The 72089-nt window shown below is 35.1% G+C and overlaps 4 protein-coding genes and 1 long non-coding RNA gene across 10 annotated transcripts; 1 reads left to right on the top strand and 4 right to left on the bottom strand.

The window, feature by feature from the left end:
• Nucleotides 1-7475: 7475 nt before the first annotated feature.
• Nucleotides 7476-8606, top strand: LOC108867273. Its single transcript, XR_001953246.2, has 2 exons — nt 7476-7966; nt 8381-8606. It is a non-coding gene; the product is annotated as an uncharacterized LOC108867273 (long non-coding RNA).
• Nucleotides 8607-13649: 5043 nt separating this feature from the next.
• On the bottom strand, nt 13650-20196 carry LOC103947827. 3 transcript variants are annotated; one of them, XM_009358788.3, is made up of 9 exons: nt 20039-20196; nt 19615-19952; nt 19454-19507; nt 18748-19254; nt 18385-18534; nt 16786-16890; nt 16579-16626; nt 16006-16439; nt 13650-14444 (listed from the first exon to the last, which is right to left on the bottom strand). In XM_009358788.3, exons 2-9 carry the CDS (start codon nt 19943-19945, stop codon nt 13812-13814), a joined length of 2262 nt encoding a protein of 753 aa, XP_009357063.1. In that variant the 5' UTR covers nt 19946-19952; nt 20039-20196; the 3' UTR covers nt 13650-13811. The 3 variants fall into 3 exon arrangements, with proteins under 3 accessions (XP_009357063.1, XP_048434037.1, XP_048434038.1); XM_048578080.1 differs by having other exon boundaries at nt 18748-19284; XM_048578081.1 differs by lacking the exon at nt 16786-16890 and having other exon boundaries at nt 18748-19284.
• Nucleotides 20197-35888: 15692 nt separating this feature from the next.
• LOC103947828 lies at nt 35889-41721 on the bottom strand. Of its 4 annotated transcripts, none has more exons than XM_009358792.3 (10): nt 40955-41721; nt 40699-40868; nt 40397-40607; nt 39705-39794; nt 39068-39589; nt 38769-38918; nt 38011-38109; nt 37591-37641; nt 37006-37478; nt 35889-36626 (listed from the first exon to the last, which is right to left on the bottom strand). In XM_009358792.3, the coding sequence occupies exons 2-9, from the start codon at nt 40852-40854 to the stop codon at nt 37027-37029; spliced, it is 1731 nt and encodes a 576-aa protein (XP_009357067.2). In that variant the 5' UTR covers nt 40855-40868; nt 40955-41721; the 3' UTR covers nt 35889-36626; nt 37006-37026. The 4 variants fall into 4 exon arrangements, with proteins under 4 accessions (XP_009357067.2, XP_009357066.2, XP_009357069.2 ...); XM_009358791.3 differs by having other exon boundaries at nt 40699-40865; nt 40955-41719; XM_009358794.3 differs by lacking the exon at nt 37006-37478 and having other exon boundaries at nt 40699-40865; nt 40955-41713.
• Nucleotides 41722-55902: 14181 nt separating this feature from the next.
• Nucleotides 55903-56630, bottom strand: LOC125474228. Its single transcript, XM_048577664.1, has 2 exons — nt 56066-56630; nt 55903-55952 (listed from the first exon to the last, which is right to left on the bottom strand). Exons 1-2 carry the CDS (start codon nt 56628-56630, stop codon nt 55903-55905), a joined length of 615 nt encoding a protein of 204 aa, XP_048433621.1.
• A 16-nt stretch (nt 56631-56646) lies between these two features.
• On the bottom strand, nt 56647-58146 carry LOC125474229 (zinc finger MYM-type protein 1-like). Its single transcript, XM_048577665.1, has one exon. The coding sequence runs from the start codon at nt 58144-58146 to the stop codon at nt 56647-56649; it is 1500 nt and encodes a 499-aa protein (XP_048433622.1).
• Nucleotides 58147-72089: the final 13943 nt, after the last annotated feature.

The following is a 72089-nucleotide window of genomic DNA, read 5'->3' on the forward strand; positions in this document are numbered from 1 at the left end:
AAAAAAAAAAAATCAAATTTTGGCTCAAGGAATGGTCCAAAACAAAGTAGTAATTACCATTATCATACCATACCAACCGAACTATTTGGCATGTTGAAATTCGGTATACTAAAAGTTTGACACTAATAGTTGTAATAGATTTTTTCATACTAAAAATTTGATATGATAATTGGTATTTTAGTACTGTGATCGTACCAATATCACCCCTAGTCGCCACCGCCGTTCCACTGCTCTCGGTGCCACAAATAGGACCCACCCAGAGTTCACGCTGTTTGGTCGCCGTTCTTGGTGGAAAGAACTGTGGATCTCAGGACCAAGCTCATCAGGTAGTTGCCATCGGCAGTGTCAACAATCGAATCGAGAGGATTGCGAATCGCGGTTTGGCACAGTAGATGGGCAACGGTGAGTTATGAACTGCCTCTATCCACGACGACGTCGTTTTCACCACATGGGGATCGGGGGTTTGATTGCCTCAGTCTCCTCCCTGTTAGCTAGCCACGTTCTCTCCGTCGACATCGGAAAAATAACGGTGTCTCTTCCCTGTAGCCAAAACTGGGCAGCTGCTCAACCACAAGAAAAAAGAGCGACTGGGCAAAGCAGCAGCTGCGCTGCGGGAGGAAGAAGAAGGAACAAACATAACCCTGGGCCAACCATGTCGTTTGGCCCCATACTCTTCAACTTTTTTTTTTTTAATTTCATAATTTCAAACATTTTTAAATAATAACAAATTTTTATTAATTTTTTGTCCACATGTCTCAAACATTATATTCGTATCAACAAAGTGCAGAGTCAACGTTTGTTACGTCAGTATTTAACAGAAAAATTGATAGAAAAGTTGACGAAGGTATTACATTGCAATGAATTCTTAAATTAATGTATGATACTGCAATGTTTAAAAAATAAGATATAAGATTGTTATGCGATACAAAATTAAGGTAATAAAATGTAATTTACACTATTCCTTTAAACTGGGTATTAGGACGTCTCTTGAAAGCTTTATGCTAGTTCTCAAAACTTTGCACGTTGAAGGACAGAAATATCCAGATTTATGGATAAGTATCCTTTCATCCATCATTAGTGGCCAAGCAGCTCCAATACCTCATCCTAGTAGGATTTCGAAATCAAATCATATGCAGCAGAGAAATGAAAGCCAAAAAGAAGCCTTTAGGGCAGTTTCACTATGAAGGATTTTAGTTTGGGAAAGGGTTTGGGGCAGTAACTATTCATGTGAATAATGAACTGCTTTAACCTCTCAAAAACACTCTTCATGCACCCATTTTGAACAGTAAGCAGTTAATATTTACAATAGTTATTGGTTTTCATGTATGATTCAATAATTTAATATTTATTCAACTAGAATAAGTTGATATGATTGTGTCACATGTCCATATTCTTTTTGCTCAATAATATTAAGGCATTTGTGGTGAATAATGGTTTTGGTATCTATTTCAAGATTATGATATTTTTCTAGAAATGAAACAACGAGACGAATCAAATTCATCATATCGTCACTACTGAAGATGAATATTGGCATTTTAACTTTCGTTTAGAGGGTTAAAAACAGTTTTTTTTCTTTTTTTAATTTTATATTATTTTATGCATATTTTTGGTACTTTTATAACTCACATCATTAATTTCTAATAACATTTTCGGTGTCTATGCTTACACTATGTGTCCATATCAATTAAAATCTTGCTGAGATTTTGGAAAAAGATTTGGAATGTAGAAAACAAAGATATATAAACTTGTAATAGAGTTTTGGTGTGAGGAATGAAGAATATGATTTAATATTTACAAAAAGAAATAGGTTTTTAAAAGTGACTTTTTCCTAATTTTTAATGATTTTTTATCAAAAAAAAAAAAAAATCTTAATAGTTATATTGACTTGTGAAGATCCGTATTTTAAAAAATTATATATATTTATTACATTGATATTTGAAATAATTTTATCAAAATTATACGTATCACTTTCATCATATAAGTTTAAAACCTCCACAAATCCCTCTTGTACGTGCGTGATATTTTTCTTGTAGTCTTCAAATTGGATTGGTTATCCAACTGTACAACCCATCTACAAACGAGACTAGGATTCTCTCTTCTCTTTACAAACGAACAAGATGTCACTTGCGCTCAACTGTAGACCTCTAATTCATTTAGTCATGTGTCAATCCATAAGTGTGCCACTTACATTACTTAGCCCACTATCTTTCTGCTGGACAGATATACGTGCAAGTTAACATTCGTCCTTATATTGTGTTTTAACTTAGTTCCTAAGTCTAGTGGCCGACCCTTATGCAAGTGTAACTAACTCAAAAATAGAAATCCACCACCAAAAAATAATAATAATAATAATAAATAAATTAAATTAAATTAAGAAAACTCATAAATGTAAATATAAACATTTTAGTTGGATTTATTTGTAGGATTCAAGATCATAGAGTGGCATCTTTTTACAAGCTTCTTAAAAAGTAGAAATCCAAAATTAATAAAGATCACATAGGAACTTAAACCGCGTTTTCTGTTCACACCGAACATTCTTCGTCCATACGTAGAAATAAATATGTCGATAACAATTGGAACACTAGCAAGCAAAATACTTGTAATAACAATTTATGGTTTTCCGTCAAGCGTAATGTAAATAGCACAAGAAAAGACAAGCATCATGGAGGGCAATACATAAACAGAGGGTGGAAAGGCTTATTATCATTTTTGTAGGCAAAGATCTGCATAATTATCTCCATGAATAACGTGGCGTGAGAATCTCCAAAAATATGCATTACTGAAGTGGTAAAAGAAAAAAGTGAGAATATTGCATTTGAAACTATAAATGTGGTGAATACCATTGTAGTTAAGAATGTAGAAAGACCTATCATTTCATCATTTCCATCAAGAACTATAAATGCTGCAGCAAACATTATGGTGACAATAAGCTCACCTACAACTGTAGAAGAATTGTTGTTTTCTTCATTGAATTTTCTACCTCATTCCCCATTATTTTATGATTCTTTGTAAATACTTCTTGTGGTGTCATATTATTTTTGTTTACATATTTACAATCCTTAGGACCAAGAATGCTCTCCACCTCCTACATTTTTGGCATCAAAATATTTTTAGAGATGTGACTGTGATATCCGTATCTCCTCATGTCCTCATGTAATAAATCCTTGAGCAGTTTGCCGTCTGAAACACCACATAACCCAAATCATTAGTTAAGTTGCACATAGGATGATAGTCATAGACTCATAGTATGTGCAAGTAATGACTTCCCTTTTAATTTCAAACTTTTCCTTGTGCAAAAAGTTTTTTATTTATTTTTAAGGAAGTAATTTTTGCATTTTTGTTAGTTTTAAGAATAAATCAAATGACAAAAATAAGTGAATGAGTAGGAGTAAATGAGAGTGAACTATAGCCACCAAAATATATACAAACAATATATAAGGAAAATAATATATATATATATATATATATATTGTTGTAAAAACGACGGTGTGTGCAGTGGAATAAATGAAACAAGACACAAAATTTACAAGGTTCCTCTACAGTCAATGCGACTAGAGTACGTCCTCGGGGCAGCAGTGGTGCTTTCATTATAATTTAGAATAATAGAAGCACAAAAATAACTCTCTCTATTATCTCCTCTCCTCTTCCTCTCTTTTCTCTCTTCCTCTTACTTCTTCCTTTGATGTTGTGTGGAGTTTGTATTTATATAGAAAATAGGAGTCATAGGAAGCAAGCTTCAGTAGACAGTGAAAGGGCAACTTGCCCATTATTTAATTATATCCACTGTTCTACAACATTCCCCCTTGGATGACCACAAGTCTTCGATTGACTCGTTGAAATCTGGATCTATTTTTGGATGCTCCTCCTGATGAGTAATACTATATATGTTGTGCTTGTTGACTTTCCACAAGCTTGTTCTTCAACTGGGCTGGAGAGCCTTCTGGTTTCCTCCAAAGGTCTGAATTTACTTCATTTATCTAGAGCTAAATTTGATTCAAGGGTGGTGGAGAACAGAGGTCGAGATGCTTTGTTGAAGATGCATTCTCGGAGATGAGGAAGAGTTAGGTATTCTTGCAGGTTTGCCTTGTTATGGAGAACAGAGGTCGACATATATAGGGAATTCCCAATAGTAAGTAGTGGTGATGTGCCTTTACTCTTGTCAGCAATTGTGGTGTAATTAGAATGATTTACGCGTTTTCAACTTTGTCAGAGATCTTTGACAAAGTTGCACATAATATCCGAAAAGCTGACATTGTGTTTGAAAAGTATCAAAAAGCTTTATTCAGGAAAATCTGGCTTTTGAAATTCGAAGAGCGGTGCCTCTTTGATCTCTAAACAAGTGGCTTTGTTGCCTCTTCTTTTATAGAGACATCAATTGTGTTCAAGAGTATGCTCAGAAAGTTGCTGCCTGTAGAAATTTTCCCCTTCTTGAACTTCTGAGATTTTATTTGACCTCATTTTGCTTTCATCATTTCTGAAAAATGACTTGCCTATCTAACATTTGCTTAGATTTAAGTCTTATGAGTGATATAGACGAGCCGCGTCAGGATACCGTCTTTCTTATCTTCTAGTGGTCCTTTTACAGTTGAGGACTTTGTGATGAAGAATAACATAACCGCTACAGTGGTAGCTAGGAATCTTCTCACTTCAAAGGATAACAGAATCCTTTCAAAACAGTCTAATGAGTCAGCCGTTCAAGACTCCTTGGCTATCAGTGTTCAATGTATGGGCTATGTATCCAATATGGGTCAACCTCTACTTGCTCAAACTTGCCAAGTTAAATCATTGATGGTTGATGTGGCAAGTCTTAGACAAGAGATCAGAGGACTCAAGCACGAGAATAGAGAATTGCACGTGCTTGCCAATAATTACTCAACGAGCATGAAAAGAAAGCTCGACCAGCTGTTAGAATCCAAAAGTCGGATTCAAAGTGATCACCAAAGATTCGTGGCTAGATTCCGAAGGCAACTGATGTCTTCCTCTTCTGGTGTTTTGCCAAGTACTGGGGTGCCGCACGATCAATTTCCAGTGCCTTCCCCTTCTGGGGTACTGCCGAGTACTGATGATTCACATGAGCAACCTTTGTGAAGACCTCATCCTGTTTGTTTGTTTTAACTTATGTATATGCATATATCTGTAATTTCTTGAAGATATTAATAGATAAGCTTTATTTCATTCATTGTATTGTGCTAAATACAATAAAATATATACTTCACTAAGATGTGGTAATTCTGGACCAAATATCAATTTATCTTTACCCTTACGAAGATAAATGATCATTCGTAGTGTCTACATCATTTGAGCATTCAACTCATAATCTTCAATCCATATGATTTTTTAATACCATAAACATCATGGATAAGATTTGTGTTAGCATATTGTTCGATCTGCAGCTCGAGACAATATTCCTCTCAACACTTTATAATCTTTCTTGACTCTTCAGGAGTTCTAATTTAATGCCATTGACTCTTGCGAGAGATTTTAGTATGTTGCAACAATATCATAATGATAGTACTCACTAAGGTAATTTATATCATCCATTGGTATTGAGTACATAATTCATGCTTTACTCTTCAGGGGCTTACTTCAAGCACTTTGAATCCTTCAAGGATTTTCCTTTGGAATTTATACAAAGCAATTTGCTCCCATGTATACTTGAGGGATTTACTTATGGAGATATGATGTGGGCGACTCACAACCCTTCGTATATAATTCTCCATTCATATGAACTCGTTTACAAGAGTATAATTTCAGGTTTCAATTAGTAACCTTGTGTCATATCATGTGAGTGTATTTCACTGTATTACAAATGTCCATACGTAACCTCCTTGATTTAACATGTTTTGGCTATTTGTATTATATTAAAGTATATAGGTCCATTTTTCCACGTTCTTACAAAATTCTAATGGAATTGTCTTTCTCCATTTTTGGCCAATAATTTTTGTTAACGAAAATGAACAGGACTTAATATCAACACAACTTATTGATGAATTTAGTAGCTACTTATAAAAACTAAAATTACCATTGGTTATCACCAATCCGTGATCCCATATTCTCATGTGCATGTGCATGCATAAAAGCTTTTCATTTCTTTTAGATATCCATTGCCTCTTCAAGCGCGTTACATTATCTCTTCCAAGATAGTCGTAATTTAGAGAATATGGATCATAATCTCCTTTTGAGCATTATAGAGTTTGGATTTTAATCTCCACTTTCAGGAGTTGAGTCAGTGGAACCTATACGTCTACCATGCTTCATGCATGAGGCATCAACATTTCCATGTCTGCGGATTATCCTTTCTGGGACGTATATCTATGCGGCGATCATGCTTTTGGCATGCAACAATTATGCTTCAAGAATGCAATAGTTCAGTAGTGTTATATTCTTCTTCTTTGAAATGACTAAACCTTTTGAGTCTGAAGGTCTGCCACGTTTCAGGCGTGCAACAGATAAATCATTTGCTGCCTCACTATATTGTCCAACGACGACATCAATTCTTGTAAGCACATTTGCAGCAAGTATATATGATTTCCTCACTTTTGTTGCATCATCAAATGCATCTGGCATTTGATTGATACATCGTTGCATCATTCAATTGTTCTTACTTCATTTTCATGTTGATTACTTCATGAATCAAAATAAGACAAATTCTCTTCGTTCTTCTGGAACAGTTTTTTCTCATCATTCTTCTGGAATGATATTTTCTCATCGTTCTTTTGGAATGATATTTTCTCATCGTTCTTCTGGAACGATATTTTCTCCCCCTAACGGCGGGAAAATTGTCTTATGAAAATGACAGTTTGCAAACCACATAATAAACATATCCCTAGTCAAGAGTTCCAAATATTGAATGATAGATGGTGTTCAACATCAATGCCCAATCGGCGATGATGCCTCATTTCAGTACGTTGTGGTAGTGCAATAAGCATATAGATAACACATCCAAAAACTCGTAAATGTATAATGTTTGGCTTGTGCCCAAACATGAGTTATACTAAGAAGTATTGATGGTTGGCAAAAGGTCTCAACCGAACTAATAATGCATCATGTAAAATAGCATGTACCCATGTAAAAACTGGCAATTTTGTTTTCGTGAGCAGAACGCGGATAATCAATTTCATCTGTTTAATAAATGCTTCTGCTAAACCATTTTGAGTATAGACATGAGGAACTTATGGTCCTTATTTAATAATTTATAGACTGAGATTCTTATGGCCTTTATTACAATTAAGTTGAGGCACTGCGACACTTCAAACTTACTGTACTTATTATGTACTAATCTTGAGGATCAAGGGATTTCATGCCCGATTTTTTGTATGATGGAACTTCGGGTCCAATCATTTTATATGATGAGGATCAAGAAACTGCAGGTTCTGATCTGATCAAGGAATTTCAGGTCTTGTATATACTCATCGTAACAAAAGATAAATACAATACGTAAATTAAAGCAATAGGTGGTAATTCCAGCTATAGTAAATAAATTGCATTTAAGTAAATAAAGCTTATGACAATGTCTTTAATTCAACACCATTCACATAAATCAAAACTTAAATCAGTAGGCGGTAAAACCGTCTATGGTAAATAAATTGCTTTAAAATAAATAGAATTTGTAAAATGATTTTAAGCTAACACCATTCACATAAATAAAAGGTATCATACCTTTGTTTTTATTTTTATTTTTATTTTTTTTTATGTCGGCACCCTTTCAAACCTTTTCTTCCTTTTTATTTATTATTTCCTTGGTGATGATGCATCATGTTCCCTCTTCCTTTTTTTTTTATTATTTATTTTCTTTGTTATATTTTCAAAAAGTCTCATTGCTTTTGCCTTATCCTCTAGCTCCTCCACATAATACTTCTTCCTCTGCTTAGAAAGCTGAGCACTTTCTTTGTTTCTCATCAGTCTCGCCTTCCTCGTTCAGCGGTGTGCTCAGAGGACATATCAGCAATAAAAGAAGGAACAACAGGTGCACTGCCCATCCTTCTTTTGTTTCATACCCTTTATTTTTATTATTGTTTCACAGTTCGAAGTCATTTTAGTTACCCAGGAAATAATAGTAACAATAAGTTCCAATTGGTGTTCCTCCTCCGGTGAGTTTCGAAAAAGTCGAAACGGTTCCCATAAGTTTTGAAGTTAATAGCGTCTGCAACTTTGAGAATATCAAACTGTTAGATTTAGTTCAAATTTTAGTATGATATGGATAAAAGGATACTGAAAAACTTTCGTGAAGAAACAATTTCGATCTGAGTTACCGAAATGGAGTTTTGGTACTGATAAGGTGCCTGTTCAATTTTCTGCGGAAATTGGAAATTGGTTTGGTATTTCAGGCATCTGCGATGATTGCACCGTTGGAATTTTCTGAAAATTTGATATGTTGTAGGTACTGGGCAGATGAACAATTTTGAAGAAGAAAGTATTTCAATCCGATCTTTGCAAGTTGGAGTTCTGACGCTGTTTACATGGCTGTCAAATTCTCTACGAATTTTGAGTCTGTACTCTTTTGCTTCTGCAAAGGATGATATACAATCATACAACATCATATATATATGTGCTTCAGGAAAATCAGTAGTACAAAGATTTTAAGATGAAATGAAAAGATTTTCTTATTTGTGAGATTCCAGGTGACAGAGGTGAACATAATTTGTGACGTTGTGCTTTCCACTGACACAAGAGCTTCTCATGTTGATAACATGTTGTAAAATCGACGGTGTGTGCAGTGGAATAAATGAAACAAGGCACAAAATTTACGAGGTTCCTCTATAGTCAGTGTGACTGGAGTACGTCCTTGGGGCAGCAGTGGTGCTTTCATTATAATTTAGAATAATAGAAGTACAAAAATAACTCTCTCTATTATCTCATCTTCTCTTCCTTTCTTTTCTCCCTTCCTCGTACTTCTTCCTTTGATGTTGTGTGGAGTTTGTATTTATATAGAAAATATGAGTCGTATGAAGCAAGCTTCGACAGACAATGAAGGGGCAACTTACCCATTATTTAATTGATATATATACGGATCAGGATCTTCATTGGTCATTGGATATATATACGGATCAGGATCCTCTCCTAAGCAAATGGTGAGGATTCTCTTAACCAAGCTCATCGGGCCGTTCAAATTTTATCCAACGGCTATAAACATGGGACTCCTCTAAAAGTTATAATAATTATAGCCGTTAAATAAAATTTGAACTGCTCGATGAGCCTGGTTAAGAGGATCCTCACCATTTGCTTAAGAGAGGATCCTGATCCTATATATACCTACTAAATATATATACACGCACATAGGGGTAGATGTACATTGAGAGTCCGGAAACAATATATGTGAAGTTTTTTGAGGACTCTTTGGATGTTTGGTATGGTTTTTTTTTTTTTTTTTTTTTTTTTTTTTTTTTTGTGTCTACCAAGTGATTGATAGAATGTCAGCTAGGCATTTCCCAACAGGTTGTGTCGAAAGCACTCAACAAACTCTCTCGATATTACTCATCAGATTGCTTCGGCATATATTGGTATCTGTTGATATGTGTCCAACATGGTTTGGCCGACACAATAAGCCTATAAATCATTTGACGAAATGCCTCAATGAATAAACTAAAAAAAAAATTTGCGCACTTCACGCTCTAGTTTCTATTTAAAAACTTTTACTTTAACACTAAAACCTTCCAAAATTTGAATCCTAGATTCGCTAGTACACACGCATACTATTATTTAGAGAATATATATTACAACAACAAGAAGTAAAAAGAGGATTGTTCTTTGCTTAATTAATACACACAAGAGTAGCCACATCACTTTTTGAGGAGGAATCCTCCACAATCTTCAAGGGACAAGGATTGTCTGCCCTCTCGTGCCCTTTTGTTTTATGTGGTCACGATTAAGCCACGTCAACATTTTATATTTTTTTTTTATAGAGATAATAGGACAAAAATGAATAGTACTATAAAATGTTGACGTAATTGTACCACTTTTCTAATAAAAATGAGATCGACTTGTATTGATGATCCTACCTCTACTAAAAAAAAATAATACACTTATAAAAAATGTAATACTTGTAGCATTACTTGTTTCACATTTGTGAGATTACTCGTTAATATATCTAGTAACTACAGTACTACGCATGTCAAACAAGCAAAGGAACTGGGCTGTAAACAATGGAAATGTAATACTTGTAGTGTTACTCGTTTCATATTTGTCAGATTACTCATTAATTATATCTAGTAACTACAATCTACTACGCACGTCAAAAAAGCAAAGGAACTGGGCTGTAAACAATGGAATACATATGTGAACATATAATTCATACAAAAATTGGAACATAGATGTGAACATTTCCATCAATAGGAATATAACTGTATGTCGGTTTAAAACAATTTGAGATTGTATTGGGTTTGGCTCGTGTTTGATTTGTCACACCTCGGCTCATGATGATCGGTTTTATGAGAAACAAGCCATGCTTGAACATTGGTATGTTTGAATTATAGTAGCTTGTATTTGTTATGAGATAACCTGAACTGGATTCTATTCAAGAAGTTTATCCATCCACACCACACATTAATGGTGGTCTGATTGCCTTTCATATATAGCTCGGTATCACATAATGCGACAACGTACTTTTAACCCTTATGTCAAACGGCACGCCAAATCAAAGTTAGTGGCCCTAAAGAGTGCATCTGTGGGAGCTCGAAGTTAGATTAGCCAGTTAGGTGTTTTAAATCTTTGATCACTTTCCACTTGACCAACCCATTGGGGTTATCATATTCAAAATTTTACTATTAAACAATTATGTTTACTTTTTTTCCTTAAATTAGATTTGACAATATTCAGTTCTGCTTGTTTTTAATGTGGAGATCGATATCATGTCCCCTCATCTTCTTGTATTTTTAAAGAAACTACAGGCATGATGACTTGGCCTCCTACTGGTTTCCAATCATCAAAAGTAAACACGTTTATATGACTATCTTAAAGTGTATGTTCGGAAATTTTGTGTTATAGTAATTGTGTACTATTTATTATTTTATTAAAATGCGTTGTCCATTTTTTATTTTTTTTTTGTCAAAGGTAATTTCATTACCGTTAAACAACAAACTTAATTACATAAGGAGGCCCAAATATAAAAGATAAGCACACAACAAAATAGGACCCCAAAAGTAACCCAAACCGAGTTTTGAGACCAAAACAGAGAAACCACACACACTCCGTAGAAGCCTGCCACCAGCTGCGCAACGGAACGCCGCAATCCACGACCTCAACTCCCGCCTGAAATCAAGCCGAGCAAAGCCCCATCAGTGGAAGAACAGAAGACTCGATCATCCTCCAAAGAGCACCCTAGAAATTGCAGCCACCAATCAAAGACCCAAACAATGGAAGCTAGTGGGAAGAAGCAACCCACAAGCAACAGTGCCAACTTAGGCACACAGATGGAAGGAGGTGGTGCAAACACCCGAGCCGGAGCTCTACGCACTCTCCAAGAGGTGAGGTGGAAGAGAATCGGGAAGAGGGATGGACAACAGAGAGGGGAAGGAGAGGGAAAACGGAAAGGAAATAGGAAAGGGAATGCAACGAAAAGAGGAGAAGCATGAGGGAGGATGGACAACAAAGAGAGAAATGAGGGCTGAGGACAGAACAATCAAAGGCAAGAAAGGGTAGAGGAAAGGGGCGAGCAGGCCAAAAAGCAAAGGAAGAAGCAGACTGAAAAGAAAGGAAGTAAAAGGAAATAGGAAAGAGAAGGAAAAGGGGGACTGCCACCGACCCAAATCATAACTAGGGTCGGCGGCAAAGAGATTGCCGGAATCGGGAAACTTTCACACACCGGTGAGAAGAACTTTCACGAAGGAAATGGCTCAAAACAACTTAAGCTTGGTATCAAGCTTGAGTTTATAGGCTAATTCAAGCTCAGCTCGATTCAGAAGAAAGTGAAGCCTGGCTTGAGCATAAAAAAAGTTAAATAAACCAGGAAATATGGAATGAAGATGTTCATATATTTTGGTAGTACTATTATGGAACAACTTACCAAGGCATTAACAAAAACTAAATTGCATTGCAGACATGTAAAATACCTGAGGAAATGTGATGCGTGAAGAATCAAGGAGTCTCAGGGAGACAAGGGATATATCACTTGAAAATCACTCAACTAGGGGCAATAGATTCGCTCGATGTCACTAATCATAGATTCACTCATATGACCAAGCTAAACGCTTGATTTAGAAGGAAGAGACATTTATTCACTTCAATTGCACACAGTAAATACATCTTTCAATTCATTTAAGTCTGTCTAAACTTACATATGGAGCCCTTTAAATAGGAAGATATATTTCATTGATATAAGAGATAATTAAATCTAAAGAAAACATAATACAGTTACAATGCAACCTAATAAAAACCGTGACTTTGATAAATGAGAAGCCACCGATATCCATATTTAATATAGGGACCATACTTATATTGTAATGTACTGCATCGTATTCATCTTCTTGAAAAACTCTTCCTCAAGTTTTATTTGAGTAAACTTCAAGCCAAATTGCGTAGTGTAGCAACTATTCTTTCTTGCAATGCTTTGTTTTCTTCTTCGAACTTGCTAACAAATTTGTTGCATAGAATGTACGGAAGTTGGCAATCTCTTGAACTCAAACTATATTATTAGGATACCCAAAGAGTGCAATTAAAATTTAAAACACTTAACAATTCATTTCTTTCACTCAACCTCTTGTTGATGGTAGTATGTAAAAATTCCCACCAGACTGTATCATGGAATTGAAACTAAGCAAAAGTTTGTGCTACCTTTGTCCATACGTTGGTGATGATTTGTTGTCTTGTGTCCAAATTTGAATGCCATCTCCAAATTGTGACCATCATGACCTTCATAGATGGACTCCTACCGCATTTTTTTGTTTGAGTATTTACATACTTAAAAGGAAGTAATTAGGTTAGGAATATGATTGTGTAAATCCTATCGAGAGTCTATTGTATCTTTTAGAATGTGTCCTATTTTAGTTGTATTATCTAAAGGGTCCAGGATTTACCTTCTCTCCTACTATAAATAAAGACACAATGAGGTTAGATAACACATACCTTAGAACCAAATCTCTCTCTTTCTATGTGTATCACACCTCTCTCTCCTCTATAATTCTTCAGTTAAATAGACCTACAACAATACATTAATTGTCTATATAAAGGTGGCAGACCTCTGCTATCACAAAAAGATAACGCTCACCGATTGACCAAGACCTATTTTCAATTAAGCATTGAGAATCTGAGCATAAAGGAGGACAACTTTGAAGATCATATATGGTTTCTTCTCATATATGATTTCTTCATCGGCTTCTACAATTTTTATTATTCACACAAACACCACACCAAAACAAGATTTCTTCTCGCTCAAAAAGTCCCAAGAGCATTTAGTACTGAACTAGATTGGTATATTTCATCGTTGCTAGCCTACATGAAATAATGCAATGTCTGAGTGTTTTTCAGTCACGACCTTTGCAAAACAGATGCTTTGATGCAAACAGTTTATAAACAGGGACTCCCTTTGCACCATCATCCAATTCATCCCTAAAAATTCTACAAAGGATTTTTCAACAATGTTCTTATCGTATTTTCTTTTCATTTATGGGTAGGATTTGCCCATAAACAAAAACTGAATTTCATGCCAATACAGAGATTGAAGTTGGAGTTTATTACCAAATCTGGAACACGTACATTAATTATACATTCTTTAGGTCCAAAAACAGAAAGAGCGTACATAAACCATTTATCATTATTCTTTAAACAAATCCTAAAAACTTCCTCAAAAGTAACCAAACAAACATCAAACAAAATGACTAAAACAGTCTAAGAGAGCTGAAAGGCCAAGGTTTGCCTTTTTCGTTGGCCACAAATATTCCAGCTCCGTAAGTAGAAATGAACATCTCAACAAGGTGGGAAAATTGCATCCATACGAAGGAGACAATCGGAACACTAGCAAGTAAAATGATCGGAACCACTATCCACTCTTTTGCTTCCAGCATAAGAAAAAGGGTAGAAGAAAACGCAATCACCATGGTAACCATAGAGGAGAAGAGGGTGAAAAGTCCTATAACCATCTTTGTTGGCAATGATTTAAGGAAATCATCTTCAGCATAACGCGAGTTGAGGATTCCTAAGAATGTTACCACCGAAGTTGTGGAAGAAAAAAGTGAAAAGACATCAGCAACTATAAAGACCATAAAGATCCTTTTATTTAAGAACACGGGATAGCCTGCCTTGGTTCCACCAGGAACTGAGAATACTGCAATAAACATGATTGTAACAATAAGAGCACCTACAACCGTACAAGAAGTTGCTGTTGCTTTCATTGATCTTTCACCTTCGTTTGCCAATTCCTTGTGGTTCTTAGTAAATAGATCACGGGCAGTCATGCCATCTGTATAGTTTACAACTTCAAGAAACTTGGCAGGCACAATTTTCTCCACCTCCTGCATTTCAGTGAATAGAAGAAACTCAAATTTCGTTATTTAATTTATTTTCTTCAAAGATACTTATCCCAAATAACCTAGTTCTCTGAGTTTGTAACAGTAATCAAATTTTCATTCTTGTGATTTCATTTTTATTTTGGTTGTTTTTGTAAAAATAACTGTGAGGATCAAACTATCAATGACTTGTCAAGCAATTACTTTATTCTCGAGTAACTTATTATTTGGATGACTTGATTGTCAAAGTGATCTTATGGCCCAATATGTTTAGAATAATAAAGTCTTAACCTCTGATTGACGCCACTTAATACTACGATCTAGTGATATTGCTCTTCACTTGTAAGTGAAAGGTCTTAGGTTCGATTCTTGCCAATGACGAGTTTGAACCATATTTTTGCTAGCATATTGTGAGGCTAAGCCCACATCCTCCCCCTTAGTGTAGATGCATTGTTTGTTCCAAAAAAAAAAAAAAAAAAAACCTTTGATTAACCTATTATGTGGTCCCTCTTTAGTAAAGACTTATTATGGTTGGATATAAAATATATAATTGTGATTATGAGTATTTCTCAATTAATAATAGGCTTAATTGAGAGATATCGTAGCAACTATATAAGGATTGTCCATGCTTTCACAATAATCGTTTTATTATGTGCTGAACTCTATTCATAGCAAGAACATATAGTTTAGAAAGAGTAGAAGACATTCTTATGCATACGCTGATTCTTTTGTCATCCGGAAAAGTCATGTTTTCCGTATTCTACAGATAAGTTCAATATAATTAGGTCATCTCTATTTTATATTGATTCGATTCATTATATTCGTGATCCTAATGTCTTGTTGTGATTTCAAATATGTCTTACAGTTTCTGAAATTGCAAATTGCTGTCACAAATAATCTAGTTTTATTTGGTATATTTTCTAAATAATATAGTAATTTGCCAATTTACCACGTAACTAGAACTCTATACGGTAAAACCTATTTATAGTGGACCTTGTGCTTTGGTAGTAAACGCCGTTTTCTTTAACCCACTACGTCTTAAGACTAAACCCTTATCAATTTAGTCAAGCTTATAATAGTAATATTGTTTGTAAAATTTTGGTCCCAACTTGGGCCAATCATAAGTAATTACTCCATTTTGTAGTATACGTCCTAAGAGAGGTAATGTTTAACTAGAATACTCCAATATTGGTTTTAATGAGGCCACGTTTTAGTAGTCACTCAAGTCCTTTGTTATATAAAGATAGGGGTGTGATATCTACACAACCTTTTTTACTTCTCACACACTCTTCTAATTTTCGGTCATCGAATCGAATGAATTGAAGAAGATTGAATGACAGAAATTAATAAAGGATGTGTAAGAAGTAAAAAGGAGTGTGTGGATAGCACACCCCTAAAGATATTGGTGGTGGTTGTGGATTAATTGTGGTGGTGGTCAAATATTGCATCAATCATAATTAGATATTAAACTTGTTATCTATGAAAGTCGAACTTAAAATTTGATTAATAGTATAGTGAAATTGAAATTGTTGATTAGAAAGCAATATATATAGGAAGAAATTCTAACCTTGAACCATTGTAACTCTCTCTGCATCTGCAATGCTGCGCATTGGATATGTTTAAGCTGTGAAGGTGGGGATAACCTTGCTGCTGAATGTAGCAAAGTATTGTTGAACTTATCTACTCTGGATTCAGCACGAACATTCATGATTCGGATAAATTCATGGAAAAAGTTATAGACTTTTTCTTGACGGCATTCAATGGAAAACTGAAACATGCTCTTTGCATTTTCGTCATGAATCCCTAAAGCTAGGATATTTGCAGTAAACAGCTGACGGAGAAACTCATCATTCCCATGTTCAACAGCTTTGAAGAGTGCTGTTTGTACGGAACTTCCTTGCATTTGTTTAAGGCTTAAACCTTCAGTCATTTTGCACATGCCTTGTAAAACTTCAAGAGATTGAACATGGATCTGTTTCAATTTGTATATGTGATCGATTCCTAGGTTGACATAGAAAAATTATTAATCATTAAATTTCAAAAAGTACGGCCAAAAGTGAAACAACAGAATAACGGAGTGTTCACATGAACCATTACCTAAATTTGAAAAAAAAAAAAGAAAAAAGAAAAAAAGCATTACCTAAAAGTTTACGGAGATTTGAGACGAGCCCTCGCAGTAAAGCCATAACTACATTGCAAATAAAAAGATGTTTGCATTAGCTATTCATCGAATTTGTTAATTATGATCTATAACGAAGTAATTAAAAGATGCTCCTGCATAACTCTCATTTTACTATATATGTACTGGAAAAAATGCATAGTGCCATTTCACATGGATATTACATACCCAAGCGAATTATGAGACCCCTTTGATCATTAACCGGGTCATTGGCTTGTTTTAGAACATCTATACGAACATCACGGATCCCAGAAGCATGTGGAATGTTTAAACCTATCAAGAAAATAAACACATGCATCTAATCAATATGTAGAACCTTTCTTTTACTGTATTAATATTTATGTCTGTGAAACATTGAACCTTTTCTTTTACTGTATACATACTCATGTCCGTGTAGCTGCATACCCAAAATAAATGATTAACATAGCACACAATGGACACTGCTAAACATTAATAGTACACATTAAATTTGTTTACACTTCAATTTTACACTAAAAAGTAAACTCAAGAGGGAAAATAACCCACATTATAATATTTGCAAAAATTCTAATTTAACCCATAACCCTAAACCTTAACTGCCACTACATATTGAAGTCGTGCCACTATAAAAATCATCGCATCTCACCTTAAGAAACTTGTGAAATGGATCTGTGAACTCGAACATGAAACACATTTTTATACGAGTACAGCAGAATATAAGTTTGTCTTTTTTGTCTTTTATGGTTTGTAAGGGACTTACAGGTGAAGACAAATATAAGAGACACACTTAGGTTTTGGCGTGTTGTATTACTATTTCTTAACATAAATTAATCATGCACAATCATAGCATGGAGACATAAATTAATCATGCGCAATCATAGCGTGTCAAATGGACTATAGGCTCAATTTGACAGAAATACTTTCGACATCGTGAGAAACAATCATCTCCATTAGGATAAAGCAGACCAACCCTCTAAGGACCAGCAAAACCAACAACTATCAGGCCCCAGGTCTCAAATCTTGCCAAGCTTTCTAACAGATTTTTTTTTTTTCTTTGAGGGACATGGTTGCCGACCGCTCGTACCTCGGCTTTGAAGGAAGTTGAGATTTCACCATAAAAATAATTGTCAATATGAGGAGTAGCTGAACCCTTGATAAGTACTTGCAAGATTTCTCCTTTCACCAATGAGAAACTTTTTACCTTCATATCATTACACGCTCCCCCCCCCTCCCCCACGTGTGATGAGTTTTTGAATTAACCAAATACGAGAACAACACAAATTGGATGATGTTGAGCACGTGTGGCCCTTGGGCTTTACAACCTACGGGCGTCTAAACAGACAAGGAAGGCATCTAAGTAGACAAGGGAAGGGAGAATCGTTGGCTTGCTAGCCTGCTACGACCAACCAGTAGATGACCCATTGGCCTCTTCCACTATAAATAGCTAAGGTATACAAGAAAACTGGTTTATCACAAACCATATTCAAAATTCTCTTCTGAATTTTAGTTTATCTCAAACTTTTCTAATTTAGAGATCGGAGATAGTATTTTCATCCATACATAAAATGAAGTTTCATTTTTTCAATATAAGTATCAAAAAAATAAAAATAAAAATATATGGAGTTTTGAGATAAATGAAATCGCGTAAATTGTGTGCAGGTATCCTTGCATGCATATATAACATTTAGGACATTTTGATTGAAAAACCGGCCAGTGCCCACCCGACTAAAGGGACAGAGAAATTAATCAAGTATAAAATTTATCATAGAATAGAGTGCATTTACTAACTGTTATAGATCCATTGTTGCCAGAATGTGAGATGCGTTCCACTTAGAAAGAGAGAGGGAATACAAGCCAATTCTTGTAAAGGTGTTTTCCCGGTAGAGTTTGTAGCAAAGGCCAAGTTTGGGCAACGCTGAATTAAATCCAATGCAATATCTACAATATGGTAAAAAGACGAAGAATTACATATATGGCAAAAAATAAGTAATCAATATTTGTTAGGAAAATGCTATTTAAGCAGCAAAAATAACACATTCTCAAATACAGGTGGATCTTACATATAATGAAACGATCCACCTCAATTAGAAAGTGTGTCAGAGACTCAGAAAATGTGCACATACGAATATTGTATTTGAAACATTTAAGTACCGAGTTCTTTGGAGCTAAAACAGTGGGAAATCAGGTCAGCGCTAGTCCGACAGTTGTCTTGGGTCGACGTCAAAGCGTCCAATGGGGTAACTGAATACAGATAGCGAGCCAATTCCCATTGGCCGCCGTGACAAGCCTTAATCAGTGGGATCATATTCAGAGGATTGCATGGTATGCAAAGTAATCTCTTGTTCTTTTCGATTATGCATCTAGCCACTTCGGGTGCTATTAGCGTAGCTAGAGCTAAAGCTGTGACACCATTAGCGTCTTCTATTTCCAAGTCTCCCTCGGTCATCCATTCTATTAATTCTTTTGCCATATGTTTGTTTTCCATTGAAACTGCCATGTGAAGAGCTGTCGAGCCTGACAATGAACCTCTCTCTCTGACTGCGTCGGGATGCAAAGTAAGATAGTTCTTTGCATAATCCCAATCACCTTTTGCAACAGCATGAATCAAGGGTTGATGATGTGGGAACTCATTGAAGTCGCCGTTAGTGTTATAATAATCTGTCAAGTAATATTTTTTTTGGTCGAAATCTGTCAAGTAATATTATATATGGATTGTTTGTTAACTAAACGTCAATAATTTGTGGATGAATTATGTATATAGTTGAAAATAAAAGATAACTAACTAAATCTAATAAAATTAAACAAGACAATAAAGATTCATGCATGCTGCAGTAAAGATCACATGCATAATACGTACCCTCATTCAGCGTCAGACCGGTATTCAATTCATGTGGCATCAAAGGCACAACATCTGCATCGATCACACACGGTGACTTAATTAGAAGAAGAAAACTCGATCTTGACAGTTATATTGGAATTAACTTGGAAAGGAGACATGCAGTACGTGCGTACACGTACCTGTGTTTTCCAAGGCTTGATCGGCCGGCTTCAACTTTTCAGCCAAAGTATCCCAGGCGATTTTGGCCGTGCTAATGCCCCGGATAAAAAAATAAATATCATCCCCGCAACAACTCTGGATTGCATGTAGAACTTTGGCATTATTCTTCCTCCAAACCATAAATTCAGCTTCACCATCTTCTGGTCTAGGCGGTTCAGAGGTCCCTCCCACAACCTCCCAAAGATCTTCAGCCAACAAGTAGGTTTTAAACCGAAAACTCCAATCCTCATAATTATCATGACCAAGAACTTTAAGATTAGCAATTACACTAGGAACAACTGTAGCTCCCATGTTCAATCTGCAATTAATATAATTATTATACAAAGTGATATTACTTCGATTGATTAAGAAAATAATGAAAGAAATCAAAATAATTAAACTCACTGCTCGATCGAGTAGTTGTAATCTTCAAAAAATTATTAATGTGCAACTATGAGTCTAGTACGAGCTTAGCTTAAGTAAATTCCCTCTCTGCGCAGTTGTAGTGAGTAAACTTCTGATGTATATATGATCTATATATAGATAGCAAAATGAGCAATGAAAAAAGACTAGACAAAAGACTCAGAAGTATATGCCCCACCAAAGAGCATCTTCAAAGGGGATGTTAAATTCTAGGTGGAGAAGCTATTGTGCGTATTTGATATAAAAAATTCTTCCAACGGAAGTATAATTTGTTGACTGGATTTGATGCCCTTGTGATTAGGAGTCAAATTTGATGTCAACATCAATTTTATTTTTGATTAGTTTATGGTAGGTGAAGAAGTTTGGGTTCTAACATAAAACCAATAGGCAATATAGGAAGTAGCCCAAATACTTATAAGCACATGTAAGGTCTCTCATTTTCTGAATGTGTGATTGATACTCTCTATACGCCCCCTCATGTGTGGCAAATTTTCAAGTCTAGCACGTGGACAATGTAAATCAGGTGACGTGGAGCACGTGTGGTTGTTGGTCTTCACACGTAGAACAATCTCCTCTTATATTATGAAGAAAGTTGAGATTCCACCATAAAATTAATTGAAAATATGAGAAGTAGTCAACCTACTAAGTGGGGTTGATACTATCAACAATTTCTTTAATAAATACAACCATTTAAAGCTCTACACAGATAAGAAAATAATATTTGACAATTTCGTTGAAGAAACAAAAAATTTGACATAAGATCATCTCCAATGAAAAAGTGAAATTTTAAACATAATATTTGAATTTGAAAGCCTATATGGCACTTTAATTTTTTTTTTTTTTTTTTAATGTATGGAAAATGCTAGGTAGACCAAATTTTGTAAATCTAATGCTGTGGGTCTTGATGATTAGAATATTACTTAAGTGTTGATTAACGTATTTATTTCCTGTTGGTGACACATAATTTGATTTGCAAATTTGGTTTAAAATTTTGGTGTACCTAGCATTACTCTTAAAGTTTTGTTCTCCAACCGATATGTCAAATTAAAGTATTATTTATCACATTATTTACTTTTAATAATTGTAAAAAATATTTTTAGAAAAAAAACAACAATAAAAATGATGAAAGCATTTATTTATCAATTAAAAATGAATTTGAAGTTTCTGTCAACAACCTTTTTTATTGCCAATTCACGTCATGCCACATGAGAATTAGCATTTCAGTTGGAAAATACCAAAAGTAACTTCACCTATTGTAGGAGGGCAAGGGTAGGGGTAGTGAAATTGCCTTTGCTATTCACTCTGAACAGTAATAGTCTTTGTGCAAGTTCACCCTTTTGAGAAGACGAAGGGCAAGGGCAGTGAAATTGCATTTACTATTCACTCTAAACAGTAATTGCCTTTGTGCCAGTCTATCCGTTTGAGAAGGCGAAGGGCAAGGATAAAGGCGATTACTATTCACAAATATATTTTTTTTATTTTTATGCTTTGTAAGTGTGTACTTAGTTTGTTTTTTGAAAATAAAACTCTCTATTCAATTCTGATAATTTAATTTTAAATACAAAGAAAACATAGCATTACAAACAAGCATAATTAATTAAAAATTTATTTATTTATTTAAGTATGTTTAATGTTAAGTGTGGTGGTAGTTTTTTCTATGTTTTTACCTTTGGATTAATCTTGACCGTTGAGTTCCAAACTATTTTATATCAGATGCACAAGATTGTACCATGTGGCCCAACCTAACATTTTCATTTTTTTAATGTAGAAAATCTAATGGTCTAGATGAAAGGGTCGTTGGAAGTCCAACAACATAGGGTTGCTGTCTTGTTCTCGGTGGGCTGCACGTGGTGGAGCCGAAGCTCTGCACTGATGTCAGCGAGCACAACCCACAAGCACTAGCCCGGGCATGAATATGCAGGGAAGAGAAAGGGCACCAGCCCTTGGCGTAATTGCCTCCCCAATTTTGCACTGGTGGACCACTGTTCTTGGACCAAACACAATTTAACCCAATTGCCTTATCAATTGGGCATTGGGTGGAGAATATTGTATTTATTTTATTGTTATTGCTGATGTAGATTTTTTAACATATTCTCTTTAAAACTTAAAATTACCACATTAACTATCAACTATAGTTTGACTTTTATGTTTTGACATTTTCATTAGATATGTTCTAATAACTCCATTAAATTCCCACTCGGTGTTCACTGTGCGTATTCAATAATGGGAGAGTTCTATCTCTAATTTCCACCATACAACACTGCTTGTCTTCAATCATTAATACAATTAACACTCTTAGGCCTTGTTTGGTATTGGTTTGTTTTTTTTTTTTTTTTTTTTTTCCCCACCAAAACTGCTTTAAAGTTAAGAAATAAAAGTGTTAAGTAAAAATAAAATATCAAGCTTATTTTGAAATGAATAGCTTTCAACAGCAACTTTACTACTTTCATAAAAAGTAGAGCTTAGATCCTTTAATAAATATTTTCTAGTCATGTAATACCGTTATTAGTTTTTTTAAAATGACGTTGTTTATCCTTTTGCACACACATTTTCTTTCTTAGAAAACAAAGTGAGCACGATCACCTAACATTACAACCACCAACCTTACACCACCACTGCCATTATCACCGCAACCACAATCGGCGTTGTCTCTGCCCTACCACCATTGTTACCTTTACACCTCCAACCACCATTCCCCGCATTGGCACCACAATCATACTCTCATCATTGTCGCTACCATCAACACTACCGCCATCACTGCAACCACCACACTATACTATTGGTACCACCGCTATCCCTCCACCATTTTTGGTACTGTCACAAGCACTGCTACCCCCAACAATGTCCTCGCAACCACCCCCCAATACCAAGTCCTTTTATGTCTTTATACATAATCATAACACTTTTAGATTAATATTTACCAAACACTTTTATACTCATTTTCACACTCGTGACATTTTTAAAATATAAAAATTCACCAAACAAGAAGAATCATAAATATGAAGTCAACTTGGTGGTATATGAGAGATTTTTTAGTATGATCAGTATACGAGGTGGTACATCATGTGTTATTATACAAATGGTGGGATATATATGTTGAAAAGTTAATAACTTAAAAAAAAAGTTTTCCACCGCTTATATAAAACATGTGGTATACCATCTGTGTTTCCGTCACAATAAAAATTTTCCCCTGGCATATTTTAGGTAAAAGCTTTGATCTGTACGATAAACACTAAGCTCCCAGGTCCCACGGCTCCACCTTCTTGGTAAAACGCACTACGCAATACATGAACAGTCTACATCAGACACGATATTTTTTGACACACTCCCTCGTCTCCACTACTGTAATTCTCCACAACAAAGATCCTTTGATCGACCGGAAGAAAAACACACGATTCTTTTCAACACGCTCTCTAGTCACCACTACTATAAGTCTCCACCCTACTTAATAATGGTACGTTCTTTGATCCCCCCACAAAAGAACGGACATCCGTTTCTGAAGGAATGAGTGGTATCTGGAGTGCATACAGCATGATTCACAATTCATATACCATTCAGAAATGCAGAGTATACTGTGCACATATAGCGTCGAGAGTGATTGATGACTTTCTTTTAAACTGGGTATTTGGGCGTCTGTTGAAAATTTTAGGTCGCTTGTTCTCATCCATAATTAAGTTAAATTTTGAAGATTAAGCAGCCGTAATTTGTTGGGGGCTCAGCTTGAATCCCGCACCCTAGCTAGGATTCCGAAACGAAAGCATATACAGCTTAGAGAAATGGAAGTAAAAAGGAAGCCTTTAGAGCATTTTCACCAATTTTGAAGGATTTGAATCTAGGAATAGTGAACTGCTTTAGCCTCTCAAAAACCACTCTTCATGCACCCATTTTGAATAATAAGCAGTTACTATTGACAATGTTTTTTTTTTTTTTTTCAGGTATGATTCAATAATTTAACAATTATTCAACGAAAAAGATTGTTGTAGAACAAGTTGATATGATTGTGTCACATGTTCATATTTTATTTTTGCTAAATAATATTCCTTGTGATGAATAGTGGTTTGGAGTGTGTTTCAAGATTATAAATCTTTCTAGAAAGAGAACAACGAAATGAATCAACCTCATCATATTGCCACAACTGAAGATAGATTTGGCTTTTTAACTTCGTTTAGAGGGTTAAAAACAATTTTTAATTTTATTTTGTGCATATTTCATGTACTTTTATTACTTACGACGTTGTTTTCTGATAACATTTTTGGTGGCTTAGATTACACTGTGTGTCCATATTTATCAAATATCTTGCTGAGATTTTGGATAAGATTGGAAAGTTGAAAACAAAGATACATAAAACTGTAATAGAATTTTGGTGTTAGGAGCGAAGATTATCATTTACTACTTACAAAAAAAAACTTTTAAAATTATTTTTCTACACTTTTTTATTTAAAAAGATTGTGAACATTTGATTTAAGTGTGAAGATTCGTATTTTAAAAAACTACATATATATATATTTATTACATTATATTTGAAATATTTTTGTGTTGGTTTGAAACCTCCACATGTCCTCCTATACGTGCATTATAATTTTCTTGTAGTCATCAAGTTGGATACGAGACATATTTTCCTCCATTAATATAATAAGAAGTGATGTATCATGTACCGGACAAATAAGAAGTTTCTCCCCATCTAATTCATTTAGCCATGCGTCAAGCCATAAGTGTACCACCCATATTTACTTAGCCGACCCTCTTTTGGTTGGATAGATACGTGCAAGCGAATATTCGTCCTTATATTGTATTCTAACTTGTCGCTAACTCTTGTGGCCGACTTTATGCAAGTGTAACAAACTCAGAAATAGAAATTCACCGCCAAAAAAAAGTTAAGAAGAACTCATGAATATAAATATACTTTCATTAAGTAGAATGTAACATTTGTAATAAACACTAGTGTAAATATTTTAAATTGGTTGTCGGATTGGGTCATTGTATTCTTCTAGAATCGAAGAGTATAGTCGTTAAAAGTCATCAAAATTAGAGCTAAAATAACCGTAAAATTGTAATTTTTTTTTTCTAACCGTCAAAGAATTTTGTCCCTTACCTAATCCCTGAATGTTTGTTTTGATGATTTTTTGCCTATGTGATCTTGGAGTATATACAAATAAGTTTGACAGTTGGATTGTTCAAATTAGTTTTGTATGACTGCGTATCACATCAAAACAATAGATTCAACAAACACTCAGAGTTTATTCTACACTTCCATTAATGAGAACGTAAGATTTTGTAGTAACCACTAGTGTAAATATTTTAAATTGATAATCGAATTCGTTCATTGTATTTATCTAGTGTCGAGGAGTGTAGTTGTAAGAGATCATCAAAATCGGAGCTCAAATAACCATTAAATCATGATTCTTCGTTTCTAATCGTCAAAGAATTATGTCATGTTACCTAATCCCCAAAAGTTTGTTTTTGGTAATTTTTGTTGTATGCGATCTCGGAGGGTATACAAACAAGTGTAACGGTTGGATTGTTCAAATTAGTTTCTTAGACCACGTCCCATCAAAACAATAGATTCGACAAATACTTACAATTTATGATCATGTTCGTTCCTTGTATTCTTTTAGGGTCAAGGAGTGTTGTAATAAATCATCAAAATCTGAGCTAAATAACCGTTAAATCATGATTTCCATTTCTAACCATCGAAAGATTTTTTCCTGTTACCTAATCCCCGAAAATTTGTTTTTGGTGATTTTTGGGTTATGTGATCTCGGACTATATACAAACTAGAGTTTGACAATTGAATCGTTCAAATTAGTTTTGCAGACTACGAAAATCATCAAAGGAATTGAATATGTCAAAGGGGTGAGCTATCTACACACCCCTTGTTAATTCCTATCCTTTGATCTTCTTTAATTTAGTCGATCTGACGGTTGCAAATTAAAAGGGTGTGTATGAAGTAAATAGGGGTGTGTGGATATCACACCCCTATGCCAAAATGTTCCTCACCTTTGCCGTCTAAATCATAAAATCTACATTTGTGCGACGAAACCTAAATGGTCTGTCGCTGAAAGGTTGCCATATACAAGCCAAGTTTTTTCCTTGGCACGAAAACTTTACCTAACAAAGGACAATTTGCCCATAGAACTACTTTTGTCGGGCAAAAGCCTTTGAAGAAACCAAAATGTTGACCCTTTTTGCCCGACCCACGTTTGGATTTTGTTGGGTAGATGATTATTTGCCAAACGAAAGTCTGTTCGTCGGGCAAATAGTAATTTTTGGTAGTGTTGAATTTTCTACATCTTTTCCTATTTCTTTGTGGTTTTTTGTAAATGTTTTTTGTGATATCATATTATCTAATATTTACATATTCACAATACTTGGGATTTTCAATGCTCTCAATCTTTTGCATTTTTTGCAACAAAAGATTTTTACGGATATCACTATGAATAAAGAAAATGAAGAGATAAAGAAAACATGTTAAAGGATTAACCCTAAGTAGGAAATACAGAATAAAGAAAACATGTTAAAACTAAAGAGGGAGTCTTACCATCAATCGCCATATCATTTTGTGCAATTAAATATGAAATAAAGAAAACATGTTATAACCCTACATAGATGACCTGCTCTGATGCAGCTAACGCAGGAGGAACCAAGGAGTCTTAGAAGACAAGGATAGATGGTCTGGGAATCACTAAATCAGGGGTAACAGAATCGCTCGACGTAGCTAATCGTGGATTCACTCGTACTACCAAGCCAAATGCTTAATTTTATAAGGAGGAAACACTCACACTCACTCACTTCAATTGCACAAAGTAAATATACATTTAATTGGTACAAGAGATAATTAAAACTAAAGAAAGTATATTGTAGTTGTAATGCAATCTAATAAAAAGCATGACTTTGATAAATAAGAATCCACCAACATCCACATTTGATATAGGAAATGTACTGCATCAAAATGTGATGCCTTTATTTCTCTTTTTGGTTTGAGAGAGGCCTTTGGTTTTATTTTTTGTTTGAGAGATGCCCTTGGTCATTCACATCAATTTCAGGTTTATGAATATTTACACGACTATCATTAATGGGAGGAAGAGGTTTTGTGCACTCGATCATTAATTCGAAGCAAAATTCTTCTGAAACAAGATTTGTATTTTTTTTCTAAATACTAGCAATGAGCCCACACACTATGTGTGCGAGAAATCAACAGAGTGGGAAGTTAAAAATATAAATAAAAAAAAGTGGTGAAATAGTTATCTGTTTATTGTGGAGATTAACATAATGGGAAGTCAAAAAAAAAAAAAAATGTGGTGGATGTTATAAACTTCTTATTTAAGTGTGATTGTGTAAATTCTAAATTAGATTTGACTCTAGTTATTTTTCCCTATTAGGACTTGTATTCGTTGGAGGAGAAGGATTTCTTCTCTTTCTTATTACTATAAATAAAGGCGCTGTGTAGGGGAATAACACATCATCTACACAACCTTACAAACACGTCTCTCTCTATATATTTTCTATGTGCCGCCGGCCCACTCTCCCATGTCAGTTAAATATAGGCCACAACACGTTATCAGCACGCTCCTACCGCTGCCCTTAGGAATCTGACGTGGAAGTTTTTTGCATCAAACCATTTCATCAATATCATCACGCAATCAGGTTCTTTCAAAACAACGGTTTTTATCTCGATATTTTTGCAACCCTGATAGCATGAACATTCAACATAATACATGACCCAACTTTACATTTTTTGAATTTTAGATTCTACATAAATTGTATATGCATTTTATCCATAATTGTTGAATTATGTGAATTGATATTGCCATGAATTGCATCAAATATCTGCTCATGCATTAAATTATATATTAAATGTGCATTGAATTACTTTAGAAATTGAAAAAATTATTAAAATATGGATTAGGGTTTCGTTCTAAACCCTTCCACCGTGTGAGTCGTGGCTGGCAAGTCGCCAAGCCGTCGAGCCACTAGCCCCAGGCCTATAACTTCTGTGGTTGAGCCGAGCCACGAGACCACGAAGCCAGAGGCATGGGTTTCTGGCCTGAAATCCAAAAAAAAAAAACTCTATGCATTCCATGGCGTCTTCTCCCTCAAGTGGGCCCACAGCCCAATCCTGAAGGGTTTTTGATCGAGATTCGTTCAAATCTCATCAGTTTTTCTTCAAAATTCGAAGTTAATTTTTCTAGGGTTTCTACAAATGTTGAGAGTCTCTACTTTCTGTTTACCTCTATGGGTCACCGTCGATTGGCTTCAAAATTCCAAGTTAATTTTTCTAGGGTTTCTACCCATAGTTTTTTTCCCATAATTTTTGCACCATGACACGACCGCGTGAAGCGGTGGCACCGATCTCTATCTTCGGCGAGTTCACCCAGCTAGCGCTGGGGTGTTTTGTCCAAATTCCAAGCCCACTTGGGCTTGGCCCCTTCTCAGTGAGCACCAGCCCTTTGGGCTTTGGAGCTTTTCTCAGCCCTCCTTGGTCGCGATGTATCCGTATCTTGGACCGCAGAGGATCACAGCCTACGTGGCTATTACAGTTTCCATGCACCAGATCAGAGCCCGTTTGGGCCTCTATCTTTGGGCTTACACATGCAGCCCATTTTCTGTGATGCTAAGCATGCCTACATACTAGGCCTGTGCCTACCCCATCCTAGTTTTGGGCTTAGACCTCATGACACCAATTCACTTAGCCCACCTATAGGCTTTGGTCCAAATTTTTGAGCCCCGAGTTTTAATTGCCTTTTTTTTTTTTTTTGGGACTTTTGGGTTTTATAATTTTTCACCCACACTTTATATTTGGCCCAAAGTCCAAATAATTAATTCAATTATAATTTTAGACCTGAAGTTCCATTTGCATATTTTAGTATATATATTTGTGTTTGTCTGCAAAAACATATGAACCTGAAGGTCATAATTATTTCGAAACCTGAAGTTTCTAGAAACATGTCCTTGTTTGAAAACCTAAAGTTTTCCTTAAAAACATCACCCATGAAAACCCGAAGTTTTTTCATGAAAATTTAAACCAATACATGTTTATTAGAACCTGAATGTTCTACTTCTATGTGAATGGATTGATTTTTTCTCCATTACACTAACCACATCTTGTCCATTTATTTTGTGATAGGAACATGTCAAATTTGAACAAAATTGACTTTACCGCTCTGGAGGTATGTGGAAGAAACTACCTCAAGTGGGTCCATGATGTGAAGTTTCACCTTACTACAAAGAATTTGCGTCTCGCCATTGAAGATGAGATGGAGAACCCGGTTGGCAAAGATGAGAAAGCCAATGCCATGATCTTCATCTGAAGACATATCCATGACTGAGTACCTTGCTGAGGAGGATCTACGTGTATTTTGGGTCGCTTTGGCTAATTGCTTTGATCACCAAAATGACATCTTCTTGCCTGATGCAAGACATGACTGGCAACATTTTTGCTTCCAAGACTTTAAGTCTGAAGTTTGTCGAATCTGATCACTTCTCAAATTCTATAACAAGACTTTGATCGAAGAGGATCTCCTGGAGAAGACCTATTTGAACTTCTCTGCTATTAATATTGTCCTACAACAACAATATAGGGCTTAGAAGTTCACTAAGTTTTCGAATTTGATATCTGTTTACTTCTAGCTGAAAAGCAGAATTAGTTGTTGATGAAAAATCAACAAGCTCGACCTACTGGGGTGATTGCTATGCCTGAAGCACATTATAGCACAAATAAACGCCAAAAACGCCAAAATAGGTGTGGTAGAGGCAGCCATAAGCCACCCGGTCAAGGTCAACAAAGCCAATGCCCATCTAAGGGAGGAAACCGAGCCCAGAAGCTCCCTAACCTCGCTCTCAAGGCCCCAAACTTCAAGAATAAGGGCACAGCACCTGAAACCATGGATGCAGACATGTGCTATCGTTGTGGTTCAAAGGACCATTGGTCCCATGTTTGTTAAGCTCCCCAGAAGGTTGTAGCTAAATATCATTCTTGTCGTAAGAAGTTTGAATCAAACTTTGTGCAAGTGGATGAACCGAATAGTACCAAGATGGAGGTTTCTGACTTTCAGGAGGATACCACACCTACGAAAGATTAGAATATTAGACATAAACTATTTTTAGTTGAAATTTAGACAATGGGGCTGAATTCCACCAAGTGGCCAAACCCCCCTTGTTTCTTGGTTTAATTTTGAACAATTTTCCTTTACATTTGGATTATTTGTTGGTGATTTGTTTTTGGATATTAAGTTTTTATTAATTACCATCCTTGCATACTTAAATTATTTTGAATGGATATTTGTTTTTAGAACTTTTATGCATGTGACCGATTCAAATTAATTTTTATTTATAGGTATGACTAGTGGGAAAGTTAGTTGTCTGGCAGATAGTGCAACCACGCACACTGTTTTGTGTGAACGTATCTATTTCACTGACTTTATACATAAGAATACACCTCTGACAACATTCTCAGGCACATCCAACCTGATCAAAGGATACGGTAAGACACGTATAATGTTGTCCAATGGTACAATTTTGACAATTGATGAGGCACTCAATTCTCCGCATTTCAGAAGAACGTTGTTGAGTTTCAAGGACATTAGAGATAATAATTACCACGTTGAAACCTATGTAGAAAATGGAGTTGAATTTCTATGCATAACTTTCTACAAATATGGCCAGAAGCGTATTCTAGAGAAGATTGAGCGTATCCCAAGTGGTTTGTATACTACGACCATACGTCCTATTAAAAGCCATTATGTGGCCGACCTTACCTCTGGGACCATGCATGAAATTACACTTTGGTATGATCGTTTGGGATACCCTAGATGAAAATCAATATGTCGTATCCTCAAATCATCACACGAGCATCCACTAACTCGAAATTTAGGTTCGATTCAAAGAATCGCATGTCAAACTTGTTCTATGAGAAAACTTATTATTAAGCCTTCTTATGACAAGATTCATTCAAATCCTCATATTTTTCTACAAAGGATTCAGGGGGACATTTGTGGACCGATTCACCTTCCTTGCGGACCATTTAGATATTTTATGGTTTTGGTTGACGCTTCCACACGTTGGTCACACATGTGTTTATTGTCCACAAGGAACGCTGCATTCTTCAAACTATTGGCTTAGGTTATCAAGCTCAGGGCTCACCACCCTGATTATCTGATGAAATCTATTTGATTGGATAATGGTGGAGAATTCACGTCTAAAACTTTTGACGACTATTGTATGTCGGTTTGGGTTGAAGTTGAACATCCAGCACCTCATGTTCACACCCAGAACGGCCTGGCAGAGGCATTCATTAAGCGCTTACAAATGATTGCTCGATTGTTGGTCATATGTACTAAGCTCCTGATCGCTGCTTGGGGCCATGCAATATTGCATGCAGCTATGTTGGTCCGCCTGAGGCCTGTTGTGACCGAACCATATAGCGTTCTTTAGTTGGTTACCGGATACGAAGCTGACATATCGTATGTGCGCATTTTTGGTTGTGAGGTCTATGTGCCAATTTCGCCGCCCTTACGTACAAAAATGGGGCCTCAGCAAAGGATGAGAATCTATGTCAGATATGATTCTCCTTCAATTATTCCTTACTTAGAACCTTTGAGAGGCGATCTGTTTACCGCTTGTTTCACAGATTGTCACTTCAATGAGATAGTCTTCTCGTTGTTAGGGAGATAAGAATGTCAACATTCCTGAAGAATGACTCGAATTATCGTGGATGACTCCCACTTTGTTTCATTTAGATCCCCGCACCGCTCAGTCTAAAACTTAAGTACATCGCATATTAGATCTTTAGAGTATGCCAGATGTTTTCACCGATATAGCGCGAGTGACATGATCATATATTCCAGCTGCGAATGTGCCTGCAAAGATGGATGTACCAAATGTACGATGAATTTCCCTCCTGGAGGCCTGAGATGCCACTTTGGCCGATCTACTTACATTAATGGCTAGCCAATCATCTAGCCCCTCGCCCCCCCCTCGCCCCCCACCCCTTACAAAAGCATGGCAGACCACTTGGTTTAAAGGATTCACACCCTCGGAATAGGAAACCCACAACACATGCACCTGAAGAGCCTACCGTGAATCCGATTGTCACCTGCTCATTCTATCCAACTTATGAGGAAATTCTAGATTACGGAAGTGTCCTTGAAGAGACGAATTCACCTCCCGAGAATCGTGAGATTTCAGTCCATTATGCTAGCTTGGATGATGTTTGGTGTAGAAATGAGATGATCGTCAACGATGCATTAGCATATGCAGTAGCTACTAAGATCATGTTGAGTGATGACATTACTCCTGAAGTATACTTGCTTGATCTTAATGTACTATTTTTCCTTACAATTAGGAGCATTTTTTCCACTGATTTTTGCTACCTAACAAGGTTTTGATGAGGTGCCCACCTTGGGTTGATCATATCCCTGATGACGTCCCCTAGACGTTTCATTTGACTTTGCATTACTCATGCATTTTTCCTTAGACTATGGATTTTGTCCTTACTCGGGTTTTTACCATAGCCTTTGGAGGAGAATGATTTCTTCTATGTTATTACTATAAATAAAGGCACTGCGTAGGAGGAATAACACATCCTCTACACAACTCTACAAACACATCACTCACTCTATATTTTCTCTGTGCCGCCAGCCCACTCTTCCCTGTCAGTTAAATATAGGCCACAATAGTGGATACGTTATCTGTTTATCGTGGAAAGTGATGAATAAGTTATCTGTTTATTGTGGAAAGTGACGAATAAGTTATATGTTTATCGTGGAAATAGTGGATATGTTATCTGTTTATCGTGGAGATTAACAAAGTGTGAAATTTGAGAGAACATAGTGTGAAGTTAAAAAAAAAAAGGTGGTGGAGAAGTTATCTGCATATCGTGGAGATTAACATAGTGTGAAATTTGAGAGAACATAGTGTCAAGTTAAAAAAAAAAAGGTGGTGGAGAAGTTATCTACATATTGTGGAGATATTTTTTGTTTGTTTCTTTTTAAAATACTAGTAATGGGCCCACACACGATATGCGTGCGAGAAATTAACATAGTGGAAGGTTAAAAAGATTAAAAAAGTGGTGAAAAAGTTATCTGTATATCGTAGGGATATGTTTTTATCTTTTTTGTGTGTGTTTCAAATTTACTTTGATGATATGTGAGTGAGGAAAAAATAAAATAAAATTTTGTTGTGTGAAATTGATTTTTTTCCTGCTATTTTCTTTTAATTATGGAAGAAGGGTTATCGGTTATTGGTATTTTTCTCTTATTTTTCTCTTTTAATTATACAATTGAAGAAAATGAAAACTAAATTATACAATTGAAGAAAATGAAAACTAACGAAAAGTCCAACAAAAACTTTAGTTTTAATAAAAAGGGACAAATAAAGGTGTAGTGCATAGTATCAGGAAAATGTAAAAATATGGTTTTTTGTTAAAAGCGAACAGTACTGTGAGTATTTCGTTAAAACTCCTTTGAAGAAAAGCTTTTTATTCAAGTGGCTCTCCAATTGTATAGTGTTTTGCTCGAACCACTATCAATTTTCTCATAGAAGTGAAACTCTCAAATAAACGCACATATTTTTACTATATATTATTATTTTTTTCTCGAAAAATAAGAAGAAAAAAAAAAACAAATGCACATATTATACGTAGAGTAATTTTTACTTTACTATTTTAAGTATCACAAAAGTTGCATTTTGTTACAGTTATGTATTTTCATCAACTTTCATACTTGAAATTTGATTTTTATGTCATTTTTATACTTATGTAAGTCTATCCCTCAATTACTGTGGCAACTTTGGCCCACCAAAAATTTAAAATTATTAAAAACAAAAAGAAAAAAAAATTAATAAAGAAGATCTATTTTTCTCCCATACAGCAACCAACCCCACGCCACCGCACACCCCCATTCGCATTCCCCCACCACGCAATCTCGCCCTCGTTTCTGACCAGCCGTTGGTCGAATCTGCGATTGGCTTGAAACGAGGCGGTTGCCCGATGCACATTGGTTGACCACGAATTCAATTTGACCCACGACCCGACTCGCTTCATCTCTTGACCCAAAAAACAAGCCTGACCTACTTTATTCGCCAAATCTGCAATGTTTACAATAAGATCGAATCTTTTGCGCTTGTTTTAGTAGCTGGCCTCTCTTTGCCTCTATAATTAATTTATCCTTTATGACAATAAAGTTATAAAAATGAAATTTATTAACATATGGTCTTCAATTATGTTTGCAATATGAGTTAACTCTCAATACGTCATCGTGCTGATTTTCAACTCTACACGTGGACAACAAATGGGTGATACGTGAGCACGTGTGTTCTTTTGGGCTTTCAAGGGACAACTTGTTCTGAAACTATGAAGAAGTTGGACTTCTATCATAAAACCTGATTAGCAATATATAAAGTAGCCTAACCTCTTATAAACACGTTCAAGGTCTCTTCTCTCATCAATGTAGGATTCATTCTCAACATGTCTCATCATGTGCGACGAATTTTCAAACCTAACACGTGAACAATGCAACTCAGGTGACGTGGAGCACATATAATTGTTAAGTTTCACACATGAAACAATTTGCTCTAATACTATTAAAGAAGTTGAAGATTTGAACTCGTTTACTAAGCCCGTAACATTGGCTTTACTGGCTAGGGCCCAGGCGTGGTGTGTTCTTCGTTTTATTCTTTTCATTTTTAGTGAATTTGCATTTTTGAATTTGCTGTAGAAGTTGGGAGTAGTGGCCGGTGTGGTGGTTTTTGGATGGGTGTTGTGGGTGGGATTAGGAGGGATTGTGACGTCAGGCGAGTTGAAGGTAAAGAGATTATACTTGTGTTTTTTTTTTTTTCAATTTATTTCAGATAAAACTGAAAATTCAAGAAAATATTTTAAAACTTAGGTGTGAAAACAAATTTATTACCCATGAAATAAAATTTCTTATAATTTTTCATGCTCCCCAATTTATTGTCTAATATGTGGAGTATCTGCTTAAATATCTGATACTTAAAAAATTCTTTTTATAACACGATATATTATCATGATGTCGTTGTATACTAACATAATTAAAATGTGTATTTTTATTCTAATATTTTTATTTTCTCGTCACAAAAATGCATAGTGGTATACTCATAGCATTTTGTTGTTATCTTTCTAGTCACACGGAAAAAAATCTATGTCGAAATTAGTGGAATATCTGATACCGTACACACTGATAATGTGCAGCTTATCTGTCATGCACCACTAGAATTCTCCACACCAGTGATCATACACTGTTTTCGTACACACTCAGAAAAATGGTGCCTACTTTGCGACCCCAAACACATGCAGATAATGTGGTTGATTGAGTAGGTGGTCGGTTTAAAAAGCATAAAATCATATGGGACCACGATGGCCATTGCATAGTGCAAAGGCAATGTGATTTTGCTTATTGGAATGACATTTTAACTTGTTCGCGCGGAAAAAGAATTAGATAGATTGCATATATTGTGACGGAGGCGTCAAACAATATAATGTCATTTGGAGTGAGATTAACGGGTGACATTGTGTTATTGGATTGAAATACTATTGTAACGGTGTACTCAATTCAGTTAAGTCATTTTCGTTGATATGAGATCTCCTTTTAACTCAGCTACTTGAAGAGGAAGAACGTTATATTTGTGCTCCAATGATTCATCAAAGAAACACCAACATATGCAGATTCTGCACTGTTTGCGCAGCGCTCGATCAATGTCCAAGAAGCACAACGAGAAGATGTTCCCTTATTGGCGTTATGCATTGTTCATTGCTGCCATTGTTGGTAACGTTTGTGCAAAAGTTTGTAATGTTCCACGAACTATTTACGCTTTTAAGTACAGTAGAAGCGAATCATCTTCCCCAAGTCCAAAACTTATTGGCTAAAGACAAAGCATATACATGGCCTCTCTTTACAAGTTTCTTAACAAGAAGCAAATCCAACACAAACTAAAGATAACATAGGAATTAAAACAACTTTTCTTGGTTCCTATCAAATATCCCCGGTCCAAAAGTAGAAATTAATAACTCGGCAAGGAACGGAAATTGCATCCATATGAACGAGGCAACTGGAACACTGGCAAGCAAAATGCTTGGAATAACAATCGCTTTTTTTCCGTCAAGCATCATGTAAAGTGCACAAGAAAAGGCAATCATCATGGTTGCGATAGATAAAAAGAGGGTGAAAAGGCCTATTATCATTTTTGTGGGCAATGATTTGAGGAAATCATCTTCAGAATAGCGTGATGTGAGAATTCCAAGAAACATGATAACCGAAGTTGTGGAAGAAAAGAGTGAAACTGCATCCGAAACTATAAAAGTTGTGAATACCTTTTGACTTAAGAATGTAGGAAGACCTGTATCTCCATTATTTCCACCAGGAAATGTGAATGCTGCGGCAAACATCATGGTAACAATGAGGGCACCTACAACTGTACAAGAAGTTGATGTGTTTTTCATTAATTCTTCTGCCTCTTTCCCCAATTCTTTATGGCTCTTCATAAATACTTCACGTGGCGTCATATGATCTTTATTTATAGATTCACGATCATTGTGATCTGCAACACTCTCCACCTCCTGCATTTCATCCAACCAAAGAACTATTTAGTGATGTGACTGTGAAGTACATCTCTTCATATCCTTGAACAATATTTTCCCTTTGAGACACCATTATGAAGTACTTATTGTTATTTGACAATGCGAGTTTGTAAGTAACAACATATACTTAACATGATAATATATATGCTCTAACTGGTTAGTAAGTTAATATGACGCTAATCACTAGTTTAGGCTCACTCCACAGATAACCACTGGTTTAGGCTCACTCCATAACAAAACTTCATGGTCCAAACTATTCATTTTGAAAATCATCATTCGAAGATCACCCGTACAAAATATTAGTAAAAAATTGGAAATATAAACATAAACATATATAGATAAATAGATAAATAGTCACCTTGAACCATTGTAATTCTCTTTACATTTGTAAAGCTGCACCTCGAATGTGATTAATCGTTGACAATGTCATTGAGGAAATACTTCCTACTGTATGTAGCATATTATTGCCAAACTTATCAACGAGGCCGACAACCTCACTTCTTTTCATTTTGGTCAATTTTACTACATCACTTTGATCGGAGTCATCAAAGGCATGTATAAGATTATAAACTTTGTGCTGACGGCATTCAGCGGCAACTTGGAACAAGTTTTGTCCTTTTTCGTTCCGAATTAAGGTTAAGGCGAATGAGGAAGCTCTGCATAAATGAGTAATATACTCCACATGCCCTTTTTCTGCTGCTACGAACAATTCTTTGTTCAAGCATACGATTTGGTCAAAATCCCTAGTTTCTATCAAATTCTCAAACATGAGGGGTAGAAACTGGTTGATTCTCTCATGCATCAATTTCATCCGATATATACGACTGATTCCTAAATTCATTGAAACAAACATAAATTTCAAACATTTTAAAATATATATATTGACTATTAATTTAACAATAATAATAATTCCTCAATTTAACGATAAGAATATGTGGCCTACCCAAAAGTTCTTGGAGCTTCGTCACCAGTCCTCGGATATATAAACCCAGTACTGCAATGCAAGTCCAATATTATGGCCATAAACGTTGGTTAATACACACACACACGCTATAATAAAACAAGGGGAAAAAAAAAAAGAGGGAATGGAAGATAGGTATAGGACAGTATATCAGCTAGAAACAACTTGAGCTTGTAGTGGGTTTGGCTTGTAGAAGAAGCAAGTCAACACTTTGCTTGAGCTAGTTAGACAAACCAAGCTTGAGCAGCGTGATAGTTTGTTTGGCTAGAGTCAGTTATAGCCATAAGTAGGAAGTGTAAATACGGATTAAGATGTTCATACATGTATATTTGTAGTAGCATTATAGAACAACTTACCATGGCATTAACAAAAACCAAATCGCAATTCAAACACATAATATACCTACGGAAATGAGACTCTGATTCTCTTTTTGGTCTGACACATGCCCTTGATCACTCTGAATATCATTGTTGATGGAAGGAAGATGTTTCATGCGTATACCTATCAAGAAAAGAATATAAGCCCAAACATATTAATCGAATCAAAAACTTCTGAAGCTAAGTTTTTTTATGTTTTGTACTGATTCAGTACTTCTAATTGGATAATTACTCTATCATAAAAATGTTAATTGCTATAAATGTCACGAACCAAACATATATAAGCCTGGAAGTAAATGATATATATTACATGGCAATAAGTTTCGAGCATTTTTTAACATTCCGAAAGAACTCGGCCCTCAAACCAACATGGGACATTGCTATAAGTGTTATGCTCGTTCATTTGTTCGTGCTCAATGTCTTGGTCTTTTTCATCCTCTAATGGGCGCTCTTGAGGCCTATCTCATTTAGGCCCAAAGACAGCTCTATCTTATTTTAATGGTCCAACAGGACCTTGTGCTAACACAGACATATATTGCTTTTTTTTTCTTTTTTTTTTTTTTTAGAAAATTAGAGTCCGCTTAATCAGTTATTTGTTGCTTCAAAAACTGATTCGTTAGATCAAATATGGGGAAACAAAACACTAATTACAAAATCTGTTGATGTTAATCTTGTGAACATAGTAGAGCTAAAGGATATTTGTTGTGGAGGGTAACTCTGAAAATTGTAGTCACGTAATAAAGGCATATATGAAGAGCAAATAAAAAGTGGTATTGTACTAACCGTAATATATCAAATTTTCCCAGAAATTGAGCCGGCATCCACTTAAGAAAGCAGAACGGTTACTGGCCAATGTTAATAAGGGAAAATCTCCGTTGTAGTTTTTAGCCATGCCCAATTGTGGATAACGTTGAATCAAATCCCACGCAATATCTATATATAATAGAAGTGTGAATAAAAAAAAAGAACATTGTGAGTTTGCAGAAAAAATTTGCAACAAAAAAATTCACACGGGCAAAGAAGATACAAGGCAGTGACATTACTAATTGGTCATGTTTGAAAGTCGATATTCTATCCCTTACCAAATCTATGGAGGTGAAAACCGAGAGAAATTAGTTGAGCGGCATCGCTAACGTGTAGAGTGTCGTGTGGAGTGACCGAATACAGATAACGAGCCATTCTTTCCCCATTTGACAACCTCTGAGCCTCGACAACTAGAGGAGTCGTCCTGTTGCCGATGGTATTGGCAGGTAAAATACTAAGTAACTTGTCGTTCTTTTCAACCATGCTTTTAGCTACGTCCACCCTATCTTGACAAAATGTTATTAAAAGAAAAAGTGCTGTCAAACCAAGATTGTCTTGTATTTCCAAGTCTTCCTTTGTCATTGACTCTACCAGCTGTTTTATGATGCGCACCCTACTTCTGAAATTCCAGAGGGCGTAGTGAAGAGCTGTACCGCCACCTGGAATTCTGTCATCTGAAATTCTTTCACTTCCGAGCTCGTGATGGTTGCGAAGTAACTTGATCGCATTATCCCAATCTCCCGACTTCACAGATTTGACGAAAGTTTCCCGGATATCATTGCCACTGCTCTCATCAAGTCCTGCGTGCCATGTTTTATATACAAATTCTAACATTGTTAATAAAACTTCTCTTAGCAATCGATACAGATTTAATTAGTATTGATTAGAATTATATACAAGTCTTAATGTATATACCTCCAGTGCGCCCTTCTTCCTTTGCCAACTCTCGGATGGCATCATGTTGAATGGTTCGTGTTGGATACGCTTGAACAAGTATCCTCTCGTCTGAAAAAAGAAATCTTGGTGTTCAGATATTACCATTGTAAGAATATTAGCATTAGTATGAGTCTGTGAATTTAGTTATTGAATTCAAGATTGAATAGGAAGTCTTGTTGGGAATGGATTTGTAATCCATGTTGTTCTGAAACACTTGAGGAACAAAGATATTGAACTACTATTTGAATAGAATCGGTTTTCTATAGAACTTGGCTAGGATTACGTTGTATATATAGTGGCCTCTGCTCTCACAGTTTGCACGCTCTATCATCGGACTAAGACCTATTATTAGTTAGAGCAATAGTTAGAGCAAACTGATTACTGGAGAGAGGAGAAGGTGCACTGCTTGTTTGCTGCAGAACTTGGACATGGCTGCTTCTTCTAGTTCGTCTGCAGGTACTTCTCTATGCTACAGAATTATGAATTGGGTTTTGTGTTTTGATCACTGTGATTAATATCACATGTTTCTGGTATATGTTTGTGCTAACAACCATTCAATTCTCAATTTGCCTGTTCTTTTTCCTTCTTACAAATGCCTTTGTTTGTGAGAAGTTCAGCTGGTACTGGAGAATAATCGTTCGCACATTTCTACTTATCAATTTATGTCGTACCTCTTCTGTCTGATGATTGATCACGACCTGGATTCAATTTTTCTAACAAAGTATCCCATGCTTCTTTGGCCGTGGTTGCGCTCTTGATAAATTGATAAGTATCATCCCCGCAAGAATTCTGGATTGCATATAAGGCCTTGACATTCTTCATTTTCCAAGCCTTAATTTCAGTTTCTTTTTCTTCTGCTGTTTTGATAATTGGTAAAGATCCCTAGAGAAAATAGGAAAATGAGAATATATGACATAAGTATGAATTTAAATACAATCTAATTTCCAAATAATATGAATATCATAGAACATACATCAGTTGGCAAGGGGTCAATAAGAGGCGGTTTTTTATATATGCCTTCGACAATATCCCAAAGATCTTCTGCCATCAAGTAAGTCTTAACCCGAGGAGTCCAATCGTCATAGTTCTTAAGGTTAAGAACTATAGGAACAATTGTAGCTGCTGCCATGTTCAATCTGCCTACTTATTCAATGAGATTTTATGTCAATCGGGCATATGTGAAACCAAAAAAAGGAAAAAAATTTGAAACAAAGGAAGTCTAGGCATACCTTAAACGATGACACATAAAAAAGTCACTGACGAGACGGCCCAAATGTGATGACAAGCTTGAACAACCACCAAGGCATGTAAGGATAAGGGCTCTGAGAAACCATATACCCCCGGATGATATCTGCAAATAATACTCGTCTTAGAATCTCAACAGGAATTTGGGGCCAATTCGGGATTTTAGCTATGACATAGATTGGTGATGATGAGGCGATGCAAACGAAGGAGGCAAAGAGGTTGAAGGAGACGAAGAACTGAAATCGTCTGGATCTGCACATACAAATCACGATCAAACCCCAACTTCAAAACTCGGCAATGAATTTCCCCTCCCCTTCCATCTGCTTCATTACTTTGGCGCAAGCCTTAAGCGCGAAATTTAAGGTTAAATGACCCGACCCCACACCCATCTCCTGCATATTGTTGTAAATGTGTATAGCACGGACGGGGAAGACACGGTTTAAGCTCCAGAAATGTCAACAACAAACACTTCATTTTTTTTTTTTTTTTTTTTTTTAACACTCTCTACTAGAATTCTGCAGAACAGGTGATCTGTTGATCGCACATAATTATGATTCCATTTTTCTCACCCCAAACACAAACAATTTGATGATTGAGTAGGTGTCGGTTTAAACATCATAAATTCATTGCTTGTGGATTGACTATGTCAGGACCACAAGTAAGAAAATGTGCCACGAGCTTTGGCGACTTCATGAGTGTAAACTCTTTACTGTAACAAAAGAAAGAGAAGAAAAAATAAAAGGGCAAGAGTAATCTCACCGTAGATGTGATGGATGTCTTTCTTTTTCTGGTCCACTTATATTCTTTTTTTTTTCATCTCTTTACAAGATCTAGAACTCGAAAAACGCATAAAAATACCAAAAATCTCACATTCACCGAACTTTAATAAATTAAAGAAAGGGGTTGAGAAGAGTTACTTCTTAATTCACTGGGATATATTCAATTAGGATTTTGAGAAATTTTAATTTTTTTAATGAATCTAGGGGTATTTAATCAAGATTTTAAGTGATTCTCTAAAATTCAAGGTGTATTCAATTAGAATTTTAAGATAGTTTATTAAAATCCTTAGAAATTTGGGTGTATTATAGTTTATTAAAATCCTTAGAAATTTGGGTGTATTCAATTAAGATTTTAAAGAAATTTATAACATTCCATGTGTATTCAATTAGAAATTGATTTTAAAGAATTTGAGAAAGTTGAGGAATTAGAGGGAATTGAAGAGATTTCGTAGTGTATTTTAAGCATCTACAAATCTCACCTCTCTCGATGAGATTTCGAGAAAATTGAATCAAAATTTTATATAGAATCTCTACAAATCAATTGAACTCTATAAAAATATATGGATTTATAAATCCATTAAAATCTTTCAAATTCTCAATTGAATACATCCCACTTAGTTGCCTATTTACAGAACTTTGTGCTTATAATTAAAATTGTTCATATGATAAATTGATCTAAAAAGGTTATCTTTATAAAAAACAATTAAAACTAAGAATGTTTAATCAGTCAACTGTAGTGAATAAATAGACGGTCCATAACTTATTTAAGAATCCATCCATCTATGTTTTATAGTTCGATGACCAAATAATCTCATTTTTTTAATAGAATTTTTGTAGAGATGATCTTAATACAGTGATCTATAATATTCATGTCTATGATAAACCGTTTATAATATAAACTGACCAAACATCTTGATGTACTCCAAAAAGGTCGGCGAAGTCCATCGACTTTGCTAAGATTGATTGTTCTTGTTCTGCAAGACAGGGAAAACCTGATCCAACTCGGATAATACGAGTTTACTATATTTTTGGATATTCCTACAATCTAAGGATTAGGGCGTGACTCAAGTAATCACACTCCTAAATGAAACAATATCTAATCCTAGATATTTTTTAGATTCTCTTAGTTTAATAGAGATTGTATATTCTAAAATGTTTCTCCCGACTTGTATAAATACTCTCATGTAGAGTAGATTTCTAGTAGCAATTCTGTAACGCATACATTATTCTCTTTTTTCTGCTTGAATCTCAATATTGCTTACTAACTTGACCGTTAAAACTTTTTGTCAGTACTGCACCGTTGCCAAGGTCTGACTTCAATTGTAACGTCGAAGCATTTTGCTACTATCCCATCGTTGCCAAGGTCTGACTTCAATTGTTTGTTTTCTCATAGGTAGCTAGACTTGCTCACCACCTTTGTCTACGATGCTGCACAAATTTAATTTCGATAGATCATCTTGTACTGACTTGGTTTATTGCAAGGAAGAAAGAGGTGAAAGTTGCACCATCAGATACACAAATATTATCCTTACAAGAAAGTGTAATCAAACTTGTGAAGCAAAAAATAATCAAGAAAATTATGAAGACAACACGTAGGTTTTTGGGTAAAAATGACAAAAATTAACCTCAAGACACATCGGGATTCCCACGCTCGTGCAACAGACAACAATAACTCAATTAAGGAAGAGTCAAAGGTGATCAAAATGGTATTTATTTAAATCTCTCTCATCACTCCTCATCAAATCCCCACTCAAAAGGTAACTCCCAATTATCCTATTTAAATTAGGATTGATTGCCTAGATTAATTGCAAGATATTATTTCATATAATATCTTGCAATCAAATCCCTAATTCCACCAAAAATGGCCGGACCCTATTCCCCAAATAGGGCCGGCCACACCTCTATAAATAGTCCTATTTTTCCCACTAAAATGCTAATTCATTATCTCCTTAAAATTCCTAAATACTTTCTCTCAAATTCTAACTTTGGCATCGGAGGCTTTTAGGCCAAAGCTCCTCCCCCCATTCATCGTGTAAGCGTAAGACTCTTAATCTTAATCTTAAGTGTTATTATTTTATAGATGTATTTTAGTCAAAAAAGAAAAATAAGGAAATTTGCATCCACAAAACTTGTTCCTCTTTTGGTTCACTTGTTCTCTTATCTTATCCCTTAACAAGATCTAGAAGCTCCAAAAACATATAGAAAAAGTTGAAAGTAATTCTGATATGTACAACATAAGTCTCATGTCCCCGCTTCTTAGTCAATCCCTACTAGAATTCTCCACAACAGACGCATTAGACATTTATTATAAATGATTGCGGAGCCTTCTTTGTCTGCCCACCTCCAAGCGTAGACACGGTTTCGTCTCTTCATTTTAGCAAGACTAAGACAACCCTTTCAATTTGACCCAAAAAAAAAAAAAAATAGGACACTTCAACTGTGCATGATTCATAACAATCGAATCGTCAGGATTTTTTTCGAACTCTCTTTATGAAGAGTCTAGGATCAACTCCTCTTAATCGTTCATCGAATATTATGCAGTCAGTTTTAAGTTAGGATTGTTTGTGTTCAATTTAAATAAAAATTTTAAAATAATTTCTAACCACGTGGTGACTGATAACCAGATAGAATTAATTGATCTCTAATATCCTCACAAAGAGGATCCGAATACGATCATGTTCCATAACAATCATAAATTAGCCTGGAAACAAGAAGTGTTGTTCTTTTGCCACAAGTATGAAAATCAAATATTGATATTTTAATTTTACTAAGAGGCCTTATCTCATTAAGAGATATCGGCTATATAAATCCTTCATTATCATCAGAATTCAATTTAAAAACAGAATGTCAGCTGTCAACTGCTTGACACCCTCTCATCCTCCTTTATTCAAGATTGAGAGTAGCGGAGTTAAACTTATTCCAGCACTATTTTAAAAAATAATCTCATTAAAAAAAAAAAGATAGGTGTAAGCTCACTTTGAAGTGTTGTCCTTATATATCTTTGTTTCAATTGGACAAATAGAACTTTAAGCTAAAAATTCCACATTACGAATATGGTCCCCTTCTTCGAATTTCAAATTTTTTAAATTAATCCCACGTGATTTATTATTTTACTTGTTGTACTATGGGTGGATGCATAATTTGATGTCTCATTAGTAAACTATTTTGATAAAAGTGAGGAGAAATTACATTTTACCGACTAAAATTTAAATGTAATTATAACCTTATACAGCATGTTTAAAATATTTCAATTTCATATATTTAGTTGATATTTAATTTGAATTTCATACATTCATTAAAAATTCAGTTCAGTTTATTATTTATGGGTGATGCATAGTTAGAAGATTATAAAAAAATTAATTTAAAAAGAAAATAACTTTTTATGCCAAGTGGCCCCACCCCGTTCAATCGTAGAGTGCAGTCTGAAATGAAATGGGAAACGCCTTCAAATTCAATCAACCAATCCAAAATTCCATTAACGTGAAGCATTCAAAGATTCAAAATAAACAAAAAATGGAAAATGGAAATCGAAGGGTCGTTCCATGTTTGAACACCGGATGATATCTGCAAATAATGCTCGTCTGAGAATCTCAACAGGAATTTGGGGCCAATTCGGGATTTTAGCTCTGAGAGAGATTGGTGATGATGAGGCAATGCAAACGTAGGAGGCAAAGAGGTTGAAGGAGACGACGAACTGAAATCGTCTCGATCTGCACATACAAATCACGATCAAACCCCAACTTCAAAACCCGGCAATGAATTTCCCCTCCCCTTCCATCTGCTTCATTAGTGCGAAATTTAAGGTTAAATGATCCGACCCAACACCCATCTCCTGCATATTGTCGTAAATGTGTATAGCACGGACGGGCAGACACTGTTTTTTTTTTTTAACACTCTATTAGAAATCTGCAGAACAGGTGATCTGTTGGTCGCACATAATCATGGTTCCTTTTTTCTTACCCCAAACACAAACAATTTGATGATTGAGTAGGTGTCGGTTTAAACATCATAAATTCATTGCTTGTGGATTGACCATGTCAGGACTACAAGTTAGAAAATGTGCTATGAGCTTTTGCGACTTCATGAGTGTAATTTCTTTACTGTAACAAAAGAAAAAGAGAAAAAAAATAAAAGGAAAACTAATGAAAATGGTTGAAAACTTTGAATTTTAACAATAAAGACAAAATAAGAGATAAATTGAATAGTACCATGATTGACTTTTTAATGTAAAAATATGATTTTTCGTTAAACTGAACATTACAAGAACTTTTCGTTAAAATTTCGAAAAATAAAAAGGGAAGTGTAATCTCACCGTTGATGTGATGGATGTCTTTTTTTTTCTGGTTCACTTATATTCTTTTTATTTTCATCTCTTTACAAGATCTAGAACTCCAAAAACACATAAAAATACAAAAAATACAAAAAAAAAAAAAAAAAATCTCACATTCACCGAACTTTAATAAATTAAAAAGAGGGATTGATAAGAGTTCCTCCTTAATTTTGCTTATTCACAGAACTTTATGTTTATAATTAAATTGTTCATATTATAAATTGATCTAAAAATATTATTTTTACAAAAATCAATTAAAATTAAGGATGTTTAATCAATCAACTGGAGCAAATAAATAGACGATCTGTAACTCATTTACGAATCCATCCATGTTAGTTCGATAACCAAACAATCTCATTTTTTAATTGAATTTTTTAGAGATAATCTTTATACAATGATTTATAATATAAAGGAAAAATTAGGTTCACATCCTTCTTTTTGTTACTCCATTGATTAAAATCCTATTCATTTTGAATTTTTGATCAAGGTCCTTGGGTATTAATAGCATTATTAATTATTTGAATAATAAAATATTTTTATTTTTAAATATATTCCTTTAGTGTTAAAAATGTTACAATTAGTATATTTATATTTATGGCTAAATTTTTTATCATATATTTTTATTTTTAGTTTGTACCTATTTTTAATTTGCAAATATTTTTTAATTTGTACCAATTTTCTTTTCATTTTTAATTTGTACCCATATATTAGTTTCTTTTTGTGCCCATATTTTTTAAAGTTTTATTTGTGTTTGTACCCATGTGTATAACCATGTGACATTGTATATTTAATCAATGATAGAAAAATTACATATGGTATATTTATGTTTTATGGCTAAACTTTGTATCATATATTTATATTTTTAGCTTGTACCCACTTTTAATTTGCAACATTTTTTTTTAATTTGTAGTATTTTCTTTTTAGTTTTATTTTGTACCCATGTATTAATTTCTTTTGGAGCCTATATTTTTAAAAATTCATTTGTACTCATAATTTTTAATCTTTTATCTGTACCCTAATTTATTTATAATGTACCCATTCTTCTTTATTAATGTACCACTTTGTTATATGTGAAATGTACCAATTTTTTTAAACACTATGGATACATTCTTTTGCCATTTATTATTTCTTATTTTTACATAGTTTTATCCATTTTATTCAATCAAAATGTTTGATTTTTTTTATTGTAACCGTTTCTAATAGGTATTTATAATGAGGGATTTTAAATTTATAGGATTATAAATCTCATAAAATATCAAACAATTAATGTCAAAACTATAAAAATAAAAATATTAATAGTAATATAATGAGGTGTACAAAGTCAAAGGACCTTGATCGAACTTTGAATACTATTAAGGTTTTAATCAAAGAATATTAAGGATTAAGGACCGCATCCAAAGTATCCCTAATATAAAACTTCATGTCTATGATACACCGTTTATAATATAAACTGGCCAAACATCTTGCAGTACTCCAAAAAGGTAGGCGAAGTCTATCGACTTTGCTGAGATTGATCGTTCTTATTCTGTAAGACAAGGAAAACCTGATCCGATCCAAATCATACGAATTTACAATATTTTTGGATATTCATACAATTTATGGATTATGGCATGACTCAAGTAATCACACTCCTAAATGAAACAATATCTAATCCTAGATATCTTTTTAGATTCTCTCAGTTTAGTAGGGATTCTATATTCTAAAAGGTTTCTCCCGACTCGTATAAATACTCGCATGTAGAGTAGATTTCTGGTAGCAATTCTGTAACGCATACATTATTCTCTTTTTCCCTACTTGAGTCTTAATATTGCTTACTAACTTGACCGTCAAAGCTTTTTGTCAGTATCCCACCGTTGCCAAGGTCTCACTTCAATTGTAACGTCGAAGCAGTTTGCCAGTATCCCATCGTTGCCAATGTGTAACTTCAATTGTTTGCTTTCTCACAGGTAGCTAGACTCGCTCACCACCTTTGTCTACGACGCTGCACAAATTTAATTTCAACAGATCATCTTGTACTGACTTGGTTTATCGCAAGGAAGGAGGCGAAACTTGCGCCATCAGATACACAAATATTATCCCTACAAGAAAGTGTACTCAAACTCTTTCCCCTTTTGGTCCACTTGTTCTCTTATCTTATCCCTTAACAAGATCTGCAACTCCAACAACATATAGCAAAAAGTTGAAAGTAATTCTGATATGTACAACCTAACTACCATGTCCCCACTTCTTAGTCAATCCCTACTTGAATTCTCCACAACAGACGCATTAGACATTTATAATTGATTGCGGAGCCTTCTTTGTCTGCCCACCCCCAATCATAGACACGGTTCTTCTCTTCTTTTTAGCAAGACTAAGACAACCCTTTCAATTTGACCCAAAAAAAAAAACGACACTTTCAACTGTGCTTGATTCATAACAATCGGATCAGGATTTTTTTTCAGATTTTCTTTACGAGGATTCTAGAGATCAATTCATTTTAGTCGTGCATCGAATATCGTACGGTCAGTTTTAAGTTAGGATTGTTTGTGTTCAATTTTAAATAATTTATGATCGTAAGATGACTGATAACCAAATAGAATTAATTGATTCCTAATATCCTCACAAAAAGGATCCAAATATGATCATGTTCCATAACAATCATAAATTAGTCTGGAAACAAGGAGTGCTGTTCTTTTGCCACTAGTATGAAAATCAATTATGGATATTTTAATTTTACCAAACCCCAACTTCAAAACCCGGCAATGAATTCCCTTCCCTTTCCATCTGCTTCATTACTCTGGCGCAAGCCTTGAGCTCGAAATTTAAGGTGAAATGATCCGGCCCAACACCCATCTCCTGCATATGATTGTAAATGTGTATAGCACTGACGGGGAAGACACGGTTTACGCGGGAATGTCCTCAACAGACACGATTTTTTTGGACACTCACTTGACTAAATTCTGCAGAACAGGTGATCTGTTGGTCACAGATAATTATGGTTCCTTTTTTTCTCCACCAAGTCGCAAACAATTTTGATTGATTGAGCTGGTGTCGATTTAAAAGTCAGAAATTCATTGTAATGAAATTTGCTCTCTTACAAACTTTTTTATTTTTTATTTTTTTATTTTATGAACTAGAACTCCAAAAACTTGTAAAAACACAAAAAATCCCACCCTCACGGAACTTCAATAAATTAAAGAGAGGAGTTTGGCTCTCTAGATTGAAAGGAGTTCCTCAATCTATGAGTGCTGATTCACAGAAGTTCATGTTTATGATTATAATCGTTTATATTATAAATCATTCTAAAAATATCATTTCTACAAAAAAATAATTAAAATTATTTTAGTCAATCAACTATAGCAAAACACCCAACTTCTGAACAGTAACCATTTTTTTTTTTTTTTTTTAACATGCTATTCCTCCTATGCGCATAACCATCTCCTAATCCCACCGCCACGTTCTCCCAAGGTCGCCAGCCCCTGGCATCCATTTTTTGAATCTTTTGTTCTTGAAATCCCAGGAATACCAAATCCATGACAAGTTGACAACCCAATAGAATTTGGTCTGATCACTTATCAGCACCAAAAATAAACAGAATAGAACCTAACAATAAAAATGGAAACCCACTTCAAATTCCAAAAACAATTCCAAATTGAAATCCATACCTTAAGTTTACAAAATTTGTATAGGTAGTAAACTTGTGGTTGCGATTAAAGAGAGCCTAAAGGGTTGACGAAGTAGGGCTAGATCGTCAAGTAGTGGTGTAGAAAATTATTTTTTAGGATCCGGAGTAAGGTGGATCGAAATATGAGTGTCTTAGAAGTTTGGACTCAACAACTTCGATTGAATTGAGCTACTCAAACAGACCAACGATGCCTTCACATCTTGCTATACTCCAAAAAGATAGGCAAAGTCCACAAACTTCGCTGATATTAATCGTTCTTGTTTTGCAAGACACGGAAACCTGATCCAATTGGGGATCATAAGAGTTTCCTATATTCTTGGAGATTCTTGCAATCTAGACGTTGGTGTCTGCCGCAAGCAATCACACACTTAAGAGGCACAATATATATCTAATATATCCTCTTGGACTCTCAGTTTAGTAGAGTTTTGTGTCCTAAAAGGTCTCTCCCGATTAAAATAAATAATTTCAAATCTCTGGTAGCACTTCCATAATGGATACATTATTTACTTGCCCCTAGCTAGTCTCAATATTGCTTACTAACCTGACAGTCGGCGAACCTTTGACTAGTACACCACTGTTGCTAAGGTTTGACTTCAGTTGTTTACTTTGTAGTGGGACTTCTCACCACCTCCTTCTACTGTGTTGCGCTTTAGTTCTAACAAGTTAATCTTGTAATGACGTGGTTTATTTGCAAGGAAGAAAGAGGCGTATTATGTCTCGACCCAACGAAAACATGTACATCACTGGAACGGAAATCATCAAACTATTGTCATAGTTACTGAAAACGTTCACTCGAAAATGTTTCGCTTATACCCTTGACTGGTTTCAGAAAATGCCGACAAGACATTTTTGATCCCTAAGCAGTCATGCGGTCTAATAACAAAATGCCTTCCCTAAGCAGTGACTAGACCTGACCGCTGTCCTAGACACTCCCCTTAAGAGCACTCCCACCGTTGCAATTTGCTCGGGGGACCGGCTCCAGAACAAAGGCCCGAGGGCCGGTGGAAGGCGTCCAGCGTGACGCAGGCCGGGGGACGGGGGAGGCCCGAGGGCCAGGCCCGTGAGGAATCGACAGGCCTTGAGCCCGGGGTGGGAGTGACGTCATGCTGACGCCAGGGTGGCGTCAGCGTATTATTTTATTTTTTTTGTGTCAGGCGCGTGCACCCCACCCGCGCGTGGGGGCGCATCCTGACAGTTTAATCAGAAAAAAAAAACTTTTGTCTGTTACCGTTGGGAAGCCACGTGGCTTCCCACGGTACGTTAGATCTTAACGGTCACTTAATGTGGACCGTTAGATCTCAACGGTAAAAAATTTTAAAACTGTCAGATTTAATATCCACCGTTCGATCTGAGATCAACGGTGGATATTAAAATGCTTTATAAATTAAAAAATAAATGAAAAAATAGTTTAAAAAATCTGAAAAGTTACCGTTGTGACACGTGGCACAATCTGGAGCGTTGGAATTCAAATTTTTTTATATCCAACGGCAGAGATTAATTAATTGAATAAAAATTCAAAAAAAATGTAAAAAATTCAAAAAAATTCAAAAAAAAATCTGAAAAAAATTGTAAAAAAAATTGTTTTTACTTTTCTATAAATACCTTCTCATTATCATCTACCTTCACAACAATTTCATATTTTCTCAACCACTTTCAATCACATTCCTTTCTTTGTCTCAAAGTTTGAATCCATTTTTTTTCAACAAAATGACCACTGGTGCAGGTACGAATTGGTCGCTTATTGAAGATGTTGCGTTGTGTACTAGCTGGGTTGAAGTTACTCATAGTTCGCTTACGGGTAATGAGATGCAGTTGCGAGAAATGTGGAGTCTTATTCATACCAATTATCTTGAGAAAATTGGTGGGAAAAGAACCAAAGAATCGATGTCCAGTCGTTGGAAATTACTTAGCCAATCGTTTAGTACGTGGAGAGACGCTTTGGCACAAGCTAGTAATAATATTCGAAGTGGGGAAAATTACTCGGATATGGTAACAAGATATTATTATTTATTGTTTGTATTCTTTATTTGTTACGTACAAAATTTATTATTTATTGTTACTTATTTGTTACATTATAATTATGTTGTTTGTTACATTATAATTATGTTATTGTTACTTATTTGTTACATTTATTTGTTACATTATAATTATGTTGTTTGTATTATTTATTTGTTACTTATTTTCATTAAAATTAATGTATATATATATATATATTTGTTAATTATTTTCATTATTTACTAAACTTGAAGCCTTCTTATTTGCTTTGTTACTTATTTTCATTATCTTTGTTACTTATATATATATATATATATGTATATATTTGCTAGTTACTTATTTTCATTATAATTATTTATTTGTATTATTTATTTGTTACTTATTTTTATTGTGTAGGAACTTCAAGCACAAGCTTGGTATGCTGCCAAAACCAAAGGCAAAAATAAATCATTCAACCGGTGGGAATGTTGGAATATTGTCAAAGATTGTCCTAAATTTAGAGTTGTGCCAGTTGGTCCAGAAGTGCACATGAACAGCACCCCTCTAAACTCTACACCCGATCATGTTCATGAAGATGATGCAGAAGAAGTGCCCGAAACGCCCCTCCCTGAACAAGCGTCGGGTTCGACCCGTTTTCCAATTAGGCCTCAAGGTAAGAAGGCTACAAAGAGAAAAGGGAGTGCTTCCAAGAACGATTATGCAAAGTTCATGGAAGAACTTACTCGCCAAGGTGAATTGACTTTGGCGAGGGAACTGGCGAAAGATGAGGCTGATAAGGCTGATAAGGCATCAAAAGCAGCAGCTGTTGAGAGAGAATTTTATGCTAATGAGAGAGAAAGAGAGCTACTTAGGCAAGAAAGGGAACATGTTAGAGAAGAAAGACGAGCTCAACAAGATCGTGAGATTATGAACATGTCTTTAGAAGGGAAGTCTCCAAATTCTAAATTTTTTTGGAAGTCAGAGAAAGCGGACGTGGTGCGAAGGAGGCGTGCAAGAGAAACAATAGCAAGCCAAGGTGGTTCTAGCACCGCAAGAGAAGATCATCCTAGCAGCACAAATTGGTTAAGTGATGATGAATAGAGTACTTTTTGTAATCAGAGCCCATAATTTTCCAATCACTTTGGGTTGTAATTTATTATTTATTGTTTGTATTATTTATGTTGTTTCCATGTTCATGAATATTTATTCAAATTAATTTGGTAAGTTATTTATATTAAGAATTAATTTGGTAAGTTATTTAATTTGGTAAGTTATTTATGTTGTTAAAAGTCCATTAAACATAAACATAAACATACTAAGAATTACATAAACATAAACATAACAAAATTACATAAACATAAACATAAACATACTAAGAATTACATAAACATAAACATAAAAAAATTACATAAAAAAATTACATAAAAAAATTACATAAACATAAACATAAAAAAATTACATAAACATAAACATAAACATATACTAAGAATTACATAAACATAAACATAAAAAAATTACATAAACATACCAAATAATAAAACACACCAAATAAAATAACATAAACATACCAAATTCAAAATAACACACTAAAATGAACTTAATTATCCTCAGCTTGTTTCAATGCCCACTGGTGCTCTATCAAGTCAATTTGTCGGGCATTGTGCATGTCTGGCATTTGAAATGCAGTATATCGTTGAATGAGCCTTTCATTGTAACGTCCATCCCTTTGTAATGGCTCATGTTGCACGGGGTCATCGGTGGCGTCATGAGCACAATATATACGTGTTCTTGAATTGTTCATCGGGTCTGGCTCATATTCATCAACAGCTTCATAATCGTACTCATCTTCCACAATCATGTTGTGAAGAATGATGCACGTCATCATGATGGATCGAAGCGACTCTACATCAAACAATCTGGCCGCACCCCTGACGATCGCCCAGCGAGCTTGGAGGATACCAAAACAACGCTCCACATCCTTCCTGCACCCCTCTTGACAGCTTGCAAAGTGTTTTTCCTTCGCACTCCGCGGACGTGGCACGGTTTTGACAAATGTTGACCAGCGCGGGTAGATGCCGTCAGCTAGGTAGTATGGCCCGTCGTACATACGTCCGTTGACCTCATATGTAACTTTTGGTGCCTTTCCTTGCAGGACATCGTTGAACACTGGGGATTGGGCAAGGACGTTGATGTCATTTTGAGCTCCCGGGACCCCGAAAAAGGCGTGCCAAATCCATGTATCAAAAGATGCCACCGCCTCCAGAATGATACTTTTTGCCCCTTTTCTGTCCCCGTAAGCGCCTTGCCATGCACTTGGACAGTTTTTCCACGTCCAGTGCATACAATCAATGCTTCCAATCATCCCAGGAAAGCCACGCATCTCCGCCTTCTTCAACAGCCGCTCCAAGTCCATGTGTGTGGGTTTGCGGAGGTACTCAGCGGTGTAGATAGATTCGATTGCTCCGCAAAACCTCATCAGGGACTCAAGAATGGTTGATTGCCCCATCCTCGTTATCTCATCCACTTGGTCTGCAGATGCTCCATATGCAAGCATCCGCAAGGCAGCAGTAATTTTTTGCTCCGGCAGTAGACCCATAGCACCAAAAGCATCTTTTTTTGGCACAAAATAAGAATCATGGTTGCAAACAGCAATCATGATTTTGTTGAACAAATGTCGTTCCATTCTAAAACGACGTCTAAAGTACGTATCAGGGAATGCACTATTAGAAACAAAATAATCATCCAAGAGTTCCATACCTCGTCGTTGCCTGCTTCTATCAATATTTCCGGAACGCCTGGGCCTGCAGATCTGAGCCGCAGCTTGGATGACTCGACGGGAATGTGAGGCTCTGCCCCTTCTTACGTCGTCATCTCTCATTTGACGCTCCTCATCTTCTTCCCTCTCATTTCTTACCCCCTGCTGATTGAACATTGATTCTGATTGGTTAAACAAGTCTTCCTCTTCCTGATTCAATTCCCACATCATCCTTGAGGAAGAAGAAGAAGACATTGAAAGAAAGAAACAGAAACTATGAATATTGAAACTGATTTTTGTGAATAAGGAAGCAGAAATTTTGAGATCAATGATAGAGATCTTGAGAATTTTGGTGTGAGATTTGTGAAGATGGATGGTGGATTATATAGAGGATTCAGAAAGGATTAGGTTCTGCATAATGCCACGTGCCATGCCGTCATTCGTTAAAAATCTGATGGAAATCTATCATCCAAGATTGTTAACAGATTATGACACGTGGCATGTCGTCATTCGTTTAAAATCTGATGGAAATCTATCCTCAAAGATTGTGAACCGATTATGACACGTGGCGCGACGTGATTGGTTAATAATCTTATCAGAAATCCATATTATAATTATTTATTTTGTATTATTTAATAATACTTAGGATAATGACACGTGGCGCACCGACAACGATTAAAAATCTTATCCGATATTACATTTAAAATTATTTTGTATTAATTTTATAAATAAAAAAAATACTAATATTTTATTGCCTATTGCCAGGGCTATAGAAGTGTAACGGTGGAGATGCAAAATCTATTGCCAGGGCTACTTACTGTTCATTAAGGGCAATTACTGTTCATTAGGTGGATTGAATAGTGAATTGCCAGGGGGGAGGGCTCCAACGCTGGAGTTGCTCTAAACAGTAATGATTGCTAACCATCGTGGATAAGTATGCTAAAGTATCTGTCTTCAAGTATTTTCTTTATGACATAGTCTTTAGTTCAAAGGGTATAAATATTGGATTTGAAAATCCAGTGGCTCATACAGTGAAGAAGAATGGATTCATTCATTACTCCCACTATTTTGGTCATCTAAAGCACATATTGTCTGACTCTTCTCTCCAACATGTATGCTATGACGTATTCTCAAACTTCATATATGAGCATGCCACTTTGTTTGAAACAGACACTATTAGGTCATACAAATCGTAGTCCAGTCGATATGCCAGCACCTGACCTGGGTCTCCTTGCATATATGCCCTTCCGGCACCCGCTTGAGACAACTCACGTTCGACTGTAATCAGGCTACTTGGAGTCATCAGTGGCGGATCCAGGATTTTAAACTCGGGGGGTCCCAATAATAAAGGTTAAAAAATTTATAGACAAAAATAACATTGAAAAGTTAAATATAATACATTTTATTCAAAAATCATTTGCATAACAATATTACAAGCTATAAAATCCTAATTCAAGCGTCCACGACGAGGTTTCATAGTCTGAAAATGTTCCATGATAACTTCATTACCAATACATGAAAAAACATCTTTCTCAATGTAAACAACTAAGCTGTCACTCAACCATTGATCTCCCATTTTGTTGCGAAGTGGACCCTTAATGATATTCATAGCGGAAAATGCCCTCTCTACTGAAGCAGTTGCAACCGGTAAAACCAAAGCCAACTGAACAAGCAAATATACATATGCAAATGTTCGATGCAACCCTTTCTCCACCATTTTCTTAGCAAGCTCATTAATTCCCCGCAATTGAGAAAAATCATTATCAGAACGCACAAAATGAATGTAAATATCAAGTTGATCTTGAAGTGCCGATCTATCTCGATCCGTGAAATCTTTAGGATACATATGAGCAAGGCGAACAAGCTTCTCTTTATCAAAAGCTACAAATGAATCATTCGGACTCAAGCATGCCAAGCAAATAAGCAATTCGGTATTACCTTCAGCGAAGCGATCATCTAATTCTGTAAGTTGGAAATCAATGACCTCGAAAAAGAGCTCCACTTTGTAATGATGATGATTGGTCTTTCTTGGAGCCTTACGCAATGACTTCCCTTGAATGACATATAAATCATCCATATTAGGCACCTCAATTTCATGTTCAACACAAAAAGATGATACTTTATCAACCAAAAGATCAAAATTTTCATCATTCCTCATGCAACGTAGTTGTTCTTTACATGTCTTGACTAAAGCCATTGCATTCACAATCTCTTGATCTTTTTTTTTGCAATGCTTGTGACAAATCGTTTGTAACTCCTAATATGGATTTCATCAAAAAGAGGAGGAACACAAACTCAAAAGATTGTAAATCTTTTAATAACCTTTTTGCTTCACCAACACTATCATTGTAGCAATCTTCAACAATCATGTCAAGCACATCCACCATAGATGAGAACATTGTAATCAAACTAATCAAAGCACCATAATGTGAATTCCACCGTGTATCCCCAGCACGTTTGAGACTAGTTTCTTGATTTAACCCTTGCCCCGTTTCAAGACAATCATTTTCAATAGCTTTCAAGAGATTTTCTTTTTGTTTCTCTCTAAGTGCATCACGACGCTTACATGAGCATCCAACAACATTTACCAAACTATTAGTCAATGTGAAAAAAGCGGCAACATCGGAGTTTTTCTTTGCTACGGCAACAAGAGCTAATTGTAGTTGATGAGCAAAACAATGAACATAAAATGCACAACTTTCTTCATCCAAAATTTTTTTTTTAAGGCCATTGAACTCACCTCTCATATTACTCGCACCATCATAACCTTGACCTCGTAGGTTGGAGTAGCTCAAGTCATGTAGTTTCAAGAACTCATCAATGGACTCCTTTAGTTTACTTGAAGTTGTTTCGGTAACATGTTGGACTCCCACGAACCTTTCAATTACTTGACCTTTGTTGTCCACATAACGCAAAATCACCGCCATTTGCTCCTTTGTTGAAATATCACGTGATTCATCTACCATTATAGAAAAGAATTTACTCTCTTTCACTTCTTTCATAATAGCCTTAATAGTTTCGAAGGCACATGAATTGACAATATCTTTTTGAATTGAAGGAGCTATTAGCTTGAGATTTCCCGGAGCATTTTCCAACACAACTTCCTTTATTTTCTCATCATGATCTGCAAGGAATTGCAAGAGCTCTAAATAATTCCCCCTATTATTCGAAGTGTCACTTTCATCACGGCCACGAAAAGGAAGGCCTTGTCGCAACAAGAACTTAGTGCAATCTATTGATGCATTCAAGCAAAGACGATATTTCATACACTCTTCTTCTGATTGTTTGATCACAACTGCTTCAATATGTGTCTTTTGGTTCATTAGATAACTAGCCGCTTCTCTAGCTTTATTGTGGAAACTACCAATAGGACCAACATGTTTGTCAAAACATTCTCTTGCATTCTTCCATTTCTTAAAGCCTACCCCAGTGAAGGCATCGCTTCCTAATTGTGAAAAGTTGATTTTAAAGAGATAGCAATGAAGACAAAATGCCGCATCTTTAGATATACTATACTCCAACCAATCATATTCTTCAAACCACGAAACAACAAATCGTCGCTTTTTCTTTGCATGCAAAGTGTATGGGAACTCATACTTTGTAGGCCTACAAGGTCCCATTTGCAAATATGCTCTGCGGACCTCATCTTGAATATTAGAAGGATAGTCCTTCATTCGAATTCTTTTTCCCGGGTCTCTCTCAAGATTATTAAAATCAATGTCACACTCATTTTGTCTTGAGCTCGAACTACCCGAACAAGTAGATGGTGCTATTGGCTTTGGCTTGAAAAATCTTTCCATATTTCGTATTTCTAAACTACACATTTAACCAAAAACACAAAACATATACCAATCAACCAATAAACAAAAATTCCATCTAAATTTCAATTATAAAATGAGTATACAAACATAAAACACATCAACAATCATATCAATAATAGACTAAAAATCTCCACCAATATCTAATATAATTTAATTGAGATTAGATTAGAATACCAAAAAACTTACTTGAATTTGGAACCAAATAGTGGTGGCTTGGAGAATTGAAACAAGTGGAGGTATAATATTGGAGTAATGTAATTATAATATGGGATTGGGTGGGATTAGAAATTTAGGGTTTTGGGTGAATATAAGAAAGATGGGGGGATTAGGGGGAAAAGCAGTGGAAGGCACGGGTAAAGAAGAAGTGAAAGGGACGACAGGATGTGGGGCTAGACTTTCAAAAATAATATGTAATCATGTTGCAAAGGTGGACCAATTGCAACCCTTGATTTCATTGGTTTAATTAAAAAAAAAAAAAAAAAAAAAAAAAGGGCCAAAACACTGCGTTTTGGACCCTTTTTTTTAATGCCCTGTTTTCTTTCTTCTCCCCTGTTTTCTTCTTCTCCGTTGCAAACTGCAACCTGTTGCTGCAGCAACACAGACAGTCTGCACAGCAGCACAGGCCTCATGTTCGAGTACGAGGGGTCCTCCGGAAAATTTCTAGCAACATTTTAGGATGGCCGAGGGGTCCTGGGACCTCCAGGACCCTCTGTAGATCCGTCCCTGAGTCATGGAAACATATACATGAATTACTCCAAGATCGACCTACTCTATTGTAAAGTCTCACCGTAGTTCTCTCTCTAATGCGACGTATCAGATAATATACAGGGGAAAATCTGGTTTTTTATGTAAATTTATGAGCTTTCAAATGGGTTCTTCACTTTTTTGAGTTTTCTTGGGTAAAATCTGGTTTTTTTATGGTGGGTTCTCAAAAGGATTTTGCTTATTTATTTATTTATTTATTTATTTTTGGTTGAAGGATTTCACTTATTTCTATGCGGGAGAAAATGTGATAATAAAATAAAATAGGCTCTACATATCTTGAATTTCCGCACATTCTATTTTTGAAAATGAAAAAAAATAAAATAAAATAGGCTCTACACATCTTGAATTTCCACACATTCTATTTTTAAAAATGAAAAAAATAAAATAAAATAGGCTCTACTTATAGATAATAAAATAGGCTCTAAACAGGAATCTGGTGGACTTTGGTTTTCTTATCTATTTTATAGGGTTCGAACCCCAGCGGCTTCCTAAAATTAGTTGTGAGGTTTGTTCTTATATGGTACATGCATTTTCTTTATAATTTTTATGCACAGTTGTTAGTATTTGGCAGTTGTGATTGGTGTTGTCCTACATGTTTATGTAGAATTATCAGAGAGACGGGCCATACAGCCCACTTCCAACAACACCAATATTGTCCCCAACTTGGTAATTATCACCTGCACAATCCGTCACGTGTGGGATTTTATCACAAAAAGCCTCAGTGTTAGTTAGGGTGGGGTTAGGATATTTAAACTATTACTTTTTCTTTTTTGTATGGCCGATGTGGGATTCAACATGCCCCCTCATGTGAGACCCAATTAGTGGGTCACATGTGAGAGATCCACATATCGGCAACTACGTGGAGCCAAGGGGACTCACCCTACACGCGGGGCCAAGGGACCCACCATCATTGCGTGGGGACAAGTGGACCAACCCATCACGTGGCAGTACAGTACGGGCCCACTCATTGGCTCTGATACCATGTAGAATTATCAGAGAGACGGGTCATACGGCCTACTTCCGACAACACCGATATTGTCCCCAACTTGGTAATTACCACCTGTACAATCCGTCAGGTGTGGGGTTTTATCACAAAAGGTCTCGATGTTAGTTAGAGTGGGGTTTAAGATATTTAAACTATTACTTTTTCTTTTTTGTATGATCGATGTAGGATTCAACAGTTTATACCAAATGCAGGCCTGAAGAAATTGGGACACTACATTTGCAGACGATGAACCATATTGAGAGTGAAGGAATCTCCTTTTGGGCTGGTCATGTTGGAGTACATTTTTACCAACTTGGTACACTGGAAATTCATTGACTCTTTTACTTGCTACTTTTTTATTTGTATTTGTTAATTACATGAATTTTTTTTTGACCCATCGCAGCGTGTGGGCACGAATTCTAATAACTTCTAATAGTATCAATCAAAACTCATAAACATAAAAATTAAAGTTGAATTTATTTGTAGGATGCAAGTGCAGACATTGGTTTCTTTTACAAGCTTCTTAAAAGTTAAAACCTAGCATATCCAGAAGAAAAAAAAAAGTAAAAAGATAACATAGGAGTTCAAATTTCAAACATTTCTTCTATTCTTCACGACATTCTTGGTCCATGTAACGTAGAGAAGACTATGTCAACAAGTAAACGGAAATTGCATCCAGATGAAGGAGGTAACAGGAACACAAGCAAGCAAAATGCTTGGAACAATAATCAATGCTTGCACATCAAGCATAATGTAAAGGGTACAAGAAAAGACAATCATCATGGTGGTGATAGATAGAAAAAGGGCGAAAAGGCCTATTATCATTTTTGTGGGCAAGGATTTGTGGAAATCATCTTCAGAAGTATAGCATGAAGTGAGTATTCCTAGAAACATAATAACCGAAGTTGTGGAAGAAAAGAGTGAGATTGCATCTGAAGCTACAAAAGTTGTGAATACCCTTCTAGTTAATAATGTAGGAAGACCTGTATCTCCATTATTTCCACCAGGAACTGTGAATATTGTAGCAAACATTATGATAACAATGAGAGCACTACAACCGTACAAGAAGTTGCTATTTCCTTCATTGACTCTTCTGCCTCCTTCGCCAATTTCTTATGGTTGTTCATAAATACTTCATGTGGTGTCGTATGATCTTTGTTTACATCTTCATGATCCTTGGGCTTTGTTACTCTTTTCACCTCCTGCATTTCATCCAACTAAAGTTTTATGATAGGTTTACTATGTATAATCAGAATCAAATTTATGAAGCATACTCATCCTTAAAACATTTGCCCTTCAGACATCGCAGAACCAAAAATCCGTAATTACTTGAACTACATAGAATGTTAAGTCGTAGTAGTTAATTAAAATCAATATTTTTCTTTTTATATTCAACTTTTTCTCCTTTTTGATTTGAACATAGTAGAGGTCGGTTTGAAAATCGAAAATAAAAAAAATCGAACTAAATACCGAACGTGAACTAAAAAAACCAAACCAAATTAGAAAAAAACAAACTAAACCGAAATCTATTAATTGGTTCGTTAGTGGTTCAGAAACCGAACCGAACGAAATAATTCTCTTAAACGGTGTCATTTTACTTCCATCCATATCTAAACTTTGTTGTTTTACTTTTATCCTATTACCTAATTAGGGCTATTAGTTTTTTTGTTAGAATATATTAAGTAGATTTATTGAAATGAGATTATGCTGAATTTAGAAAGATTTTAATTTATCTATAATAATTTTTTTTTAAATGTAAATCGAGTATAAGAAAAATAAAAATGGAGAAAAGATAATAATGAACTTAACCTAATAATCATGTTAGTTTTTTGGACCCAGACCTAAATGCTCATTTTTTTTTTTTTTATCAACCCTAAACTCTAATAGCATGCTAATAGTGATTTATATAAGTACACAAAGCTGCACCACGGATGTTATTAATATTTGACAATGAGAATGAGGAAATACTTGCTACTGTATGCAGCATATTATTGCCAGAGTTAACGATGAGATATTGAGATGTTCAGATTTGTTATAGAATTGACGGTAGCGGTAAAAAAGATTTAAAACTTCGAGTTGACGACATTCGGCGGCGAATTGAAACACGCTCTGGCCTTTTTCATTAGTGATGCGTATGAAGTCCTCATCTTCTTCATTTGCTTCAAATAAATGAGTAATATACTCCACCAATCCTAGTTCTGCTGCTCGGAACATTGCTCTTTTCAAAGAGTAATGCTATTCTTATAATAATTTTATACCATATTTACCATCTTAGGTGGCATATGAGTTGGACAAGTTACATCATTTAATTTCAATTTTTTAAATGATGATTATGATATACGAGGAGTCTCCTTCTTCCACCTAAGATTATTTAAGTGTTTGTTTTAATTAATAAAAAGATTGAAATTAAATGATGTAGCTTGTCCAACTCATCTACCACCTAAGATGGTAAAAAAATATGGTATAAAATTGCGGTAAGAATAGCATTACTCCTTTTGAAATTAAATGCTCAATTTTCATCACCATTTCTATTAATATGTTTTGTCACTTGACACATGCGAGGTAGAAACTCATGGTTAATTCGGTGATGGATCAATTTCATTTGATATATACGCTTGATTCCTACGTTGACAGTGAGAATAAATATAAAATGAACAACATTTTTGAAATTTGACAATTAAGCAATAAAATAAATTAACCAATCGAAAATCTAAAATGATCATCATTGCAAGGTTCAAATTCGTGATTCAAGATGCTGAATGTGTCAATAGGAATTCCATCAGAGGTTTTTTTTTTTTTTTTTTTGGGTCAATAGGAATTCCATCAGAGGTTGAGAGCTATATTAATGCATGCTACTATTGTACGTACGAATTCCTTTACTCAAATTTGTACAGCGTGTGACAGTGGACCTAATTTTCTGGGAAGGAGAAACTTATACCCAACTCAAATATATATATATATATATATATATATATATATATATATATAAGGGATCCCCATTCTTTTATAAAAATAGGAATTTAGTGTGAATTTTCATGTGTCACCGTATTAACCGCATATGAAATATTCATAGATTCGATTAACCACAGCGTAAAAGAACTATATATAAACTACAAAACAAAGATGTGAATGTGTTGGATCAGTTAGTCTGCATATGGATATGGAAATGGAATGAAGACGTGTTGCATACCTGAGGCAATGAGATGCCTTGGATTATATTTGTTGTCTGAGAAAGGCCTTTGGCCATCACCGTCGCCATCTTCCGATAATTTAACTTCTATACGACGGTCATCGATGTCAGGAATGTGTATACCTATCAAGATAAGAACACAAACCCAATCACTAATCCAACTGAACACCTATTCCTTTCGAGTTTTGCTCTTTTGTTTCGATAACATGGGTGCTCACTGGAGTGACCACGACGTACAACACTGGTATTTCCACCATCTTTGTTGGGTTATCAATGGCAGAGATTTGCTCTTCGTACCTAGATGAAGGCGATGACGTTTAACGTTTTTCTCTTAAGTTGTAGCTTGTAGTTCGATCAATTTTAGTTTTAAATCTTAAGAAAATAATTTTGTTAATTTTACTAGTTAATCCATGTGGTGCTACCCTAGCATAAAATTTAAAAGGGTAAATTACATTTTACCACCTTAAGTTTGAATGAAATTACAACCTCATACAATATCTTTAAAACATTTCAATCTCATACATTATCTACTATTTCGTTTTAATTTCATACATCCGTTAAAAAATTTGTTAGTTTCTCTATTATTTGTTTACATGGACGTCATGGGTCCCACAATATATGTGCCATGTGGATTAAAAAAATGAAATACAAAATTTAAAAAGATTTAAAACTAAAATTAATAAAACTGAAGAAAAAAAAGGCTTATTTTATCAACACCCCACATATTGTTCAGTACATGATGTACATCCCACAAACTTAATACACCCCACATTTGCTTTTTTAATTAAATTTATCTTAATACACCCCGCTTACTTTTCCATAATACCCTCAGACCCCACACCTCAACATACACCCCACATTTTCTACATATACCCCACACTCTTCATATCTTAAAAAAGAAAAACAATTTAGCCCTCCCCCTTCTCCAGCAAGAACCAGCCACAATTATTCTTCTTCTTCCACACCACGCCAAATGTTGATTAAAGAGTAACATTGCTTTGATTAAAAACTTGAGGTCACAACATTTAAAGGAAAGGCCATTGCTTCAGTTCCTCCATTTCTTTTTGTTCGGACTTCAATAAGCAGGACAATGTTGCGAAACCTAAAAGATGTGTATGCAAAAGAAAGGGACAACCTTTCCAAGCTCTCCTCGAAAATATGTGGAAACCATATATCCTTAAAACAAGACTTGCAGGTGAACAGCCAACTAATAAGACTAATTAAGGGGTTACTTGAGTTGGTATGGAAGATTGATTTGATTGAAGGAATAAGGTTCAGAAAGATGGAAGCTGCCCAAGTAGGAATATGAAAATGGGGACAAAAGTTGGGATTAATTGATTGAATATCAATTATCAATGTGAAGTATTTGGTTTTGGATTAAGATTCTCTTATGAATAATTTTTTCGGTCAACGTTTTTGTAGTTTTATTGATTAAGGTTTTGTTCTACGTACAATGGAGAGAGAATGGTTTTGAAAGTTGAAGAAAATAAATAATATTGGGATGTGTTATTTGGAGTGTATTTAGAATTATTTTAATTTTTTTATAATCTTATAAGGTCAAAATAGTCATTGCATATTAAGGCATACAAGTCATTTAACATTAAATTTTAATGTTGGATGTATCCAATTACGTGGGATGCTAATAAAAAAATCCAAAAAAAAACTCAACCTAAACTAAACTAAACAGAAAAAGTAAAACAAAAATAATTAAAGATGCTTTCCTTTAATTCCTTCCAAAATCCCTCGTTCCCATTTTCACCGCCGCCCCCTCCTTTTGCGATGGTGTCATCTCAAGTTCTTTTCTTCTTTTTTCCAGTCATGGCCTTCAGACGATGGGGCACCACAATCAGCTGGAAGACAGAAGAATTGGAATTACCATTTCTGCAATTATCTGCAGATCTGCAGATACTTGGTAAGTACCAGGAGAAGCGGCCAATCACGATGGAACAAAAGTCCGTGCATTTCCTGACCCACCAATCCTTCTTCTCCACTGTCCAATCCAGCGAAGTTGCGGCGCTGACTCAGGTGGTGGAGAAGTTCGCCGAGGATGAACCCTCCTCAAATGGGTCGCCGGTCTCTAATCTGATGGCCGCGTAGAATAATCTGGAGGAATGAGAGGTGGGTGAGGTTGGGAATGCTGCGTTGGTCGCTTCAGCTCCCTCCGTGTTTCAATTTCCAACCCCATACACCATGATTTGTGTTTCTGAAAAAAATTTGCTTGCTGGTTTTTTGAAATGGAAAGCAGTTGAGTGGAGAGAGAGAAATGGAAAGATCGGAGAAGGAGAGAGAAAGAGAGAGTGGGTGGGACCCACTTGTTTTAATTTATTTTTTAAACAATTTTTTTTAATAGTTAATTATTTTTAATGCCACATCATCAAACATTTGGGTCTAATATATGATACGTCATCGCTTCACGGTCATATTAACAAATTGACTAACAGTTGTATAAAATTACAATAAAATAATAAAGAAGGTATGAGATTAATATGTTTTAAAAATGTTGTAAGTGGTTTATGTTTTTGAAAAAAAATTTGCATGCTTGGTTTTTGAAATGGAAAGCAGTTGAGTGAAGAGAGAGAAACGGAAAGATCGAAGAAGGAGAGAGAAAGACAAAGTGGGTGGGACCCACTTGTTTTAATTTATTTTTTAAACAATTTTTTTAATACTTAATTATTTTTAATGCCACATCATCAAAACATTTGGGTATAATATATGCTATGTCATCATTTCCCGATCATATTAACAGATTGATTAACGGTTGTATGAAATTACAATAAAATAATAATTGAAGTATGAGATTAAAATGTTTTAAAAATATTGTATGTGGTTGCAACTTCAACTAGTCGTCCACCATCATGGACGACGGAGATTGCTAAGGACGGTCTCCTGCGATGGCTAAAGCCCACAGCTTGGATCTTTCAGACGATGGCGGAGTCGACGAGGTAGCCATGGTCGCGGACTTGTTGTGGAGGACGGAAGATGGGTTGGACGAGGGAATGGAAGTGGGGTTGACGGCGAGAAATGAATTGGTTGGGAGATCTGCCATGGAAGAAGGGAGGGGAAGAAGATGATGCTGTTTGGTTAGGGACATAAGGTGACGGATGGGTGTCTGGATGTTACGATAGCAATTGTTGAGATAGGTTTCAAATGACAGATGTTTACAGTCACGTGGTCAGTAATATTGTGCGTGCTGACCGATCAGTTTTTATTCCAGTTGTACCCCTACTAAATCCAAGTATAAATTAAAAAGAAGAATGCTAACTATCTTTTCCTCTTTATAGTATTTTAATAGTATTTTAAGTTTAACTTCTGTTTTTTTTCTCTTTTTATGGGCTAAATTTATTTAGTAACTATTGATTTTATTAATTTAGCTTACAATATTGTTAGGCTGTTGGAAGCAATCATGTAGAATATGAGATATGATGCAAATTAGACAAAGGTTAATATGGAGAGAGAATAAAAAATAAAATAAAAATAATACTAACCGTCATAAATTCATTTTTCCTAAAATCTGAGCCGGCTTCTATTTAAGTAGGCAGAAGGCAAACTACCCAATCTTGCTAAGGGAGTTTTTTCGTAGATATATTTAGCCATGGCTAAATGTAGGTAATGCCGAATTAAATCCCACGCAATATATATATAGTAAAAGCGTGAAATAGGAATATTGTGGGTATACTGAAAAAAGTTTGTAACCAAAAATATCTTACGGGAAAAGAAGATTCAAGGTGCTAATAATAATAAGGGAGTTTTTGCTATTCCTAACTCATAGTTTACAAGAAAACATTACCATGAAGAGCCATATTTTTTTTTTATTGGATTAAACAGTTTTAAGAGTTCAATAATCTAAAACTCGGGTGCATATCATATTCCGGTGGAAAGTGGAAAAACTTCGATACCGCTATATTAATTAATGTACATTATACATTTAAATATTAAGCATTTTCAGAATAAAATCATATAATGTGGTCCATCACCAAATCAATAATTGGTCTTATATATAAAAATAATTTTTTTAACGATTCGTGATGTTTGAAACTCATTGAACATCTTACCGAATCTTCCGTTTTCAAAACCGCAGGAAATAAGTGAAGCGGCGTCCTTAACGCTGAGAGAATCGTGTGGCGTGACAGAATAGAGATAGAGAGCCCTTTTTTTTTTCCCTTTTTCCGACATCTGTGCCAACGTAACTGGAAGTGGATTTATAAGAGCGTCAAGTTCACGCCCAAGTCCAAATATACTGGCAGGTATAACAGTAGGTAATTTCGGGTTCTTATCAACCATTGATTGAGCTTCTTCCACCAGTTCTGGATGTTTTTGTACAAGGACATAAAAAGCTGTGCGGCCAAATCCGCCTGATATTTTTATTTCTTCCAAGTCTTCCTTTTCCATTGAGTCCACCATCTCTTGAAACCACATCGGCACCCTGTAATCCTTAGAGACAACGAAGTGAAAAAAATCAATTTTTGCCTTGCGATCGTTAAGATACTTCCTAGCATCATCCCAATGATTAGACTTCACACATTTGACGAAAGATTTCTGCTTATCATCGGCATCGCTCTCATGTTCTGCCATGTTTTATTATAACTCGTTAGCTGCCATTTTTCTCATATTATACTCGGCATAAAATTAAGGGGAAACTAATGAAAAGAGCTTCAAAACTTTGAGTTTTAACCAAAAGTCACATAATAATTTTTATTTAATGATAAAAACAAGAGATAAAAAAAAAAAAACTTATTCAACCCAAAGTGCGTGTGCGCGTTAGCAGTGCAAAAGCAAGCATCTACCAATTTAACATAAAATCAACAGTGCAAAAGCAGCACACAAATTACTTTAACGCAGTGCAAAAGCAAGCATCTACCAATTTAACATAAAATCAACAGTGCAAAAGCAGCACACAAATTACTTTTTAAATATTTCATCGGGAAGGAAAATGTTCAGAGAGAGAGAGAAGAGAATGCCAACCAAATTCATTCATACTGACATCAACAAACCCAAAAATTTGAGAGAGAGAGAAAGAGAGAGAGAGAGAGAAATTTTGAGATAAAAAAATATTACTGACATCAATACATGACTACCACTTAGACCAACACGTGGGGTAGCATCTCATCATCACTCCATGTTCAAATTATGTAATTCTTTATTAATTTTAACCCTAACCAACTAAAGCCTAAAAATAAAAAATATTAGATTACTTTCCTCAGTGAAAGCACATTAGTTTTTCTGATCTTTCATTTATGCTTTTGTTGTTAATTTTGTATTGAATAAATTAAAGGGAAGTCAAATAAATTGTTCGAATAATGTTAAAGAACAAATAGTAATGTAAAAGTCATTATTCTAACTCTGTAAGAATATTAATATTATTGTCAGTGATTCATATGATAATGAGAAGAGAGCTTCAAATTTTGAACCTTTTAGTGTTCAGTTTAAAAAAAAAAAAATTGATAGTGCTAGTGTTCGATTTTAAGAAATAGTCAATGTTTAATTTATGAAATAGTTAGTTTTTGGTTTAAGAAATAGTCAATATTTAGTTTACGAAATAGTAATAGTACTAGCGTTCAGTTTAAGAAATAATTAGTGTTCATTTTACGAAATAGTCAATGTTCAGTTTAAGAAGTAGTGATAGTATTAGTGTTCCGTTTAAGAAATAGTCAGTGTTTAGTTTAAGAAGTAGTCAATGTTTAGTTTAAGAAATAGTGTTCGGTTTAAGAAGTAGTCAATGTTCAGTTTAAGAAATAGTGTTCAAATTTAAGAAGTAGTCAATGTTCTGTTTAATAAATAGTGACAGTATTAGCGTTCATAAAATTGAATAATGAAAATTTTCTTTATTTTTGATCTTGTAATATTATTACTTAGTTTGTTCTAAAAAAAAAATTGAAGGAATAGTCAAATAATAAAATAAATAAATAAATTGTTTATAGAGTGAGGTGAAGGGAGAGAGAAGAGTGGGGAGAGGTGAAAAAAGCAAAGAAGAAGAAAAGTTGATGTGGATGGGTGAGGTGAAATGAGAGAGAAAAATTGATGGGAATATGTGAAAGAGCAAGAGAGAGAGAGAGAGAGAGGTTGAACAGATGAGTGTGGAATGTGTGTGATGTGATGAGTGGTCTCGCGCGTCAGAATGTGTTGGTTGTTTTTTTATTTATTATTATTATGTAAAACTTTTGTCATTTTCACTAAAATTTGAATCCTTTTAATTATAATTTAAGCCCTTTTTATTAAATAAAGTTTGTAGATAATTTTTGGTTAATTAAAAATTTTGAGAAGTCTTTTTCATTAAAGCTCCCTAAAATTAAGGATAATACTATTTGGAAAGAAAGTAACTGAAACAAATATAAATGTATTAAAAGAGTACACAGTTTTTTTCTCTGTTTTTTTAACTCACCATCTAAGAATACTACTAAATTGTAGTTTTAAGTAATATAGTATGCACATTTAATAGACCGGTATGTACTAATAGAAATAGGCATTCATGTAACTAATCGACAACTCCTTATGATTATTTGGTAACCATTTAGTTTTTAGTTTTCGTTTTGTTTGAAAAACGTATTTGGTAATGTTTCCATAAAACCAAAACTTGAAAACTATCTCTTTGACTTTTCAAAATTTATATGTATTAGTTTTGGTTTTTAGTTTTCATACTAAAAACTGTTACGAAATAGTTTAAAACTAGATACTGAAAATTGAAATGATTATTAAATAGACCTTAAATATTCATTTTCTATGTAATGAATTAAAAAATCAGAGAGCATGGAGAGACTGCCCTTTGAATGGATTTATAACATGTGAGGATCGAAGCGTATAGACTATATACCTCTATTGCCCTGCCCTTCTTCAAGTTTCACCGCATCCTTTGGCCCAGCGTCACAATCAGTAGGGGTTCGATATACATCAAGAACTGATTTGAATTCTGAGAATGGAGATCTTGATGGTTAAATGTTATCTCGTTAGAAATCGATTCTTAATTTGCTTTAGTGTAATATTATGGTAATAAATAAATAGCAAAATAAAAGGTGATTTTGTATTATCACAGTATTAACAATATTTATGTTAATTATAAATAAATCAATGCAAATTAAATGCATTTAAAAGAAATAAAAATTACAAATCTGCTACTACATGCAGCTGGCACCAACTATAGATGGTACTCCCCTTATCATATTTTTTATATTTTGGAATAAGTCAATACGAATTCAGACTCTGCGTTGCCTGCGTTGCAGTTTCGTATTTATTATAGTCAAACTAGGGAAATCTAATATTCGAACGGTATATAAAAATATTTTAACATTAGGTGTGACTAGTCAAACATACAATGCAGTGCACTGTCTAAATCCACAGAAAAACAAAACCACAAAACAAGCAATGTAGTGTAATGTCTGAATCAACATCAAAACCAAGTTAACCTTTAACCCCTCTTATCAATGAGCTCAAAGCTAAGGGGTGGGCAAACAGGTATAGAAACCGCGGGTCGGAGCGGGTAATCAAGGTTTAGGCTGAGTACGGGTCGGTTTTAATTTTTTAATAAGAGAAACGGGGTGGGCCGGTTCGAGATGTACAGAAAAAGGGGCCTCGGACCAGCCCATTTGTAAACACGAGTACTACACTATTTCTTAAATTGAATACTGATTATTTCTGAAAACTGAACATACTATCACTATTTCTTAAACTAAACATCGACTATTTCTAAAACTGAACATAAATACTATAGTATTTCTGAAACTGAGCACAGATAATTCATTGTGTAGCATATTGAAAAAAAAAATTACAAAAAAAAATGCCTTCCTTTTTTTGCTTTGGGCCAAAAGCAAACCCTTTAAGTTGAATTTTTTTTTCTTTGAAATCTGGATGCATGAAAGTGAAATAAATAAGAAAGAAAGAAAGACTAAGGAGGATGAAAGTGAATGGGCAGCCACATTTCTGCCTAAATGCAACTACACAAACACAAACACACTTGATATACACAGACGCAGCGGAAGAGTACTGGAGAATACACTCTTACGAGTCTCGTCCGTCGTCACGCACGCGCCCACTCTTTCTCTATCTTTGAGATTCAGGGGAGCTTGGAGTCAGAGAGTGAAATCAGTAATGGCAGACTGAGACACACCCATCCTTCCTAAGAATCATAACCCTAATTACCAGGGCCCAGCAACTGGAACTGTTCCTCCTGCTCCTCCACCTTCATTGCCTTTGGCTACTAGCTGGGAAACACAATTAGGCCGCTAAGATTTGGTTATATATTAATCTTTTTGGGGATGTATGGTAACATATAGTTGACTGATGACGTGGGATTTGGAAGCCGGAGACCGGTTTGACAGCATGTTCGTTGGGGAGGGATTGTAAGATAGACTGATGCAGGTGAGAAAATTGTAAACCCTTTCAGTGGAAAACGAGGCATATGACGGTTCTACCCATTCAATGGAGTGAGACATACGTGCTCTCGTTAGTTTTTTTTTTTTTTTTTTTTTTTTTGGGTTTTGTTATGTTCTTATTATTAAATAAAGTTGTTAGATAATTTTGATTAAAATCCAAAATTTTAAAACTCTTCTTATTAGTTTCCTAAAATTTTATTATGATAAATCTACGGTGTTTCAGCCCACCAACACCAAGTGAGTTTCGGGAAGAAATAAGGATGCTGCTAATCGTGTCAGTGATGCCTTATCATGAAAAGTACTTGGGCTTACCTACAATTGCAGGGAAGAACAAAAGCAAAATGGTTCCAAATTTGAAAGAGCGTCTTGAGGCTAACATACAAGGTTGGGAGGGTGAACATTTTATCTAAAGCTGGAAATGAGATTCTAATTGCTAAGCGATTCCGAATTATACGATGACGTCGATGAGTGTATTTTGGAAATGAGGTTCTGT

The sequence above is a fragment of a genome, unplaced genomic scaffold (assembly GCF_019419815.1).
Source record: "Pyrus x bretschneideri cultivar Hongxiangsu unplaced genomic scaffold, Pyrus_bretschneideri_v1 Contig12, whole genome shotgun sequence".
NCBI classification, from domain to species: domain Eukaryota; kingdom Viridiplantae; phylum Streptophyta; class Magnoliopsida; order Rosales; family Rosaceae; genus Pyrus; species Pyrus x bretschneideri.

What these genes read in the sequence shown, in the direction of transcription:
- LOC103947827 (XM_048578080.1), bottom strand. Translation starts at nt 19,945, where the DNA reads ATGGGAGCTACAGTTGTTCCTAGTGTAATTGCTAATCTTAAAGTTCTT. An exon ending in TTTTAGCTCCAAAGAACTCG is followed by an intron (nt 18,535 to 18,747) that starts GTACTTAAATGT and finishes ACCATATTGTAG; the next exon opens with ATATTGCATTGGATTTAATT. An exon ending in AAATCTCCGTAAACTTTTAG is followed by an intron (nt 16,440 to 16,578) that starts GTAATGCTTTTT and finishes ATGTCAACCTAG; the next exon opens with GAATCGATCACATATACAAA.
- LOC103947828 (XM_009358792.3), bottom strand. Translation starts at nt 40,854, where the DNA reads ATGGCAGCAGCTACAATTGTTCCTATAGTTCTTAACCTTAAGAACTAT. An exon ending in TTGACCCCTTGCCAACTGAT is followed by an intron (nt 40,608 to 40,698) that starts GTATGTTCTATG and finishes TATTTTCTCTAG; the next exon opens with GGATCTTTACCAATTATCAA. An exon ending in TTTTCACCTCCATAGATTTG is followed by an intron (nt 38,919 to 39,067) that starts GTAAGGGATAGA and finishes TATTATATATAG; the next exon opens with ATATTGCGTGGGATTTGATT.
- LOC125474228 (XM_048577664.1), bottom strand. Translation starts at nt 56,630, where the DNA reads ATGAGGAATGATGAAAATTTTGATCTTTTGGTTGATAAAGTATCATCT. An exon ending in CGCTATGAATATCATTAAGG is followed by an intron (nt 55,953 to 56,065) that starts GTCCACTTCGCA and finishes GAACATTTTCAG; the next exon opens with ACTATGAAACCTCGTCGTGG.
- LOC125474229 (XM_048577665.1), bottom strand. Translation starts at nt 58,146, where the DNA reads ATGAAGGACTATCCTTCTAATATTCAAGATGAGGTCCGCAGAGCATAT.